The 72089-nt window shown below is 44.4% G+C and overlaps 1 protein-coding gene across 2 annotated transcripts; it reads left to right on the forward strand.

Annotated features, from left to right (window-relative positions):
• Positions 1-11069: 11069 nt before the first annotated feature.
• Positions 11070-52969, forward strand: znf830 (zinc finger protein 830). 2 transcript variants are annotated; one of them, XM_078236995.1, is made up of 10 exons: positions 11070-11212; positions 18121-18220; positions 21377-21500; positions 25019-25052; positions 28381-28613; positions 35510-35597; positions 36995-37058; positions 37245-37325; positions 39307-39383; positions 52497-52969. In XM_078236995.1, the coding sequence occupies exons 1-10, from the start codon at positions 11094-11096 to the stop codon at positions 52669-52671; spliced, it is 1095 nt and encodes a 364-aa protein (XP_078093121.1). In that variant the 5' UTR covers positions 11070-11093; the 3' UTR covers positions 52672-52969. The 2 variants fall into 2 exon arrangements, with proteins under 2 accessions (XP_078093121.1, XP_078093131.1); XM_078237005.1 differs by lacking the exon at positions 18121-18220 and having other exon boundaries at positions 11090-11231.
• The last annotated feature ends 19120 nt before the right edge of the window (positions 52970-72089 follow it).

Consider the following 72089-nt stretch of genomic DNA (forward strand, 5'->3'; position numbering starts at 1 on the left):
ATTTTTAACAACAATCCATCTCTATAGTTCCAGTTTAAGCAAGGTCCCCAGACATAAATTCTACTTCAGAACCAAGTAGCACCAAAAACAAATACGCTCACATGGATGCTAGATTTCCAGAACTTTAACCCCTCTAGTGAGAGACAGAAAGAGACCTGCTTTCTGGATTTCATACAGCAATTTCCTCAAACAGCAGAACATCCAAGAAATAAACATAGTCTCTGGCAGATACCAGTCTCAAGACTTCAGATAGACTTCAGATAGACACAAAGCTATTTCTGCTCTTTACAAATCCCAAATAGCAACTGAGCTGGTCTCCTCTCTGTGAACCGAGTCCCATCCAGTCACATGACCTTAGCTGTCAATCAACCTAATCAAGCTGCACTCTGAAAAACCCCAGGGAAAAACACTAAAATAATAACACTGCATTATCCCAGACTAAAACAAACATTTTAGCAATTAAGATCAATTCTGCTGCTGCAATAACAACGGGGCTGCTGGATGCATACAAAACAGCACCAATAACAAAACAAACTGATAAAACAGTTTGCTTAAAAAAGACAGAAAAATTATGGAACAAGTATTCACCTTTGACAAAACACCATAATAAATATATGGTGGAAGAAAAACATGGTGGCAGCCATTCACATTTAATGGCAACAATGTTAAAGCAGTGGCATTGTTGGGCAGATACATCTGTCTCTAACCTTACTGAATCCCCTATGGCCACTGTATTTCTATATTGTGTAACGTTCCTCCTATGCAGTAATTTGGCTCATGATGGTGTCAATGCTGGATCTATTTCTGGGGAAAGAAGTGGTCATTTCTTTTCACTCATGAGACGTGACTATTGCTAATGCTGTGGATATGCTCTGACTGCACTTCTGTGAGCTGTCATTGCTGTCACTGGTATCACTCCCCTGGAGGGTTCTTTCAATGCCTGTTGATTTGACCCTACCAGATGGCCACTCACTTTTCATCCTCCTGAAATTATGTGACTTTGGGGTAACCAGCTTCTGGTACCTGGCTTCCATGGATTGGCCTCCACTAGACACATCCATTGTGGTCAACAAATATTGATTCCAACTTTTCCTTTTAGGGAGGGGTCCTACACAATCAATTAAGACCCATGTAAAAGGTTTCTCAAATGCTGGAATGGATATTAAGGGTGCTTGTCTTATCACCGCTTGAGGTTTTCTTATTACTTGACATAAGTGACATGTCTGGCAAAATTCAACCACATCTTTATGCAGTTATAAAGCAAAGGTTGATCTCCCCTCTGAGAACTAACACCAAAACACCCAAAGAGGAGTACCTCGCCTTATAATCTGTAAGAAGTGTGTGTGAAGTGATGTGACCTGCTCTTCAGCAACTTCTAGTGGTTAAATACAAAATAAATCCCTGACACTCACTCTAAAATCAACACATAACAATTTATTTATCTAACAGTGAGCAAATTAACTAAACTATTAACAAACAAAATAAATACCTTCAAACTATTACCTATTCTCTAATAAAACAAGATTCTACTGGTATGCTAATCAAAAAAATACAATTCCCACTCTAACAAAATAGAATTTAGTCACTCTCTAAATTACAATCAGGTTTTGTGTCTTCTGGAATATTCTGGACATTTTCTGTTGATTCTTCCGTCTGGAACTTCTTTCTTCTTTGGTACCTTTGCTATCTAGATGGTGCTTTCTCTAAGACATAGGTGAAGTAATGAGAGCCAGCGATTCTTTCTCAAGAGTTGAGAGCTAAGAGCTGTGAGCTGTTAGCTCTGGCAGGTGACAGTTGCTCTACCCTCTTTGTCCACTGCCCCTTCTTTTATACCCATGATTACATATCAATATTTCCCACAATAGGATTGGTTCTCGGCTGTCAAAATCATTAGATTTAAATTTAATAGGTTTTTGGTATCTAAGTGCCTGATTCAAATTGATTGGCTAAATTCAAAATGGTGTCTTGGTAAAATTGCTGCTTGGCCTTTCGATGCAAATGTTTCAGTTTGGGCTCCCTATGTACTTGCATTTTTAAATCTCTAAGCACAGGAAAAGTACCACCTTTTAACTTTATAATTTTACAATTTTACAAACACCAAATTCTAACTCCCTACCTTCCAATCTACAATTACTCCACCCAACTTCGCAACAATGCAGTCCAGGCCCATAAAAATGGCCACGATTCTCCCATCACAACCCGCAACTTTTCTGGGTGGTCGGGCTGGGAGATGCGCATGTCGGCCATTTTGTGGGGTCCCCAACAGTTTTTACGACCCGCACACATCTCCCACCCGGAGAAAAATGGCGCCACTGGGAACCTGCTGAAAACCAGTGGGCCGCTGTTTAGCATGAGTTTACATACCTTTACATGCCATTTGTGCTGTCTACTGGCAATCCCCGCTTCCTCTCCCCCCTCCACGGCACTTTGCAGTGGCATTGTCTTTCTGCGGGGTGTGGTCAGGGACTCAACTGAGTGCTGATGTTCCGGGGCGAGGGAGGAGTGCACCATGTGCTGACTGAGGCCTAACCAGGTGAAACAGCTGCTGCTCCAGGCCGGGGTGCCGAGGTTCAGACATGGACTGCATGGAATCTGCTGTCACTGGCCACACATCTGGTACTGATTTGCAGTCTGTCCCTGCCCTGAGACACGGACCAGCAACACATGCCTGTAACGGATGCTGCAGTTGCACACATAGCAATGGCTCAAGGGGATGCATGCCCACGTCTGCACACTGACCTGCATAATCTGTGCCAGCATTTGTCATGCTGTGAAACTCACACAACCCTAATCGGGCCATGCATGGCACCATGGATTGTGTGGGGTACTGGCCCAAGTGAGGGATTGGGGTGGTGCTGGGTCTATGCAGCCAATGATAATAATCCTCATTCTATGCTCTTTCCAAACCCCACTGTGCAGATGGATCTCGGTTTGCTCGATCTGGAGCTGGCCATGTTGGTGGCAGCAGAGGTGGAGGCTGGTGACAGCTCAGAAGGTGGCAGGCGTGGAGAGAACACCGCAAGAGCAGCCACCACCAGTCCCTCAGGAAGGAGGGCAGGGGGCTGCTGCTGAGGGTCAGGAGGTGGGTGGGCAGCCTCCTGAGAGGATGCACAGAAGGCAGAGGGTGCCGAGGGCAGGGAGGTGCAGGCCCCGCAATTCCTTCAAGGCCCTCTCGGAGGAGATGTGCCGTCGCTGGCTGCGCTTGTCCAAAGACCACGGTGCGTCACATTTGTGAGGTGCTCTCACACCTGGCACCTCAGCGACCATCCGCTCCCGGTGGATGTGAAGGTGACGGCAGCCCTCAATTTCTATGCCTTCGGATCATTCCAGGCACCCAGTGGTGACCTGGCTGGGATCTCCCAGCCTCTGTGCACAGATATGTGCGGCAGGTCACAGATGCCCTGTATGCCCGGCCAGGGCAGTTCATTAATTTTGATGTGGGCCGTGCACAGCAGGAGGCTCGGGCTCTTGGCTTCCCATCCATTGCCGGGATCCCGAATGTGCAGGGCGCAGTGGATGGGGACACATCACCTTGTGGGCCCCCCATGCAGGACCACAGCAATCTTTGAACTGGAAGGGTTCCACTCCCTGAACGTTCAAATTGTCTGCAACCATCGGCTCAAGATCATGCAGGTCGATGCACGTCACCCAGGGAGTGTCCATGACAACTTTGTGATCTGGCAGTCGGACATCCCTGGGCTCTTTGAAGACCAGCCCAGGTTCCCGGGATGGCTACTGGGTGACAAGGGTTACCTGCTAAGGTCATGGCTGATGGCGCCTGTGTGGAGGCCCCAGACTGAGGCGGAGACCCGCTACAACGAGGCCCATGCAGCCACCCGGTCCATCGTTGAGCGGTGCATCGGCCTGCTGAAGATGCAGTTCTGCTGCTTGGACTGCTCTGTGGGGGGGTGGCCTCCAGTATGACCCTGTGCGTGTTTCATGCATCATCATCATTTGCTGTGTTCTGCACAACATTGCCCAGCAGCGGGGAGACTAGCTGGAGCAGGACAAGGAGGAGTCTTCCCCCCAGGAGAACCCGGACGTCCCAAGATCTTCAGATTTCCCCCCTTCCTCACACCGGGACATCTCGGGGCCAGCGAGATGAACAGGGTGGCACTGAAACAGTGCCATCCACAAGTCAGCTGGGGCCCTCCAAATCCCGGCCACCCAGGGGACGTCCGCCAAGAGCATCACAGGCAATGGGCCGTGCATCACAGCTGGACACCTCCACTGCCGATGTGCATCCTGGGGTAGCACCGAGAAGAAGCAGTAGACAGCACAAAGTTAGAAAGTTGTAGTTCACTAGAGGGCACGGGTGAAGGTCAGCATTAGTCAGGGTTTGGCAATCATTTATGTTAAGAGCACAATGAATTGTTAATTGTACATCCGCTGTGACTAATGTGTCTCTGATTCTCTTTTCCCACCCCCGCACAGCTCAGTGTTCCTGACTCCACACATAGAGGTGCTGTCTGCTGAGCCTTGCAGACTCAGCCCATGTTTCAGAGTGCCTGCCCTATCTTCCCCAATATCCACCAGACCCTTGGTGCACTGGGAGACCACCTGCCAACCATCCCCCCATCTTCGGCGGCAATGTAACCCCCACCCACTCAACGACAGCACGGGCCGTCAGCATCGGGGCATCGGAACCCTCCCGATGAGTCCCCCGTTACAGCCCCCTGCACAGCCCACCCTGCCACCCACCCCCTCCTTTGCCATATTCCCCCCATCCGCTCGCTGATCACCCCCTCCAGCCCTCTGTCTGCCGATCACCCCCTGTGCCAGCCTCCCCCATCTGCCAATCACCCCCTGTGCCAGCCTCCCTCATCTGCCAATCACCCCCTGTGCCAGCCTCCCCCACCTGCCGATCACCCCCTGTGCCAGCCTCCCCCATCTGCCAATCACCCCCTGTGCCAGCCTCCCTCATCTGCCAATCACCCCCTGTGCCAGCCTCCCTCATCTGCCAATCATCCCCTGTGCCAGCCTCCCCCATCTGCCGATCACCCCCTGTGCCAGCCTCCCCCATCTGCTGATTACCCATTTTCCCACCCCCTGCTGATTATCCCTCCTTGCATACCACCCCACCGCCCTCCACCCCACCGATCCATTTGTGGAGGCCAGTAGTGATTCTCATCAGGTTCTTGCTGTGCTGATGGGTCAGATAGTCCCAGGAGCAGGGAGAACCAGGCTTCAAATGGAGTAAGTGTGTCCAATTTTTCCACCTCATCGCACCTGGCAAACAGCGTGACGAGCCGGGGAAGTAGTTGTGAGGCTATAAGCCTGATTCGCACCCGGCACCAAACAGAACGGGCTCAAAGCTTATTAGTGTGAGATCGTCTGGATTTCAATCTCATTAGTGAGCCTGGCATGCATGCTTCCTGCTCTTGGATACTTCCCACCCCTCCAGCGAGACACCATGCCGACACCAATTGGTGTGGCTCAGGCGCAGCAGTAACGAAGGAAAGAGAGGAGGTGAGTACTGCTGAGAACCAACCTCCAGAGTTCAAGGGGGGGGTGGGGGATGTTAGGTGTTGCCATGGTGCTGAGTGGGATGGGGGCTTGCAATGGTGCAGGGGGTTGGTGGGGCTCATGCAGTGTGGAGGTCCTCAGGACAGAGCTGGCAGTTATACCGGTGGCTTCTGTGGTGGGTGAGGGAGACGGCCGTCCACAGGAAAGCCAACCCAGGCTAGAGGCCGCAGCAGGAGGACAGGGGGGGCCGCTGATTGGGGCCAGAACGTGGCCACCCATTGCCTGAAGAGGAGGCCAGGGAACAGAAATGGAGACCCAGGCTCTACAGAGCTTGCATGTCCTTTAGTGAATTGCTGGTTCCCATGTGCCACCGCAGACTGTACCTCAGCGGACCTGGCACCTGGTGGGACAGGAGGACACCCGCTCCATTTGGCAGTGAAGGTCAGGGCGGTCCTCAACTTCTGCACGACCGGGTCCTTCCAGGCCTCCAGCGGTGACCTCTGCAGCATCTCCTAGTCCTCTGCACACAATTGCATCCGTGAAGTAATGGATGCCCTGTGCGTCCAGGCAGGTCACTATATCCTCTTCGACATGGCCCGGGCCCAACAGGATGCCCAGGCTGCAGGCTTCGCTGCCATCGCCAGGATGCCCCATGGGATCAAAGGATGCCCTTTATTAATCAGAAGTTTATAACTCCCTTAACGTCCAGTTTGTGTGTGACCATTGGCTGAACATCAGGTAGGTGTGTGCATGTCACCTGGGGACCGTGCATGATCGCTACAATCTTAGGAGCTTGGACATCCCCAGGGTCTTCGAGGACCACCCCAGGCTGCCGGAAGGCTCATGGGGGATGGCTAACCGTTGAGGTCACGGCTGATGGCAGTGGTGCGAAGGCCTGAGACCGAGGCAGAGACCCGCTGTAATGAGGGTCACATTGTCATCTGATCTGTCATCAAGTGGTGCATTGGGCTCTTGAAGATGTGGTTCCACTGCCTGGACTGCTCTGACGGTGCTTTCTAATACAGCCCCCAAGAGTCTTATGCATTGTGGTGGTCTGCTGTGTGCTCTACAACATGGCACAGCAGTTGGATGACATCCTGGAGGAGGAGGAGGAGGACCAGGCCCTAGTGCAACAGAAGTCTGACCACTACCTGTTCTCTGACTGCACAGTGGACCCATGGCCGAGTGGAGGGTTGGAGGCACCACTGTGCGGCCCAGGGACCCCAGGATAGTGTTGGAGGGGATGGTCCCAAGCTCCGGCGAGTGATGAGGATGCCATGCCATGCTGTCTGTCACTGTGGGTCTACTTGGCCCCTACGCTTGGGACTGCTCGGGGTACCGGCGGAGTCTGGCGCAGAGAAGCTCAGACTGCTGAGTCCCACGTCAGCGGTGGGGGCCGGTGGCCTCGCAGCCCTAATAGCATTTTTTGATGAGTGCTTGGGGTACCATGGCAGTCAGGGATCTGGCATCAGTGCTTGGCACTAGGATCCACATGAATCCGGCGGTAGGTATCATCGGTGCACACTCAGTGGGCGGAAGTCCTCTCTTGTGCTGAGCTTCTCTGGGTACGGACCACCCTGTGGGAGGCGGAACACAGACAGAGGAGTCACAGCGATGGGGTGAAAGAACATTAAAGAATGATAATTTATGGTGCATGTTACCCTATCCTTATCTACAGTGACAGCCTTCGCTCACTTGGTGAACTTATAACATTTTAATTTTACGCGGCCTACCACTACCTCTAGGTGATCCCCCAGGATGCACATCAGAGGTGTAGGTGGTCAGCTGTGTTCCACGCCTCGTGGCCTGTGATGCCCTTGATGGATGTCCCCGGGGGACCAGGACCTGGAGGACCTCAGCCGGCTTCCAGGTGTCAAGAATGTAGCCATGCCGTCCAGTTCAGCCTGCTGTCCGTGAGGTGTATTGGTGTCAGAAAAGAGGATTCGGAAGGGCTGGAGACGGCTAGGGTCTCCTAGGTCCAAAGATGTGCAGGTTAGGTTGATTGGCCATGCTAAAATTGCCCCTTAGTGTCCTGGGATGCGTAGATTAGAGGGATTAGTGGGTAAAATATGTAGGGATATGGGGGTAGGGCCTGGGTGGGATTGTGGTCGGTGCAGACTCGATGGGCCGAATGGCCTCTTTCTGTACTGTAGGGTTTCTATGATGATTCTATGAGGTGGAAGGTCACAGCATGGGCTCCAGCCCTCCCTTCTCCCTAGGGTGCCCGTGGGCCCCTGGGGTACTTCATGTCATGGAGAGGCAGCTGGAGTGAGCTCCAGAAGTCTCTGCATCATCTGGCACTGCCAGTCCTGGAGGCCCTATAGCGTCTGCACAATGGTGTGCAAGCTCTCAGCAATAGACCTTTGAGACTGAACCAAGCTCTGGAGCCCCTCAGCGATAGCCTTCTGTGACTGGGCCATGTTCCTGAGGCCCTCAGCTATGGTCCTCTGAGACCCTGCCATCCATGGCTACCATTTCTTGCCCCTGGCTTTCCATTGCGACCACCACCCTTGCACAGTCACCCTGGGAGCCATGCAATGCCAACACTATTTCTTGCACCTGAAAGTATGGAACTTCTCCAAGTGGCCTTGCAGTTGTTGGAATGTTGCTGACAGCCCCTCCTGCAATTCTTGGCTCTGCTTCTGCATCTCCAGCAGCTTTGTGAGAATTGACCCAAGCAGCTCAGCAACTGGCTAGGGCCAGCTGTTTCCTTGGCTCTGGCAGAGCCCTTGGACATTCTCACCTCCACCTGATGTGCATCAACGATTGTGCGGCGTGCATGAGAAAGTATCCCTGAAACCTCACCGTTAACATGTCCCACCGTGGTGATTGTATCTGCGCTGGTGAATCATGTGGGCGATGCCTGTGTCAACTGGTTGTTGCTTTCCTTGGAGGTTTCCTTGGCATTTTCCTCCAAGGTGTCGACAGGGGTCACAGTGGTAACCATGGGGAGGGGTGGGGGGGGGGGGGGGGGGGGTTGTGCCGACTCCTGATGGGCCGCCCTCATCAGGGTCATCTCCTACATGGATCAGTGCAGGGGAGGGACATGTATCTGGGCAGATTGCAACTTACTTGAGAAAGGTCATATGAGTGACAGTTTTGTGGACCCTCACTTCCATGATGAATGCCAACATTACTGTCGATCATGATTCTTTCCTCTGCCTCCCTGAGAGCTCTTTTGCAAGCTCCTCAAAGGGAATAAGGAGACACACCTCAGGAACTCCACTGTTGGTCTTCCCCCACTCCCACCTGTTCTAGGCCATCTTTTTTCTATGGGACAAAAGGGGGGATTGAAAGCTTGATGGTTGGAGGGGCATGGGGCCTTGAGGGTGGGGGCAATCGGGTGATGTTTGTTGGGACTGTGCCTCAGCAGGCAGGGGCTGTGATGGAAGGGTGCCAGAGCAGTTGGAAGAAGATACCAGAGGGTTGGGTGCTGGAAGGCCGTGGGGTGTCAGGGAGTGGATCAACATGGACATTCCAGGCGAGACAGACAGGACTGATGCCAGGATGGGATGGACACTCACTTTTACTGCCCGAAGTAGGTCATTCATTTTCTTTTGGTACTGGCCGATGGTCCTCCATGTCAGTGCACAGGCACTGACGGTCACTACCACTGTCACTGCCTCCCAGGCTGCATTGCCAGTCGACCTTCTTGAGGGAAGAGGATTGCCCTCCTCTCCTTAACAGTGACCAGCAGCAGTTCCAGCTCTCTCTCGGAAAAGTGTAAAGCTGCTCTGCATGGTGCCATCTTCCAGGCGTGACTGGCTGTGGATGCAACAGGAGTGTTTAAATGCAGCTCCCTCAGCTTAACAGTGCACAGCTGCGGCCACTTCAGGCGAGTCAGGAGCCTGGAGCCTCCAAGATGGCGTGATTCACATGGAAGCTCTTTCATTGCATTGAGCGTCGAAAGATTGTGAAACGGAGCACACCTGAGAGACTGGCACAGTTCACTCTGTTTTTCTCACTGTTATGACACTTAGAAATGTTTTGGGAAAATTACACTGGGAGCAGTGGCTGGGAGGATTGCAACAGGGTTTTTGCGTCAGCGCTGAATGCACTAAACGCTTCACGCACAATTCTCTAGCCCCACTCTGCTTTAACGCGATCTGTGCTGGGCTCAACGCAGCCGGAAAATCGTGGCCATTATCTTGCACTGTCTATTTTGATGGATAACATCTATTGAAATGGTTTGTTTTTCTACTGGGACAATTTGTTGAACACAAAAGTGGAAAAACCTGACTAAGTATTTTGTCCAAAAATTTTCACACCACACCAAGTTTATGGTGGAAATTTCTGTTTTTTGACTAATGTCGTTTTGGGTGGGAAAAGCAATGAGTAGCCCACCCTGGCTCCACTGATGGCTTTTTCTGCCATATTTTCCAAAACTTTGTTCACAAAAATGCTGGAGGCGGGTCTCATGCCATCACACTGGCGGAGCGGTCTTTGAATTAGGACACCTCGACCAATAGAAATAAAAGTAAAAACAAGGATCTCCCCACAGATGTGGTGACTCCCCTCCCCCCGTGCATACTGGGAACACACACCCCCATGCACTTAGGACCACCCCCCGCCTCCCCCCCCCCAGGACAAAGACGCAAGGAATTCCTCTCCGGAAGTAATTGTTCACTAATATGAGTTCAGATGTTAAGGTGGCAGGTCTTCCTAACAGCACTGTGGGTGTACCAACACCACATGGACCCCCACAGTGCCTCACCACCAGTTTCTCAAGAGCAATTATGGATCAGCCACAAATGCTTGCCTTGATAACCACACTCATGATGCATGAATGAGAATTTTAATATTGAACGTTGCACACACTTTGTGGGAAGGACAGTTGCAAAATTGGGCAATGAGTTGTCAAGCACAGAAGCAGTTAAGAAAAATATCCACATACTCCCACAGTCCAAAGATGTGCAGATTAGGTTGATTGGCTATGCTAAAATTGCCCTTAATGTCCTGAGATGCGTAGGTTAGAGGGATTAGTGGGTAAATGTGTAGGGATATGGGGGTAGGGCCTGGGTGGGATTGTGGTCGGTGCAGACTCGATGGGCCGAATGGCCTCTTTCTGTGCTGTAGGGTTTCTAAGATTCTATGAGGCTGTGGACTGATGTGAAACCAGGATAAATATTTTAAACTAGAGAGTCTGCATGTTCTCCCCGTGTCTGTGTGGGTTTCCTCCGGGTGCTCCAATTTCTGCCCAGTCCAAAGATGTGCGCGTTAGGTTGATTGGCTGTGCTAAATTGACCTAGCGTCAGGGGGATTTGCAGGGTAAATATGTGGGGTTATGGAGATAGGGCCTGGGTGGGATTGTGGTCGGTGCAGACTCGATGGGCCGAATGGCCTCCTTCTGCACTGTAGGATTCTATACCCTCAGGGAGTGGGGACTATATCCCAGGACACAATTTTATTTCACCAACTTGTGTACCAATTTTAGAAATTAAAATCTTCATGTTTTCTATACTACGTTAACTTCTATCTGAAAGAATAATCCTAGGCATTAATGTACAGAATGGGACAGTATTCAACACAGAATGAATGGATGGGAAGCACTGACAACTTCACTGAACCAGGAACTCAGGGGGAAGCACTTCCGGCTCCACACCGGAGGTTATTCTCCTTCTGTCAAGATGGCGGCTCCAGCTAAGAAGGAGAAGAAAATTGTCAACCAGCAAGAGTTGCGGCGGTTAATGAGGGAGAAGCAGCGAGCGGCAGCGGGCAGCAAGAGGATCGAGTCTCCGCTCGCCAAATATCCTTTTGCAGAAGGGGTTAGTCCGACTCCTGCTCCCTCCCCAACCTCCGGAGATAATAAACAACCTGCAGCAGAGGGCAGGCCGGGAAAGGGCTGACCCTCTTTAACCCCGAGAACCAGCGTCTCCTGTCAGATATGGGCTGGAGGTCGGGCCTCCTATCACATTTCCTGACCTGGGACCCCAGAGAGCAGGGATTTCCAATTCAACCGAGTGACACTGACCACAGTCTGCATGCAATAGCTTGCATTTATATAGCGCCTCGTCACACCGTCAAGGCGTTCCCAAGTGCTTGCATGTGTGGGATTGCCAGGATAAATTGAAGGGAGAGGCAAGTGATCCAACTGGGATGGTTAGGAGAGAGGGACAGTGTGCCTTTGATATGATTGGCAGGGAAAATGGAACGATCCAAGCTTAGTTAGTATCAAACATTCACAAACGTGAACAGTTACTTTTATGCTGTCTGATCAACGTAAGGCATTCAGTTCCTCCTCAAATTTGTGAGACCTTTTAAACCTTTAAGAATTATCAAATCCTGTAGTGCAGAAGAAGGCCACTCGGCCTTTTGAGCCTGCACCCAGAACAATCCCCCCCAGGACCTATCCCTGTCACCCCATGTATTTACCCTGTTAATCCCCCCTGACACTAAAGACCAATTTAACATGGCCAATGCACCTAACCCACACATCTTTGGAATGTGGAAACACTTAAATTAATTTTAATTTGAGTTACCAATTATCATGTTCTGATAATTGCAGACATATTTATAAGGACAAACCAGCTGCTCCTAAGTTTCAAAGTGTTTACTGCAAAAAACATTTTAGGAATTACAGTACAGTTGTTCATTTATGAAGCATTGTATATGTGCTATATTTTATATGTTAAAACTTGGATACATTTGATTTCCAGATGTTCTTTGAGTCACAAATTTGTGTCATGCTTTTTTAAGTCCTTGAATAAGATTATCCATTATAATCAAACATTCATAATTGGAAAACCTTACCCTATCATCTAACAATATTCAGTTGCCTTACTAAGTGGCAACAATATTTGTTTCTGAAATCTTTGCCCCATCATGGTCTTCCATTTATTCTCCTTGTGGGTAAAGTTTTAACTTATTTTATAAATGAAATTGTCAGTACTACAACGTGGACATGGAGAGGATGTTTCCACTAGTAGGAAAAATTAGAACCAGAGGGCACAACCTCAGGCTAAAGGGACAATCCTTTAAAACAGAGATGAGGAGGAATTTCTTCAGCCAGAGAGTGGTGAATCTGTGGAACTCTTTGCCACAGAAGGCTGTGGAGGCCAGGTCATTGAGTGTCTTTAAGACAGACATAGATAGGTTTTGATCAATAAGGGGATCAGGGGTTTTGGGGAAAAGGCAGGAGAGTGGGGATGATAAAAATATCAGCATGATTGAATGGCGGAGCAGACCCGATGGGCCGAGTGGCCTAATTCTGCTCCTATGCCTTATGGTCTATGGTCTTATTACAAAGGCTGTATTTTTTTTTCTTAGACTGGCTACTTGCCTCCCAGCCTTGCAACTGATTCTGAGTTGAATGTCCTTATGCTAGGCAGGCTTTTCTCAATCCACAGAGACATAACAGCTTCTAAACCTAACACATCCCTACTGTCCGGTTGGGTTATTTCTTTTACTCTGATGTGTAGTTTTCTAGCTCCTGTATCTGCATCATAACCTGTTGAATTGTTGTCTTTTCATTAGCCTACAGTCCCATTATCACTAACATTTGAAAAATAAATTGCCATTTTTTCAGCAAAGACAGGCTGAAGGTGGAATAGGACAGACCAAAAGAGGAACTGCAAATGGGCAGACAGAAGAAGATGGTGCTAGGCTGAGTGGGAATTTTTCTTTTTAACCACTCACCAGGATGGGAGACCACTGGCATTGTGTGTATCTTTCCATCTACTTGAGATGATGGGCATAAATTGGGATGTAGTAGCTATGTATGGTGTACTTTTGCTGATCACTGTAGGGATCGATCCATGAGAAACAGGTGCTAAAGGTGTTGCATATGAAGTGGTTTCAAGTATTGTTCTGTCTCTTTTTCAGCGTTGGCACCTGTTGCCATTGATCATCATGGTGGTGCACACTGGCCTATAGTTATATTGCTTCCTTGAAGCAGAGCTTTGGGCATCCTACTGGTCTTTGCCATACATAGAATTCTTGGATATATGTCTGTTCTACACCCTGCAAATGTGCCCAAGCCAATGAAGTTGCCTCTGCTTGATGAGTGTCAAAATATTTTGAAAATTTACCTTTGAGAGGACTGCGGGACTTGTGATTTGTCCTTTCATGAGATGTCCAGAATGCATTGCAAACAGGAAAGATGTTGAACTCCCTTTATTGGTAGCTGTGTGTCATCCATGTTTCCCAGCCATACAACAAGGTGCTGAGAACACAGGCCTCAAACTAGCTTCTTGGTCTTAGGAATGGAGCTGATGTTATCCCATGCATGTTTTGTGACTTTGCCAAAGGTGGTGGTTGCCTTCCTAATGTGTGCATCGAGCTCTGTATCAAGGAACTGATTGCCACTGTGGACGCAAGATAATAGAATTTACTAACCACTTGCAGTAGGTTATTATTTAGAGTGATCAGCGGTGGACATAACAACACCCTGCTCCATAACCACTATTTTTTTGACACGTCTAGTCAGGGAGAACCAGTTACAAGCTTAGGAGAGACAATCAATGAGTGTTTGTTGCTGAGATCCTATGTGACCGACTTGCTTCAACAAGTCCAATCAAGACGTGCAGTGTCTTTGTCTTAGTTTTCACTCTGGACAGAATATGGAGCTTGTTGTGTGATGTAGTAAAGTAAGCACGTATAGCCCCTAAATCTTCAGGGAATGCAAAGGGTATGAACAAAGAGGAAAAAAAACAAAAACTGTGAGCGAGGACACAGTCTGTTTCATTCTATTGTCACCCTGAAACTGTCAGACGTGGTACCTCAAACTGTACAGTATAGTGACTATTGTTTAATGGAAATGCATAGCAGGCAAGGCCAGTATTTGTTTCCCATCCTTAATTGCCCTTGAGCAGAGGGTGGTGAGTACTTTCTTGAATTACCACAATATCTGTGGTGAAGTTATTCATGCAAGTAGAGAGTCTGGAGACATTGACCCAGAAATGACGAAAGAATGGTGATAAAATTCCAAAGGTTACTTTGTGGAGAAATTGGGAGGTGATGGTGTTCCCATATGCATGCTGCCTTGTCCTTTTAAATGGTAAAGGTTGAGAGTGTGGGAGGTGCTGTTTAAAATGTTTTGTGTTGCTGCAGTGCAGTGATGGTACATGTTACAGGCACTTCACCTGATGAAGGAGCAGTGCTCCGAAAGCTTGTGATTTCAAATAAACCTGTTGGACTATAACCTGGTATATTGTGACCTCTCATCTTGTCCACCAACATCTCCACATCATGGTTACAGACAGGGTGATTTGGTGGTGAAGGAAATGATGTTTAGGATGGTGAATGGAGTCTGATCAAGTGGACTACTTTGTCCTTGGGGGGGGTTGAGCTTCTCGAGTACCATTAAAGCTGTACTCAACCAAGCAAATGGAGAGTATTCCATCACACACCTGACATGTGCCCGAGAGATGGTATACAGGAAAGTCCAGTAAGTCACTCAGTTCAAGAGCAATTAGAGATGGGCAACAAATCCTGGCGAGCAATGCTCATTTCCCAGGAAAGAATGGGAAAAAGTGGTTGTTGAGCTTTATTTTGTGAATGTAACTCTGTTAAGGAAAAAGTAATGACCAAAACTAGTTATAATTTTTAAAAACTGTATCTTATTTAGAAGACACAAAATAAGAAATAGAAGCAAGAGTAGGCCAGCTGGCCCTTCAAGGCTACCCCGCCATTCAATATAAACATGGCTTATCTATGCTGGCTTCAACACCTTTCCTGTGACATTTCCCCATAGTCCTCTATTCCTCGATCTATCAAATGTTTATCCACCTCCACTTTAACACTTCTAATGACCCAGTCTCCACTACCCTTTGGGGCAGAGAATTCCAGAGATTCACCACCCTGGGCGAGAAGAAATCTCTACGCACCTCAGTTTTAAGTGACTGGCCCTTTATCTTGTACTATGTCCCCTGTTCAAGACTCTCCTAGTGAAAACATCTCACCCTGTCAAGCCCCCTCAGGATCTTATGTGTTTGAATAAGGTCACTCCTCATTCTTCTAAGCTCCAAGGAATATAGACCCAGACTTTTTACTCTTGATAGGACAACCCTCTCATCCCAAGACTTTGTTGGTGAATCTTCTTTAGACTGGCTCCAATGTTACTATATTCTTTTCTATGTAAGGGGACCAAAACTGTATGTAGTATTCCAGGTGAGGCCTCACCAACACATGACAATTGCAACAGAACTGCCCGATTTTTAAACTCCAATCCCTTTACAGTAAAGAACATAAGAACTAGGAGCAGGAGTCGGCCATCTGGCCCCTCGAGCCTGCTCTGCCATTCAATAAGATCATGGCTGATCTTTCCGTGGACTCCGCTCCACTTACCCGCCCACTCACCATAACCCTTAATTCCTTTACTGTTCAGAAATTTATCTATCCTTGCCTTAAAAACATTCAATGAGGTAGCCTCAACTGCTTCACTGGGCAGGGAATTCCACAGATTCACAACCCTTTGTGTGAAGAAGTTCCTCCTCAACTCTGTCCTAAATCTGCTTCCCCTTATTTTGAGGTCATGCCCCCTGGTTCTAATTTCACCTGCCAGTGGAAACAACTTCCCTGCTTCTATCTTATCTATTCTCTTCATAATCTTATATGTTTCTTTAAGATCTCCCCTCATTCTTCTGAATTTCAATAAGTATAGCCCCAGTCTACTTAGTCTCTCCTCATAAGTGAACCCTCTCCACTCCGGAATCAACCGAGTGAATCTCCTCTACATCCCTTCCAGTGGCAATATATCCTTTCTCAAGTAAGGAGACCAAAACTGTACACAGTACTCCAGGTGTGGCCTCACCAGCACCTTATCCAGCTGCAACACAACCTCGCTGTTTTTAAACTCCATCCCTCTAGCAATGAAGGACAAAATTCCATTTGCCTTCTTAATTACCTGCTGCACCTGCAAACCAACTTTTTGCGATTTATGCACAAGGACACCCAGGTCCCGCTGCACAGCAGCATGCTGCAATCTTTTACCATTTAAATAATAGTCCATTTTGCATAAAGGCCAAAATGCTGTTTGGCACCTTAACTACTTGTTGGACCTGCTTGCTAACTTTTTGTGATTCACGCAAGAGAACACCTATATTCCTCTGTACTTCACTTACTTGCAATATCTCTCCATTTAGATAATCTGCCTTTTGCTTTCTCCTACCGATGTGCATGGCCTCATACTTCCCCATGTTAAACTCCATTTGCCAGGTTTTCACCCAGTCATCCAATCTATCCATATCCTGTTGCAGAATCACACCATTCTCATCACATGTCCTTCCACCTATCGTCGTATCATTGGCAAATTTGGAAACATTACATTCTGTTCCTTACTCCAGATCATTAATGTAAATAGTGAAAAATTGCGGGCTAAGAATTGATCCCTGAAGTACTCCAGCAGTCACGTCTTTCCACTCTGAAAAGGACCCATTTATTTCAACTCTTATCTTTGTGACAGCCAGTTTTCAATCCATGCTGACACACTTCTTCCAATTCCATGGGCTTTTACTTTAAGCATCAACTCTTGTGCAGCACCTTTTCAAATGGCTTTTGGAAATCTAAATGCACTACATCTACAAGTTCCCCTCTATCTATTCTCCCTGTTACACCCTCAAAGAATTCAAGCAAATTTGTCAAACATGATTTACTTTTCATAAAATGATGTTCACTAGGTTTGATTTTATTCAGCTTTCCTAAATTATCAGCTATTACCTCTTTGATTATTGACTCTAGCATCTTGCCAATAATAGATATTAAATTAACTGGCCTATAGTTCCCTGCCTTCTGTCTTTCTCCCGTTTTGAACAAGGGCATCACATTGGCTGTTTTCCAATCTTCTGGTACCCTCCCAGAACTTAGCGAGTTACGAAAAATTTCAACTAATGGGTCCACTATCTCTGCAGCCACTTCCATTAAAACTCTAGCGTGCGGTCCTGGTGACTTGTTTGCTTTTAACCCCTTGAGTTTCTCTAATACTTTATCCCTTGTGATTGGGATTTTTGTAAGTTCCACCATGTTATTTGAAATCAACCCAACTGATATCTCAGGGATATTTGCAATGTCTTCCACGGTGAAGACTGATGCAGAAAAATTATTTAGCATATCCGCCATTTCTTTGTTTGCTGTTATCAATTCACCTGCCTCATTCAGTGGAGGTCCCACGTTTACCTTAGCCGCCCACTTGATATTTATATATCTATAGAGACGCTTACTGTTTCTTTTTACGCTGCATGCAAGTTTTCTCTCAAAATTCGATTTCTCCCTTCTTATGAGCTTTTTAGTATTTTGGTGTTGAATCGTAAAAACGTCCCAGTTCTCTGGTCTACCACTATCCTTTGCCACTTCGTATATCCTGCTTTTCAATTTAACATTATCCTTGACCTCCTGTGCTAACCATGAATTTTGCCTCTTTCTTGTGGAGTCCCTCTTTTTGATTGGGATACACATTTGGACCAGCTGTTTGAATATCTGTCACTGCTCATGCACTGACCTGTAACTTAGCTTGTTTACCTTTCTCATCTCTTAAATCTGTGGCATATTTTCACTCAACCTGTCAGTTTCATTGCATTCATAGTTGAAATGGATTTATAGAAACTAGAAGCAGGAGTAGGCCATTTGCCTTGTATAATAAATTTTCTCTGAAATTCATGATGTACATTCTATAAACATTTTGTTGGTTTTCTAACTTCTTTTGCCTTAACCCAGTTGAACATACAACAGTTTAGGTCACCTCAGCTGTGTGCTTTGCAGTACTCCAATAAAAAATGAACTGCTATGGCAGACACACATACTAGGGAAACAACATAAAGAGGTAAGAATATAGTTACTTAGTGTGATGATACTGTGTCTATAAGAAATGTATTTTTGTCATGTTTCTTGTGCGAGATTTGTTTTAGCAGTTTGTTTAATTATCGATGCTGCTCTGTCTGTACCCGGCAGCCCATGTTGTTACTGCAGAAGCATAATTGACCTTATTGCTGGAATATTTGTTTTAACCTGAACCAATGCGGGGTTGTTATTTTAGTGTTTTCCCCTGGGATTTTCAGAGTGGGGTTTGATTAGGTTGATTGACAGATAAAAGTCATACTGACTGGGCAGGGCGAGGCTCACAGAGAGAACACCCGCTCAGTTGGTGTTTGGGAGCTATTGAGAGAGAAAATAGCTCCCTGTCTGTCTCTTTCTGGAGATTGGTATCTGCCAGAAAATAGGTTTCTTTCTCTGAAGCACTGCTGCTTGAAGGCAGATCTTTCTTTGGAACCTGCTGCATCGGAGTTGGGTGCCTTTTTATAAAAGTCTGGAGGGGTTAAAAGTTTGGAAATCTAACATCCACATGAGCATATCTGTTTTTGATGCTAACTGATACTGAAGAGGGATGCATGTCTATAGGGATAGTGCTTAAATTGGAACTATAGAGATAGATTATACTTTGTCATGTTTAAGTATTTTAATTAGTAAAAGTTATGCTAATTGTTTGCTATATTCTAACTGTGTTCTTAAATAAAGTTTGTTTTAATAAAAAAACTACCTGGTGAGTCAGTAGAATCACACCTGGAGCGAAATACCTTATGCTCATCCGAATGCCAAAATCAAAAACGTTAGGGTCTGGGCTCATTTCCAATCTGGTCCCTAACATTGTAATTTTATTTAATTGTAGCACAATAACTAGTTCTCATAATGCAGCCTCTTGTCTGGGATTTCTGGCAGTTATGATGTTAAGACTTACTTTGAGAGAAACAAGATTAGGTTATGCCTAGTAGAGGGACAGGGCAGACATAAATGAGAGGATTGAGAAATAACTTTTCACAGGCTTGTACTTAAAATCTTTGATCAATTACAGCCACATGTTGCAGTCCTGAATGACTCTTGATTGAAGTGAAAACCCTGGACAGATTTGACATCTGTATACCAAGAACAATTGAGTCATTCCCATGGCCACCATTATCAACAGATTGCAATGTATGTGATGCTTACTACAAATTTGTAATATTTGTAAATTTTACTTTTAAAAAAAAACTTTTTTAAAAAGAGGATAAGTTCATATGTACTCAACCTGTCCATCCTTTCAAAGCCATTTCTCAACTGGTTGCAGAATATTCAAATTTGTCACTAGTCGATATGCTGTACTGGAAAATAGAAAACAGAGGAGCTCCAGCCTCCTTTTACTGATTCCAAAGTGATATTCTATGAACAATGACACTTACTTGAAGAGAAGATATAACAAAGACCTTAAATTTCATCAGCACATGAAGAAACGTTCATCAAAGTTACTCGAGGAACCAGTTGTAATAAAGCTAAAATGAAAGGAATTGGTGCGGCTTTATTGCTAAGGTGCTGGTGAGGCCACACCTGGAGTACTGTGTACAGTTTTGGTCTCCTTACTTGAGAAAGGATATATTGGCATTGGAGGGGGTGCAGAGGAGATTCACTAGGTTGATTCCGGAGTTGAGAAGGTTGGCTTATGAGGAGAGACTGAGTAGGCTGGGGCTATACTCATTGGAATTCAGAAGAATGAGGGGAGATCTTACAGAAACATATAAGATTATGAAGGGAATAGATAAGATAGAAGCAGGGAAGTTGTTTCCACTGGCAGGCGAAACTAGAACTAGGGTGCATGGCCTCAAAATAAGGGGAAGCAGATTTAGGACAGAGTTGAGGAGCAACGTCTTCACACAAAGGGTTGTGAATCTGTGGAATTCCCTGCCCAGTGAAGCAGTTGAGGCTACCTCATTGAATGTTTTTAAGGCAAGGATAGATAAATTTTTGAACAGTAAAGGAATTACTGTGGGTGGGCGGGTAAGTGGAGCTGAATCCACAAAAAGATCAGCCATGATCTTATTGAATGGCGGAGCAGGCTCGAGGGGCCAATGGCCTATTCCTGCTCCTAGTTCTTATGTTCTTAATATTTCATCATATACTCCTTCTTGGAATATGGATGTTGGAGGCAAGGCCAACATTTATTGCCTATCTCTAGCTATGCTTGAGAAAGTATTGCTGGAGCTGCCTTGTGAAATAATGTAGCTTGTGTAGTGTCTGTTAAGTAGAGTATTCCAAGATCATGTCAATTGGACAGTTTGAATTTGTCATGCTTTTGGTGGACTGAACATCAGGCAATTTTCCAACGTACGTACCAGTTTTATGCTATACTAGAATAGCTTAGCTGAGGGCTCACTAGTTCTTCAGGTTTCAGGTCCACAGGTAAAATATTGGTGGGGTTGTATCTTTGCTGTGTCTAGCACTTAGCTATCGCTTGATGTCAATTGAATATGGTGAGATGGTGGCCTAGTGGTAATGTCACTGTGCTTGTAATCCAGAGACCCAGGCTAATGTTCTGGGTCAAATGAAACTGTTGTCAATTGTTGTTAACCCGTTCTGGTTCACTAATGGTCTTTAGGGAAAGACATTTGCTGTCCTTACCTGGTCTGGCCTACATGTGACCCCAGACCCACAGCAATGTGGTGGACTCTTAACTGCCCTCTGAAATGTTGTGACAAGCCACTCCAACAGATGCTGGCACAGCAGCGATACCCACATCCAATGAAAGAAAAAAAGAACTGAATTGGCTGAAAATTGGCACTTGGGATGAATGTTGGCAGCACTTCAACCTTGCCATTATACTTTTCTGTTGGGCTGCAACATTATTGAGAATGATGATGGCAATGGATGTTTAGTTGTTTTAATTGGCCACCACCATTCATGATGAATGTGGCAGAACTGCGGAGCTTTGACTTGAACAGTTAGTTTGTGGGATTGCTCTGTCAATTTAGCATGCATGTAATCCTGTATTGTATCTTCCCAAGTGTGACACCTTATTTTCCGTATACGAGATACTACTCCTGGCACTTGCCAGCAAATATCTGAATCTGGCAGAATTGCTGTGTGTAATTGACTAATGCTGCTTCATTAAAAGTACATTCTTAAAGGTGGTTTTATTTTGGTTAAGTACGTTAATTTATTTGGTTCCTTACAGAACCTTGAGAAACGAAAAGCTACAAAACAAACAACAGGACCATCATTCGCTCACACATCAACAGTTCCTGTAGGAAAAAGGAAAGTTATAGATGCAGAATCCCAAGCAACAAAGAAAGCCAAAGGTATTGACCGTTTAGATATTCTCAGTATAATATAAGTCATGCCTGGGAGAATAATTACCGATTTATGTGAAATGCTGTCCACATGGTAAAATAAAATTTTATTTTATTCATTCATGGCTCATGGGCATCGCTGGCTAGCCAGCATTTATTGCCCATCCCTAGTCATCCTTGAGAAGGTAGTGGTGAGCTGCCTTCTTGAAACGTTGCAGTCCACGTGAGCTAATATATATATTGAGCTAATAGTGTTTTTTTTCCTCTTTGTGGCTTTGAATTGAACCGGGCAATAGTGCATTTTTTTCTAGGCTAAGGAGCTCCAGTTATCTCTTAATTAAAGCCTCAGCTTTGATGTAATAGTTTACCCTGAGCTATGACTAAAAGCAGATTCTTCAGTTTCAACATGTGCACAGTTTATTTGCTCCAGTCTTGCTCAGTTACAGTGTGTGGTTGGTTTTCTAAATTATTTGAAGAAAGATCTAATTACCAAAGCTTTTGTAAAAATTGGGGTTTTTTTTTTAAAGAGTTTGTTTATGGTAAACTTGAGAAAACATGTGAAGCTGAAAGACGAGGAATAAGTTAGGGTGAGGAAAGAGGCACTTGAAGTTTTTTGAAAAATACAAATGAATATAAATGGAAGAGCTCTAATTATCGCAGGTAGTTTTTGATAGCTATTAACTAACAGCTTTGAAACAGAGAGAGAAATACAAGGATACAAATGAGACCAGAAACCAATCGCAAACCACTCCATTCAGTCGTTGCAGAGATTTTATAGAAAGTTACAAGCTGATTCTGTTGAACTCCAAAATCTTCACCTGATTGCCAAAATCGAGGGCTTTTCGCTAATGCTATTAAAGCTTAAGACTACCCCACAGTGCTACTGGAGATCAATGTCAGCCTTGAAGCTGAGGACTGTCCCCTGTGCAGCTAAATGCTACTACTACCAACACCCAGTATTGCTAATTCCATGGACAGGATCTTGTGGTCACGCCCACCCTGAGACTGGAGGTTTCAGCCTGAGGTCAGCAGACCTTTAAATGATCCGTTAAATTGTCTGTCCCACCTGTGGTGATTCCCATGGCTGGCAGGACTAGAAAGTTTACCCTCAACTGTTACGTCATTATATACCACCCTGCTGTGTATTTGCAGCTTTGATAATGATAAGGGATAAGAATTTTATTTCTAATCCTAATGAGATAAGCAAGGATCATTCAATCATGGCCAAAAGCACCAGTAGGAAATCTCAGAATAGCATGCGTTATTCTATTAATGTAGATTAGCGATGTTCTACAGCAGTAATAATCTCAACAGCTGTAAAACATTGTTCACATTGGGCCTGATTTTACCATTTTCATTCTAAATGCTGAATCTGGGCGCAATTCAGGTCCGAGTTGGAAATCTGCTTTCAGGCGCCCCCATTAGCACTCAGTCTAAAAAAAAAATCGCGGGTCTGAATCGCGCTGTGGGTGGGGCTTAGCGCGGCCGAAACGATCGGAGCTCTGAACTGCGCATGCGCAGTTAGAAAAAAATTTGAAAAGGCGCGCCCATGTCAGATCGCTCCCGGGCCGCAAAAAGCGGAGAAAGCGGCCCGGGAGCGAAAAGCGGGAGCAATGGCCCCCACAGACATCACTGTCCCCCTTCTCCACCCACCCACCCCCCGCGATCCAGACCACTCGCGACCCCCTGCCCCCTTTCCCCCCCACTGATCGCCCACAGAGAGGCAGCGGACCCCCCGCGCCCTCCCCACCAGAGATCCATCTGCCTCCTCCACCAGTGAGCCATCAGGCCTACCCCACTCCCACCCCCCCACCCCCCAAGAGAATGATCTGGCCTCATTCCCCCCCCCCCCCCCCCCCCGCCCCAAAGAGGAACATCTGACCCGCCTCCTCCTCACTCCCCACCCCCTCACCAGAGAATGATCTGGCCTGCCTCCCTCCCCCCACCTGACAACAATCAGCCCCCCCCCCACCACCACCATACAACGATCGTCCCCCCCCTCCCCCGCAACTAGAGAATGATCTGACTTCCCCCTCCCCCCCCACCACTGATCTGAGTCAGAGAGCCATTGGAAGCTCTGAACTCACTCTTCAGCAACTGGAGTGCCCGATTCAGACTTTTATTCAACATGTTCATTTCGGCGCGATTCTGGATCGGCGAACGCGGTGGCAAAGGGGGAAATGCTGATAAAGTTGGGCAGACAGTTTATTAATTCAATTTAAATGCATGCAAATGCATTTAAATCGCCATTGCGCCCATTTTGGGCGCGAATCAGATCACGGTCATTCCCAGGTCTCGGTAAAGTGGCCGGCCATCTGCGCGGATCGCGTTAATGGCCTCACACCCGACTTTACAACGTTTTAGGGCGCGATGCAATGGTAAAATCGGGCCCATTGAGTTGGATAGTACAATGCTATTGGAGATCTGTACATAGTTTAATAAAACAAATATAGTCGGTCACATTTCACACCATATTCAGTGTGTCTTATTTTGAAATGTGTGTTTGCTAAGAAAACAACGGTAGTTTTAAGGGATTTATATTTGCATTGGTAAGCATTAGAAATAAGGTATAGTTTTAAGTGTGTTAATGTTTCTGTGCCTGGAAGGGTAGAACCTACACGTAGGTTTATGCTGGACAAAGATGTTTGTAGGTATGGGGGTTGGTTTCAATTCCAACTGTTTCTGTTGTGCTTAGAGAGGGTTACAGCTTGGAGAGTAAATAGAGGCTGGCAGAAGTAGCAGTGGTTGCTTGGCAACTGGGGGCCTTGTACGGTGGAAAGGCTTTTGAACTTAGTTTTAGCTGAATTTGGCTGCAGTTGAAGATAGCACCAGGAAGTAAACATCTCTCAACCCTACCACGAGAAGCTGAACAGGACAAGGGAGCTGCAAAGAGGCAGACTTCCTAAACAATCAGATACAGTCCAGATAATCAGGGAAATGGGACAGAAATAACATCTTCAGAAGACTGAAGTTAAGAGCACAGAGAACAAAATACTGTCCAGATGAGAATTCAAGGGAAAGCAGACAGTGTTGAGAGAAAAAGAGACAATTGCAATAACCAGATTTAAAGTGGGAAAGTAGACTTCAGAGGTAAATCAGAAGTTTTGATGCTATGTTAACAGAGTATGGGAATTGCGAGTTAAAGCTATAATTTGCACAGCAGTCAAGACAAAGAAATCCTGAAGGGAGGGTTATTAAAACCTGGATATTGGATTCGGTGTTAGAACTGGAGCAAAAGCTTTGTTTAAAAGAGTCATTTGGATTGTTTCTTTTGCATGTAATGCCTCCCTCTCCCTCCCTCCCTCTTCCCCCTAGTTCATTCCTGTCTCATACATGCATAGAAATATGTAACATGATAGATTTCAAACAGAAATCCTGGTAGGAAGTTCAGTAAAAATGCCCTATCAATATATTACTTGCTGTTTAAGACATTGCATAGCTAATTCAGTACTAAAACTGTGATTAATATTTTTTGCAACTGTAGCAAATACTTCTTTGTTAGTAATTGTTTGGTTTACATTTTACAGTATTCTGTGAATCCAGAACACCCACAGACTCTGGGTGAGTAATTTTGTCGACAAAGATTACTTACCTCACAGTTTGCTCATCTTTAATATCACATTTGGACAAAAGCTTAAAAAAAACTTGTTCCTACTTATTTCACACATTAACTCTTGCTGCTTTCCCTTTTCTGTTTTTCTGGTCTGAATGTTCTAAGGAGTGGCAATTGGATTGCCACTCCCAAGCATCAAAGCTCCATATTTCTCACCCAGACTTCAAACCAGGCCTCCTCAGAAATGTGGAATGTACTGGCTCCAGAGTCCTTCCTTCATAGTTCAGGAGTGTCGGGGGATAAGTCATGCTACTTTTTATGCCACTGGCTGCCATATTCCATTAAGTTTGTGTCATGTAAGTGGGTGAGGAGATATAAAAGCAAATTACTGCGGATGTTGGAATCTGAAACCAAAAGGGAAAATGTTGGGAAATCACCGCAAGTCTGACAGCATCTGTAAGGAGAGAAAAGAGCTGACGTTTTGAGCCCAGATGACCCTTTGTCAAAAGCTTTTGACAAAAGGTCATCTGGACTTAATGTCAGCTCTCCGGATGAGGAGATATGTTGGTAGATAAGTGGGTCAAGGGTGTAGGCACGGTGGGGAGGTAGTCAGGAACAGTAAGGGTGGAGTTAGTAGGGTTGTGAATGTTGGAGTTTGGGGCAGTCAAGTTGGGGAATTAGTTGCGGAGGAGTTGGGGCAATGCTGTAGTCGGGGGTTGTGGTATTCATGGGAGATAGTGTAATCGGGTGTTCAGGCAGTCGTAGTAGAGGGGGGTGGTTTGGGAGTTGTCAATTCAGCATCTGCAGTCAGCAGCACCTAGAGGAGTGAGCGGAGGAAGGTCTGGAAGCCAGTCAGCAGCACCTCAAGAGCAGTTTATCTCAAAGGTAAAAATCTCAGGATTACTACCCTGAGCCACAAGAAAATTCATATTGAATAAATCAGGTTAGAGAGTTAAGGGCGTGGTTCAAAAAATGGCGTGGGAGAAATGTGTTTTGATTCGTGGGCAGTAGCACCAATACTAGGGAAGTGTACTGTACTATTGGGCTGGTCTTCACCTGAACCATTCTGGCGAGTTGTATAACTCGTGCAGTAGAGAGGGCTTTAAACAAAATATTGGGGATATGGGATCAAGTTTGAGAAGATATGGTAAACTAAATAAAGAAGGCAGGGCAAGAGAGTACGCTAGGAATAAAGGAAACGATAATCAGAGTGGCAAGAAGGGACAGAGTACAAGCTTAAGAGCACAGCAGCAGGTAAGGCTTAAGACTGTGTGAATGCATGTAACATTCGTAACAAAACAGAAAAACTGAGTGCAAATAGGAATAAATATGTATGGATTTAATAGACATTACAGAGACATGGCTGCAGGATGGCAAAGGATAAACAACATTTCTGAAGGACATAAAGCAAGGAAAAATTGGGAAGGGTGGCTCTAATTAAAGGTGGCATTAATGCAATAGAGAGAGATTACATTAGATGCAGAATTGGTTTGGGTGGAGATCAAAATATATTTAATGTAAGAAATCACTTATAGAAGTGATTTATATGCTTCCTAATAGTAATGACATTATAGGATAGGTTACACTCCCCATATAGACTTTGGACCTTTCTTGGGGCTTTGATCTTCAAATATTTTGCAATATGTTTACGTATAGCTTGAACCTGTCTCCACTTCAGGGTAGGAATGAATAGTGGGATGCTGGCCAGCTTGGCATTAGGAGACAGCAAATGAACAACAATACACAGGAAGTTTGAGGTTGGGAATTTTGATCAGGTTGCCACGGTGAGAAGGAGAGGGGAATGATCTTCTGAAGCTGAGAAGAAATGAGTGGGTGGATTGTTGGCTACCAGTCAAAAGTATCAAACTGACTGATTTGAAATCGGCGAGCTCAATGTGGACCAGAGTCTGAGCCTAGGACGTTTGCAGTCTTTTTGGCTCAGCTACCCATTACATAAGAACTAGGAGCAGGAGTAGGCCATTTGGCCCCTTGAGCCTGCTCTGCCATTCAATAAGATCATGGCTTATGTTTCTGTGGACTCAGCTTCACCTACCCGCCTGCTCACCACAGCCCTTAATTCCTTTACGGTTCACAAATCTCTCTATCTTTGCCTTAAAAACATTCAATGAGGTATCCTCAACTACTTCACTGAGCAGGGAATTCCACAGATTCACAACCCTTTGGGTGAAAAAGTTCCTCCTCAACTCAGTTCTAAATCTGCTCCCCCTTATTTTGAGTCTATGCCGCCTAGTTCTAGTTTCACCCACCAGTGGAAACAATCTCCCTCTCAACTCCGGAATCAACCTAGTGAATCTCATCTGCACGCCCTCCAGTGCCAGTATATCCTTTCTCAAATAAGGAGACCAAAACTGTACACAGTACTCTAGGTGTGGCCTCAGCAGCAACTTATACAGCTGCAACGTAAGCTCCCTGTTTTTAAACTCCATCCCTCTAGCAATGAAGGACAAAATTCCATTTGCCTTCTTAGTTACCTGCTGCACCTGCAAACCAACTTTTTGTGATTCATGCACAAGGACACCCAGGTCCCTCTGCACCGCAGCATGCTGCAATTCTTTTACCATATAATCAATTTTGCTGTTATTCTGACTAAAATGGATGACCTCACATTTACCAACATTGTACTCCATCTGCCAGACCTTTGCGTACTCAAATTATATCCTTCTGCAGACTTTATGTCCTCTGCACACTTTGCTCTACCACTCATCTTAGTGTCATCTGCAAACTTTGACGCACTACACTTGATCCCTAACTCCAGATCGTCTATGTAAATTGTAAACAATTGCGGTCCCAACACTGATCCGTGGGGCACACCACTAGTCACTGATCGCCAACCAGAAAAACACCCAATTATCACTAAAATTATATTTGTCATGTATCAAATTTACATTTTCAATCCAGTTATTACTTTTAACATTGATGATCATTCATGTTATAAATTGTAAGGGAGGAAATGAGGGCTCAATTATTAACTAGATAAGAATGTTTGCAGAAGTCTTTTCACAAATTACCTGTGTTACTTCAAATATTATGATGAAAATATTCACAGAAAATGGCAGGTTGTTCAATGTTTTTGCTCGATCTTTAAAGTGATTGGCAAAAAAACAAAGACAATATGAACATAAACCCCTGCCTGAAAAAAACTGGTGGAGGCAAATTCAGTCATAGATGTTGAAAGGGAATTAGCTGAGTAACTGAAGGGGAAAGCTTGCGGGGCTGCAGGGAAAGGCCAGGGAGTGGAGAGAGCCAGCAGTGGTTTCAATAGTCTGAATGGTTTTCTTCTGCGTTGTAATCATTCTGTACTTCTATTTCTCACAGGTTGCCAGCTGATTTTATAGATCCAGAGAACAATGTATCTCAACAGGCAATATCTGCACAGTGTTCTGGACTCAGCTTAGTAGTTGGTGATTACGAGGAAGATGGCAATGACATTGAGGAAGAGGATAAGAAAAGTGCCGTGGCTGACTCCTCTGTAGCAGTAGCTCCTTTACAGAAAAATGCTGCTCTTCCAGCACCAGTACAGGCAGAGACTGGGCATAGTCTACCTGCAGGTAAGTATTTGGCTGACAAGTAGAGCAACATTCCTTCTTTAAACATTCACTAGTGTTGGCACAATTATTTTTAAAATAATTGCGTGAACAATTCAAAGGCTATTGGGAGTCCGTTTGAAAGTAATGGTATCATTTCTTGACTGAATTTGTTCCAATCTGAAAATTAAAATCACCCAACCTCCAGTTAATGTAAGAATTTGTGCTCAAGCTGCCATTCAATTACAATAGGAAGGTTTAATTGTTCTGTGGATTCTAACATAATTGTTTAAGTAAACACGTAAGGACTGACTGCAATATAGGAACTTCTGGAAGTACGTTACAACCAATGCACCATAAATCTAAATACTAAGTCATTACCACTGCAAGATTTTCAGTGCATTCTCATTATCATGAAAGATTTTTGCTTCAGGTTCTGACTGCCTGAGCAGAAACAAATGAATCCTTGACCAGGAATGATGTGAACTTCTGTGCTCATTAAGTTGATGGTAGTTCAGGAATGGAACATTTTCAAGTGTCTCTTCTCAGAATCAACTACTTTAAGTTACTGCATTGTAGGCAGATAAAGAGTAAAGCCTCCCTACTCTGTCACCAATGCAGCTAAGCTCCAAACTCTTCACGTTATTCAACACTGACCCACTGTAACTTCCACTTGCCACAGTTTCTCACTTGGCGCAATTACCTATTTTGTGCTAAGTTTAGAGCAGTGGGAAAATGCCTTCCAGGAATTAGATTTCTATTTCATCATTGCTAGATTTTATTTTAAGACCTTGAGTTAAACATCAATGTCGAATGAAATGATTAGCTTGGCCCCTCCAGGAGGTGTTTAAAAACCTATTTTGTTCGTGAATGTCCTTCAGGGAAGGAAATCTCATCTTTACTCATGCTGGCCTACACATGACTCCAAACCCAAAGCAATATAGTTGACTCATAATTGCACTTTTGAAATGACTGAGCAAACCGGTCAGTTCACAGGCAATTAGGATGAGTAACACTTTGTTGAGGATCCTCACGTTTCATGAAAGAATAAAAGAAAAGACTGAAGGTTTTTAAAAAACACTCTGCCAATGAATCTTATTACACAATCTCATGGTGAGAACTGCAGGTGCAGGGAATTTGAAATAAAAAGAGAAAATTCTGGAACAACTCAACAGGTCTGGCAGTGTCTGTGGAAAAAAACAGAGTTAACATTTCGAGTCCATATGACTCTTCAGAGCTCTGAAGAATAGTCATATGTACTTGAAGCGTTAACTGTTTCACTGTTCACAGATGTTGCCAGACTTATCGTGGGAATTCTGTTGTGTAATTCAGGTGGGTGGTACTGATTTGCTTCTTGAATCTCTGCGGCACATGTGGTGTAGATGCACAGAATTGATAGGATTTTTTCACGTACCAACCGACTCAAGAACAGCTTCTTCCCTGCTGCCATCAGACTTTTGGACCTACCTTGCATTAAGTTGATCTTTCTCTACACCCTAGCTATGACTGTAACACTACATTCTGCACTCTCTCGTTTCCTTCTCTATGAATGGTATGCTTTGTCTGTATAGCACGCAAGAAACAATACTTTTCGCTGTATGTGACAAATGTGACAAATCAAATCAAGGATTTTGACCTAGCGACAGTGAAGGAACAGCAATTTAGTTCTAAGTCAACCATTCCCGTCCATTGTAAGTGGATTTGGTGCAATTAAGGAAATTTGAGTATATGCTGAGGGCAAGGACAGTTTATGTTTCATCACACAAAAGTTCATTGCAACATCACAAGACTTCATGTGACAAGGTTCGGTCGCGTGCAGCTGAACCTATTAAACCTTTTCCTGTCACCCCCATTAATAAACAAGTCCTAGCTTGTGTCTTAACTTGATACGGTGCAATAATACCAATCTCTTGATGACACAGGTTTGCAAAATACAAAAATATCATGTTTCATAGAAATCATAGAAACCCTACAGTGCAGAAGGAGGCCATTCGGCCCATCGAGTCTGCACCGACCACAATCCCACCCAAGCCCTACCCCCACATATTTACCCGCTAATCCCTCTAACCTACGCATCTCAGGACTCTAAGGGGCAATTTTTAACCTGGCCAATCAACCTAACCCGCACATCTTTGGACTGTGGAAGGAAACCGGAGCACCCGGAGGAAACCCACGCAGACACGAGGAGAATGTGCAAACTCCACACAGACAGTGACCCGAGCCGGGAATCGAACCCGGGACCCTGGAGCTGTGAAGCAGCAGTGCTAACCACTGTGCTACCGTGCCGCCCTGTTTCTTGCCTGGCTAATCTCACATTTTATTGTTTATAAATTAATATAGATACCAGGTTGAGAATGTTTAAGTTGTTGTCGTATTGGGCGATCTGAACAATTTTGAAACATTGGCTGGCCCTCTTTCATCTTGCTGTGTGTGGATGTCATAAAAGACAACCTCTGTGTCTTTATGGTCCTATCTTAAGTTGATGACTCATGTCAGGGGCTCTGATTCTGTTAAGTTCCTTGGTTTTGGACTTACACTGAGGGTTACACTGCCAATTTCCCCTACTGTCTTTACAAGGCAGATTTGGCAGTCTTTAAATTCTGAGTGAATTTAGACTTTTCATTTCAATCATGTTTCTATATGCAATTCCTGTGCAGTGTCCCAAAGAAACATCCCTGATTCCTGAGGGCTTCACTGCTCCTGTCCATTATGTTGGGTAGACACCGACTGCCCTCTCACAGACTGCTCACTAGCTGACTGCCTCATTTGATTTGATTTTATTATTGTCACATGTATTAACATACAGTGAAAAGTATTGTTTCTTGCGCGCTATACAAACAAAACATACCATTCATAGAGAAGGAAACAAGAGAGTGCAGAATGTAGTGTTACAGTCATGGCTAGGGTGTAGAGAAAGATCAACTTAATGCAAGGTAAGTCCATTCAAAAGTCTGACAGCAGCAGGGAAGAAGCTGTTCTTGAGTCGGTTGGTACGTGATCTCAGACTTTTGTATCTTTTTCCTGATGGAAGAAGGTGAAAGAGAGAGAATGTCCGGGGTGTGTGGGGTCCTTAATTATGCTGGTGCTTTGCCGAGGCAGCAGGATGTGTAGACAGAGTCAGTGGATGGGAGGCTGGTTTGCGTGATGGATTGGGCTGCATTCACGACCTTTTGTAGTTCCTTGCGGTCTTGGGCAGAGCAGGAGCCATTCCAAGCTTTGATAAACCAGAAAGAATGCTTTCAATGGTGCATCTGTAAAAGTTGATGAGAGTCGTAGCTGACATGCCTGACAGCAATCAGTGAAAACAGTAAATGTTGAAAACAAAAGAAACGTTCCCTCTTAACCCATCCCCGGGCAATGTTGCAGAATCACAGAATGTTACAGTGCAGCAGGAAGCTATTCAGCCAATCACATATGCACTGGTCCCCTGAGTAACTCATTTGAGATGGGATTTTCTGCTCCCATTAACGTCAGGTGGATTAGAGTCACTGAGTCATAGAGGTTTACAGCATGGAAACAGGCCCTTCGGCCCAACTTGTCCCTGCTGCCCTTTTTTTTAATGTGGGTGGAGGGTTCCCTCCACCCACATTATCTGTACCTTTAAGACCTGGCTGGCTGTAGAGATTTGCATTCTAATTAGTATTCTGTAACTTGATGTTGTGTCTCTGTGCACTGTTGGAGAACAGATTTTCACTCCATCTGACGAAGGGGCAGCGCTCCGAAAGCTTATGGTATTTGCTACCAAATAAACCTGTTGGACTTTAACCTGGTGTTGTGAGACTTCTTACTGTCCCTATATTCTCATCAGATTCAGTGACAGGAGCAGCAAATATTGTGAGAAGGCATTTTACACCAGTGTGAAAACTGGTCATGATCGTGTGTGTCCCCACCTCCTGTCAGTGGCAGGCTGTAATTCCATCGGAGACATTATAATACATTTGCATCTCATTATTGGGCCCAGACGCCGGAATCATAACCCCCCCAAATCAAAAAATCCATCCACGAGAGCATGACGTCAGAATGGCACAAATTATGACTGGCTTCAAAAGGTGTGCAGCTGGCGAGCACCCCTCCAAGGGGAGCTTGGAGGTGAAAGCAGCAATTGCAGAGCAGCTCCTTGTATTCAGGGGCTGACTCGGGAGTACCAGCTCTGACTAGAGTGACTGGCCGCTGGACGATTTGGGGCCGACTGGGATAACTCTGGAAGGGTACTGGAGGGGGTGGTAAGTCTCCAAGCTGCCAGGGAAAAGATTCCAGGGTACTGGGGGGCTAATCAGAGGGCAGATTCCCCGGGGAGGGTTGACTCGAGGGAGCCTGGGGTAGAAGATTGCCACCTGAAAACACCATTCCTGAGGATGCTTTCTGCTGCTTGGCCAAGGGCCTCATAGAGGGCAGTGCGAAGGGTGGGTGGGGATGTCATTACGGACTGATGGTTCCACTCAGATCTGGGAGGGTGGGGATTATAGATGTGGGATGTTGACAAGGACAAGGCTAATTGAAAGACATGTTAGTGATCATTACCCCATTGCTGCTGCTGAGACAGTTGAGCTGTAACTCAGTTGACATGCCTGGAGTCAAACTAATCGTGAGTCTCCTTGAGATCCCTGACATGTTTCAGGGCCTACAGAGGCTGCAGAGTTGCTTCCTCAGGGACAAGAATTACCCACTGAAGAGGTGGGCGGCATGATGGCAGAGTGGTTAGCACTGCTGCCTCACAGTGCCAAGGACCCGGCTCGAGTTCGATTCCCGGCTTGGGTCACTGTCTGTGTGGAGTCTGCATGTTTTCCCCGTGTCTGCGTGGCTTTCCTCCGGGTGCTCCGGTATCCTCCCACATTCTGAAAGACATGCTGGTTAGGTGGATTGTCCATGCTAAATTCCCCCTCAGCGTACCCGAACAGTCGTCGGAGTGTGGTGACTAGGGGATTTTCACAGTAACTTCATTGCAGTGTTAATGTAAGCCGACTTGTGATACTATTAGATAAACATTTTAAATAAAAGGTGGCACTCCAATTTGAACTTGGAGCAAGTTCATATTTCTCTGTTTGGCATTATTGTAGTTAGATAAACCCCTGTTGATTGGCAACCATAGACACAAACATTGATATCGACTTCACACTTTTCAATCACATGCACACTTTTCATTCATTTCGGTTAGCACCGTGACCTGTGATCATAATGGTATTATGTTTGCAAGTGCATTTCATAACCAACTTGGAAAAGAACAATGTTTCCATCCCAATTCACTGCAATTCAATTTCACTTCATAGTCGATAGAGCATTCATTCTGGGTGCATGTTCATTCATTTAAATGAATAATAGCATTAAAAAAGAAAATCATCCTATCACAGAGGTCGAAGCTTAATTAGAATGTATTAAATACTATTCCAATGCATTTGAAATAGTCAGTAAGTCCAATCATGAGTGCATACCTTAATGCATTCATCAGATTCCTGTTAAAATTTCTTCTAGAGAAGGGAAAGTTGAGTTCAGGAACCAATCTGCTCAACATCTGAGGAATTGTAGTCTTTCCCTGAACACATCCACAGTAATACTGAGACAAGGGTGATTCTCATTGATCATGACGCTTTTTGTTTTCATCAAATCCTTTGAGAGCAGATTCAGTCAAGAAAGATCCACTCGAGCCTTGCTGCCTTGTACAATAATCTCTGTACCCTTAAAACATCTACTTTCCTAGTCATCCAAAAATGATGGTTCTCTCAACTGAACCCATATAGAAGAGCTTCCTGATTGTGGGATTTACTTGAAAATATTTTGATTTCTGAGGTAGAATAATCATACATCTTCCTTGGCCATCACATTTGTATACTGTTCCCTCCAATTTAACTTATCATCTACTTTGATATGAAATGCTTGTAGTTGGTGAATATTTCATTGTTCACATCATGAATCTTCACAGGAAAAATATCATTACCTGGCTTTTTCCAAAAGTCTACAACTAGTTTTGAGTCTTAATTTCATTGAGTTTAAGAGAATTGTTATCGCACCGTTTTACAACTTCTCCACTGAGTTCCTATTGTTTGCTTTGTTATTCCTCATGACACCCACAAGTGCCATATCACCTCAATCCTTCAGGATCATTATGTCGTCAAGCTCTGATAAACAATCATTGATATAGAGCAGTCGTTCCCAACCTTTTCAGGAAGGAAAAAGTTTCCTGTGGATCTGTGCTGGATGGGTTTGGACGAATGCATGGGATTTTGCCGCACTACAACTTGCCTCTTTCTCCCACCCGCCCTCCCTTTTCAGGTGCTAAATTCCATGTGAGATTTGTCCAGTTTATATACAAATCATGAATTAATAAGGCCCAATTTACCTCATGTTTTTCACATTCATGTTTGCAAGTTGGATGTGGCCGTGGCATCTAACTTTTGATGGTCAGATGAGGTAGATTTGGAGTTTCAAAAGAAAATAGACCTGTACAGACTCTCCCATGGTCATTATCAGCAAAATTAAAAGTGAAGAGGCAAAAGGAAATTTCTTTTTCTTTTTATAGGCAGCTCAAAGATTTTCTGCTCACCCTAACTTGAACCGGCTCTAAGACAAGCTGCAGTAAGTCCAGCACCATCTCTGCTGTGACTTTTGCATGTACTGTGAACTGAGTGTGCATCCAGAATTGCAGAAGTTGTAAGGGCATTGGCAGAGTGAGTAGAACTCCTGCCCCACTGTTGGTGTGTCCCAGTCAGAAAGCTCATATTTGAGGTATTTCCTATATGCAAAATACATTTCCTATGTGATGCTGATGGAGGAATAATCAGGCGCTCTATCCATCTTTTGGTGTTGATGTGAGAGTGGAGAAAAAAATAAAACACACAGAAAGTAAGCAAAATATTGTCTTCCACAATTTTAAGTTCATTGGTTATGATTTTTGACCCATTTCTTTTTACTCTCTCCCTTTTCAGACTTCTTTGATAGCACTCTAGCATCTTCAGCTCCTCCTCATTCTGGATCCATCCAGAAACCAAAACAATCAGCCACAACAGTGGAAAGGTGAGAATTCTGATTGTGATAATTATGATCCAATTACAGACCAAGTTTAGTAACTGCAGCATGTGTAAATGATTACATCTTAACGCTGTTCCACTTATGAAAAATTGTTAATTGATTTTAATTTAACCCTGGAGCAATAGATTTAGGGTCATAGAGGTTTACAGCATGGAAACCGGCCCTTCGGCCCAACTTGTCCATGCCGCCCTTTTTTTTAAAACCCCGAAGCTAATCCCAATTGCCCGCATTTGGCCCATATCCCTCTATACCCATCGTACCCATGTAACCATCTAAATGCTTTTTAAAAGACAAGATTGTACCCGCCTCTACTACTACCTCTGGCAGCTTGTTCCAGGCACTCACCACCCTTTGTGTGAAAAAATTGCCCCTCTGGACACTTTTGTATCTCTCCCCTCTCACCTTAAACCTATGCCCTCTAGTTTTAGCCTCCCCTACCTTTGGGAAAAGATATTGACTATCTACCTGATCTGTGCCCCTCATTATTTTATAGACCTTTATAAGATCACCCCTCAGCCTTTTATGCTCCAGAGGAAAAATGCCCCAGTCTATCCAGCCTCTCCTTATAACTCAATTCATCAAGTCCCGGTAGCATCCTAGTAAATCTTTTCTGCACTCTTTCTAGTTTAATAATATCCTTTCTATAATAGGGTGACCAGAATTGCACACACTATTCCTAGTGTGGCCTGACCAATGTCTTGTACAACTTCATGATGTGGAGATGCCGGCGTTGGACTGGGGTAAACACAGTAAGAAGTTTAACAACACCAGGTTAAAGTCCAACAGGTTTATTTGGTAGCAAAAGCCACACGTGGCTTTTGCTACCAAATAAACCTGTTGGACTTTAACCTGGTGTTGTTAAACTTCTTACTGTTGTACAACTTCAACAAGACATTCCAACTCCTGTATTCAATGTTCTGACCGATGAAACCAAGCATGCCGAATGCCTTCTTCACCACTCTGTCCACCTGTGACGCCACTTTCAAGGAGCTATGAACATGTACCCCTAGATCCCTTTGTTCTGTAACTCTCCCTAACACCCTACCATTAACTGAGTAAGTTCTGCCCTGGTTCAATCTGCCAAAATGCATCACCTTGCATTTATCTAAATTAAACTCCGTTTACTTGGAACTTTGCTGTCTCTCAGTTTTAAAGATGGAGCAGAAGTGTGGGATAAATATCACTTATTTTTAAAGTGGGGGCAATCATATTCACTTTAGAAATCAATATTAATATTCAGAATACTAAGGTATCTTTTCAAAATGAAAGACTATATTGGGTTAAGGTGACTGAAGATTTCAGTCCACAGTTGAACTGCATGTTCTGGATGTAGTTGGTAATTGGCAGCCTTTGAGGTGATCGGGTTTGTTTTATTGTTTCAGGAAAGGAAATACAGCAGAGGCCTTGCCAGAGGGATTCTTTGACGATCCAGTAAAAGATGCAAAAGCAAGTACCTCCACATTAACGTCATTTTGTTCTCTGAAGCTGGTGCAGATATTTAAGCCAAATTTTCTGTAGCTAGACTATTTTTTTTAAGTATGTGTGGAGGGCGGTGAAGGGCTAGCATTTCTGATATCTGACCATGCCAGAGCCTGCATGCATTTTTCATCTGATCATCACCTGATATTATAGGTGCGGAAAGTAGACCCACCAAAAGACCAAATGGACAAAGAATGGGAAGAGTTTCAGAAGGAAATCAGACAAGTTAATACGGTGAGTCATTTTCAAGAATATGAAGAAGGGTAAAGAATAATTCATCTGTATTCCTGCCCACAGTCTCTTGGAAAGAGCTGAATTGATACCAAATGGCCATTTTTCATTCCATTCATCTTGTATATTGTGTTCATAAATAACAAGTTATATATTTCCAATATTTTACACATTGTATTTTGTTGTTTTTGGTAGCATGGTAGCACAGTGGTTAGCACTGCTGCTTCACAGCTCCAGGGACCTGGGCTCGATTCCTGGCTTGGGTCACTGTCTGTGTGGAGTTTGCACATTCTCCTCGTGTCTGTGTGGGTTTCCTCCGGGTGCTCCGGTTTCCTCCCACAGTCCAAAGATGTGCGGGTTAGGTTGATTGGCCAAGGTTAAAAATTGCCCCTTAGAGTTCTGAGATGCGGAGGTTAGAGGGATGAGCGGGTAAATATGTGGGGGTAGGGCCTGGGTGTGATTGTGGTCGGTGCAGACACGATGGGCCGAATGGCCTCCTTCTGCACTGTAGGGTTTCTATGATTTCTATGATGATTTCTATGATTAATGCTCTCAAGATTCAATACGGATAGGTGTGAGTTCAATACAGATAAGTGTGTGGTGTTGCATTTTGGAAAGTCAAATCAAAGTAGGACTTCCACGATGAATGGTAGGACCTTAGGGAGTATTGTGGAACAGACCTTGGAGTTCAGGTGCACGGTTCTCTAAAGGTGGAGTCACAGATAGGGCAGTGAAGAAGGTTTTGGTATGCTGGCCTTCATCAGTCAGGGCATTGAGTATAGAAGTTGGGAAGTTATGTTGCAGTTGTACAGGACGTTGGTGAGGTTGCATCTGGAGTATTGTGTTCAGTTTTGGTCGCTTTGCTATAGGAAAGATGTTACTAAACTGGAGAGAGTGCAGAAGAGATTTACAAGGATGTTGCCAGGACTTAAGGGACTGATTTATAGGGAGAGATTGGACAGGCTAGGACTTTTTTCCTTGGAGCATAGGAGACTGAGGAGGTGATCTTGTTGAGGCGCATAAGATCATGAGAGGCATGGATAGAGTGAATGCACTCAGTCTTTTTCCCAGGGTTGGGGAATCGAGGACTAAAGAGCATAGGTTTAAGTTAAGAGGGGGAAAGAATGAATGGGAACCTGAGGAGCAACTTTTTTTACACCGAGGGTGGTATGTATGTGGAATGAGCTGTGGGAGGAAGTGGTTGAGGCAGGGACATTGACAACACTTAAAAGGCATTTGGACAGATACATAGATATGAAAGGTTCAGAAAGATATGGGCCAAATGCAGGCAAATGGGGTTAGCTTAGATGGGCATTTTGGTTGGCATGGACCAGTTTGGGCCGAAGGGCCTGTCTCCATGCCATAGATTCCATATAAAATAATATTTTTATCAAGGAATTAAACACAGATTTTTATATTTTAGATTTATTATTATATGAAGCAGCTTGTCATGGTTTAGATTCTCTCGTCCCTTTAGAAACTTACAAGACAGCAATCACACCATCTTCCAGCCACCTTTTCAGTGACAACATGCCAAATGTGCATAGTTCCATAGTCAAGGTTCAATCCCTCCATTCCCTCAATCAATCTGGTTACTTTTTTCTGTATCTTTTCAATAGCTGCAATATCCTTTTTCTACTGCAGTGACCATAATACATAGCATTCTAAATGTGGTCAAACCAATGATGTATGAAGAGCCAGGATTATCTTGTTAATTAGACTCAATATTAATCTGTTAATAAATTCCAACATCTGATTTGCTTTGCTCACTGACATTAAGTATTATTACGATGGTTTCAGTTTATTGTCTCATTTCTTTCTCATTTCAATCCCTTTTTTGTTAGAATTAAAATGCTACAGATTCATTAAGTACTTTTCCCCTGAAATTTTAATTATTTTATATGTTGATTTAAAACTGCTGTTTTGATCAGTAGTGGACATTTCTGCAGCTTTACTATTGATGCTTTACTTTTACTGCCTAAAGGTTTCGGAAGCCATTGTAGCAGAAGATGATGAAGAAGTTCGTTTGGATAGACAGATAGAAGAAATAGATGAACAAATGTAAGTGAATTACAATGACTTTTACATTAGGCAGTTTAATATAGTACTATGATTAAATGTCAAATTTGTGGGAAATCCAGAACATTCATTGTGTCCTGGGCAGCGAGAAGTGCAGGAAATGTCATCAGTTAAAGGAGCTCAAGCTCCAGGTTTTGGACATTGAGAAGTAGCTGAAATATCTGTAAGACTGAGAGCTCAGGGCATGTTTCAGCAGGCAAATAGGAAATGGGTGATCACCAGACAGACAAGGAGCATTCGGCAGGTAGTCCCCTTAGTGTGTTTTGTTCTTAAACATCCAACGCTGAATACCGGTGAGGGTGATGGTTCCTTTGAGGAGTGCAGCACCAGCTGTACAAAGGCAGAGCAGGAAGGTGAGGTGGGCAGTAGTAATGGGGGATCCGAGAGTTGGAGAACAGACCGGTGTTTCTGCAGCTGAAGATGATTCCAGGATGGAATATTGCTTTTCTGATGCCAAGATCAAAGTAAGTGGTTACAGAATATTGTGAGGGAGGGGGGGAGCAGGATCATTTGCCAGAGGTCATGGTCAATATCGCTACCGATAACAGATGGAAGGGGGGATGGTCCTGTGCAAGGATTTTAGGAAGTAGGAAAGGAATTAATAAGCAAGACTTCAAAGGTTTTGTAATCTCCAGATTGCACTCAATGCCACATGCTATTGGTGTAGAAATAGGAGAGTGTAGATGAATCCTTAGCTGGAGAGATGATGCAGAAGGAGAAAGCTTTGCTTCCTGAGGCATTGGGAATGCTCCTGGAACCAGTGCAAGTGGGACAGGTTTGCACATCAGTGGTGCGGGACGAAAACATTGCAAAAATGTTTCCTGGTACTGTTGAAGATGGTTTAAACTACTAAACAGAGGCATGGGAACCTGAATATAGATTCAGAAGAAAGAGGGGCAAAGCCTGAAATGGAAGATAGTAAATTAGTAAGCAAGTATGGAAGACATAGGAAACAAAGGCTAGAAAATGTACATCGAAGAAATTTATTGGCTATAAGTGATATACCGTATATATACAAGTAAGGATGGACTTTGTCTAAAAGTTGAACTCCCCACTTTAGGCCCAAAAATCCTTAGTTTTTTATGTATCTTATGTACAATTCGACTCTAGTTTTTGAAAGATAGGCTTGATTTACTCCTACTGTGCGCAGAAACTATTTGTGGTGGTGAGGATCAAAACCATAAAGTCCAACTGGGCTGAACAGAAATTAGCTGGAATTGAAATTAATTAACACATAGCTTTAATGCAATAATATACTGTGTACAATTCTGGTCACCCCATTACTGTGTACAGTTCTGTGTACAGGTCACCTATATAGAAAGGATATTATTAAACTAGAAAGAGTGCAGAAGAGATTTACTAGGATGCTACCAGGACTTGGTGTTATAAGGAGAGGCGTGATAGACTGGGACTTTTTTCTCTGTAGCGTAGAAGGCAGAGGGGTGATCTAATAGAGGTCTATAAAATAATGAGGGGCATAGATCAGCTAGAAAGTCAATACCTTTTCCCAAAGGTAGGGGAGTCTAAAACTAGAGGGCATAGGTTTAAGGTGAGAGGGGAGAGAAATAAAAGTGTCCGGTGGGGCAATTTTTTCACACAGAGGGTGGTGAGTGTCTGGAACAAGCTGCCAGAGGTAGTAGTAGAGGCGAGTACAATTTTGTCTTTTAAAAAGCGTTTAGACAGTTACATGGGTATGATGGGTATAGAGGGATATGGGCCAAATGTGGGCAATTGGGACTAGCTTAGGGCTTTAAAAAAAAGCGTGGCATGGACAGGTTGGGCCGAAGGGCCTGTTTCCATGCTGTAAACCTCTATGACTCTATGACTAAATTATTAAATATTGATTTGGCAATTTGAATTGAAATATATCTGGCATAGTAAATAATAATACAAAAGAAAGATTTTGGCTGCAGAATGACGACAAGGAACTGGAATATGAAATTTACATCAGTAAAATCTAATGGAAATCTGCAATACTCAATGTCACCACTGATCTTCCCATGGGTTCTGTCCACCCTGTCGTCCGGCTAGATCCTCATTTTTACCATCGAGTCTCTGGGGATCCTTGAATCATAGAAACCCTACAGTGCAGAAAGAGGCCATTTGGCCCATCGAGTCTGCACCGACTACAATCCCACCCAGGCCCCAGCCCCATATCCTTACATATTTACCCGCTAATCCCTCTAACCTATTCATCTCAGGACTCTAAGGGGCAATTTTTAGCATGGCCAATCAACCTAACCCGCACATCTTTGGACTGTGGGAGGAAACCGGAGCACCCGGAGAAAACGCATACAGACACAAGGAGAATGTGCAAACTCCACACAGACAGTGACCCAAGCCGGGAATCGAACCCAAGTCCCTGCAGCTGTGAAGCAGCAGTGCTAACCACTGTGCCACCCTGCCGGAATGATCCCGGAGGGGAAGAGCTGCTGCCAGTACCAGGGAGAGTGGGCAGGATGCTGACCTTGCCTGTTCCAGTTGCCGCTGCCATGTCACAGGCTGCTTCAAATTCCAGCTGCCCCTCTCTCCAGCTCAGCTGCTTCCACTCACTCACCTTGCTTCCCTGTCTCCAAGCAGACAGGCTTTTCTCCCCTGTCTCCCTTTGTCCATTTCTCAAAAGGTGACAAGCGCTTGTTTGTCAACTTATTCTTTCATGTAAAGCAAAAAGCTTTCGGTTAGTTTTTTTTTAAAAACTCTCACAAAAGTGTTGTTTTCCCTCTTTTATCTCTTGCCAGCAACCCAAAGTTTAACACCAACTTAATGAGGAATAACAGTTCATTCCATCCCTCGAAAATATTACTTGTATAAATTGACCTCCTACTTTTTGCCTGAAAAATGTTGTCTTTAATGATAAGAAAAAATATAGCTGGGAAAACATCTGTGGAAAGGAACAGAGTTAACCTTTCAGAGTGATTACTTCTCAGAAATCATGTTTGTGCTTCTTCGAATTGTATCCAATATGGAGACATACTAACTCATTAGCTAAAGCTGGGCGATTGGTGACAATCGCAAATGGCCAGATAGTATTGGCACTGGACAAGCAGTCCGGAAATCCGGGGACTCGGGTGATGAAATTTGAATTCAGTAGAATCAAAAATCTGGAATTAGATGTCTGTTGATAATCATGAAATTATTGTTGATTAACGTAAAAATCCATCTGGTTCACTAATGCCCTTTAGGGAAAGAAATCTGCCATCCTTATCTGATGTGGCCTACATGTGACTCCAGATCCACAGCAATGTGGTTGACTCTCAAATGCCCTCTGAAATGTAGGGCAAGGGATGTGAGATAAATGCTGGCACAGCCAGCAATGCCCACATCCCCGAGCGAATTTAAAAAAAATTAATGATGAAGACTCCCAGGACCTCTCCCTCCAGACTGTATACCACTTTGCTGTCACCTCTGGGGTATGTGCTGCTGGTGGAACAGGATAGATCCAGGGATGTTGATTGAGGTGTTTGGGACTTTGGATGCACAGTATGATTTCGAGCGTATAATTTGTCAGACAGTTGCTTGACTAGCCTGTGAGAAATTGCTTCAGACAAGGAGGACTTTACAAGGTTGACTCTTTCCATCATTTAGGTCAGTGCCGGGTGGTCCATCCAGTTAGATTATTATTTCCTGTGGCAGTTTAATGCCTGGTTTGCTGGGCTTTTTCAGAGGACAGTTAAGAGGTAACTACATTGATATGGGCCTGGAGTCGCACTTGGATCAGACCCAATAATGATGGCAGATTTCTTTCTCTAAAGGACATTAGTGAACCAGATAAATTTTTAACAGCTATCTGGCAGGTGATGATCATCATTACAGAAACTAGCTTTTTAATTTCAGATTTACTGAAATAACTGAACTTAAATTCCCCAGATGTCATAATAAGATGTGTACTCCTGCATCATTATTCCAAGCTTCTTGCTTGCTAGTTCAACATCCTAACCGTTATGCTACTCTACCTGTGTGGTTCTACACCTACAACTTTATATAATTTTCATAGTCTGTATTTTTATGCAAGCTTGCATAAAATAGCATTGATAATTATACTGTGAGTCAACTTATTTCAAGTAAATTGCTGAGTACATAAGTTTCAATTAATCATTATCCTGGTCATGAGATGTGAATCATGCCCTGTACTACTTTGCTTAAGTATTAATGTGGTAGCTTCTACATTAGTGGCTTGAGGCTGAAAATAAGAGTTTTGTGCAATTGTAAATAAAGACAGACTTCTCACCACAGCACCATGCCAAAGGTCTCTGCGATGTTAGCCTGTCTGAGGCAAGGCAGTAGTTCTGTGCTACTATTTGCCTCAGCTCTTGTAAAAAAGAAATGTCTGGTTCCTCCTGCTAATTACTATGAAATTACTTCTGCTGCAAAGTATTTTTGTGGAAATTGGTTGAGAGTAGGATCAGACTCTGGTCATGTCAGTTTTATTATGTTAATCACTTGTAACCATTCCATTCAGCATTGTGCTTTAGGATTGCAAATAAAAGTTTCATTTTTAAATTCAGTTATGCATAAGTGCCTTTCCTTGTCCTGGCATTGAATATTAAAATACAATTACATCGTGCAACTCCTGGGTTTCTTCAGGTTAATTAAAGCTGAGCATCTTCAAGGTTAAAGTTACCACTATTATCATCAGTAGTGGATAATTCAATTAAATATAATGCTGGCAAATGTATTTTCATACTGGCATTATAACATTATTACTTTGTTATCTGATTAGTATCCATTGCAAATAACCTTCATTCAGGAACCTTTAGCGCTTTGCACAACTCCAAATTGATAGGACAACATTCTGGCTGTAGGAGAATTTAATGGGTCTTTATGCAACTATTATTTCAAGACAAACCAATTAGAATAGATGTAGTCACATAGTCGTATGTAATAAATGGGAACATATTTTATTGAATCTTTTTAACTTTAATTTTTTTGTATCATTTACTTAACTCCTAGTTGAAGGAAAATGGCAGAATATGTATATTAGAGAGGAGATGTTGTGACTTTGCTTTATTATTGTCGCTTCATTTGATTTGGCTGCCATCTTGTCGTCTTCAAGTTCTGTTTCTGTGTTACAAAATGTATATGTTCTACTGCATGGAGCAGCATATATAGTAAACTAATATATAAAGACAGAAAAACAGAGAATGCTAGAAAAATTCTGGTTTTGTTTCAGATTCCAGCATTGCAGTATTTTGCTCATTTATATGAAAACATACTTCTGAGTACAGAACAATGTCCCTTGTAATTTTTAAACAAGTTGCTTAAAAGATTTAGTGAGTTTAAGCATATCAACTGAGTGAACTGTTAATGGACTGCAGTATCTGCAACGTCTACAGTCTCAATGTACTTAAGCATGCAATCAATTCAATTATTTATAATCATTATTTATGTAAACTAATGCAGCATATTGCAAATTAATATGAGTGCAGTGTAAGGCTGTGATAAGAAGTTAATAACCCTGACTCTTAAACATTCCTCTAGTTGAATAGGCCATAATTCTGTTGAACAATCAAATAGGCTCTGACATGCAAGCATCTTGTTGCAGATTTTGCTACACCTGTAACACGTATATAACAGTATCACATATTAGCAAGCAAGTTATTTTCAGAAATTAAAAATCAGAATTTGCAGATCATGCAGAAATGTGACAGGAGGTAAATTAAGTTGTTATCAGACACTTTGAACATGGCTGAGCATTTGGCCAAAATTTACATTGATCACACTGTGCAGTTGTCTGAACTGCTGCTCCCTTGCTCTGATACTGATTTTAAATTTGCTAATACTTGCAATCTTGGCACGTTGCCACTAAGTGCCCTCCTTTGAATTATTTCCAAAACAGATGAGATAGCTATGGCAGAGCCCTTAGCAATGACTAAACTTAATTCAGCCTTGCTTTCTTTTTGCAGCCCCCTCCCCTTCATCCTGAGATTCTTATGCATGTTTTATTGTTAAAAGATTTGGATTAGTTAATAAATTATAAAGTGACAAGGGGAAATCTTCAGCCAAACTTAAATGCAGCATTTTCATTCTTGCAGGACACAGTAGAAAGCACAAAAATATTTGAAGGCATCTCAGTTTCTAAAGTGCATTCAGAGTACACTCCCCTTTAGATTTGCTAAATAAACATTTTAAATGAATACATCTTTCAGGAGAAATTATCTAAGGTGGTGCTAAAGCAGTGTTTCAGATGGGGCAGACAATAACGCAGTACTTAGCTGAGATCTTTTAGTAAGTGACCCCCATTGACGTAATGAGAAGTGGGAATCTTTTCATTCCTGGGTTCAAACAGGCGCTGGCAATTGTGGCATATTGTGGATAAGTGCAATTTCTCATGAGCAGTAATTCTCCCTATTAAAGAAAACTATTGAACGTTTTATAGGGGGAAAAAAGGTGTAAAAATGAACAAATTGTTCCAACCTTGTGATCCGTTGGCTGCAGAAGCAGATTGAAGGAATTTAATCTTGAAGCAAAGAAGGTTAATGCTGCAAGTCTGTTCAGACAAGGTTTAAATGTCTGAAATATTAATAGCACTCCTTGATTTGTTTTCCGAGAAGAGGGAGCTTTGTATTAAAGTAGGGGATCAACAGGGATGCTAGTTGCAAAATGTAGGATGGGCTTGAATGGCCACTTAGCACTTCTACGCTTAGCTTTGCATTTTTAAATGTTACAGTATTCAACATTTCTGAAAAGAATGATGGAGAATGCACGAGGACCTATCCAAATCCGGCTGTGCAGCAGTTTTCTGCAGTCTTTCTTCATTTAAATAAAATTCAGCTCCTTTATTCTTCCTACCAAAGTGCACAGCTTCACATTTTCCTACATTATATTGCATCTGCCAAGGTTTTGCCTCCTTGCCTAACCTGTCTGTATCCCTCTGTAGATATTTTGTCATCCTCACCACTTGCCTTGCCACTTATTTTTGTGTCATCTGAAAACTTGGCAATAGTTCATTCACTTCCCTCATCCAAGTCATCAATATATTGTAAATATTTGTGGCCCCAGCACTGATCCCTGTGGCACTCTACTAGTCATGATGTGGAGATGCCGGCGTTGGACTGGGGCACTCACCTGAAGAAGGGGCTTGGAGCCCCGAAAGCTTGTGTGGCTTTTGCTACCAAATAAACCTGTTGGACTTTAACCTGGTGTTGTTAAACTTCTTACTGCACTCTACTAGTTACAGGTTGCCACCTCCTTATCCTAACTCCCTGCCTTATATCAGTTAGCCAATCCTCCATCCATGCTATTATACTACCTCCAGCACCATGGGCTCTTAATTTGCAGTACCCTATTGAATGCATTTTGGAAATCCATGTATATTACAACTGCTGGTTCCCCTTATCAATCCTGCTCATTACCGCTTCAAAGAATTCTAATAAATTTGGCAGTCATGATTTCCCCTTCATGAAGCCGTGCTGGCTCTTCTTGATAATATTGTGCATTTCTAAATGCTCTGCTATTACATCCTTTTATAATGGATCCTAACATCTTCCCAGTGATAGAATTTAAGCTAACTAGCCTATAGTTACCTGTTTTTGACTCTCTTCCTTTTTGAATATGGATGTTAGATTGGCAGTGTTCCAATTCTCTGGGACTTTTCCAGAATCTAAGGATTCTTGTAAGATTAAAAACAAAGAAAATTACAGCACAGGAACAGGCCCTTCGGACCTCCAAGCCTGCACCAACCATGCTGCCCGACTGAACTAAAACCCCCTATGCTTGCGGGGACCATATCCCTCTAATCGCATCTCATTCGTGTACTTGTCAAGACGCCCCTTAAAAGTCACTACCATATCCGCTTCCACTACCTCCCCCGGCAACGAGTTCCAGGCACCCACCACTCTCTGTGTAAAAAATCTGCCTCGTACATCTCTTTAAAAACTTGCCCCTCGCACCTTAAACCTATGCCCCCTAGTAATTTACTCTTCCACCCTGGGAAAAAGCTTCTGACTATCCACTCTATCCATGCCTCTCATAATCTTGTAGACTTCTAGGAGGTCTCCCCTCAATCTCCGTCGCTCCAGTGAGAACAAACCATGTTTCTCCAACCTCTCCTCATACCTAATGCCCTCCATACCAGGCAACATCCTGGTAAATCTTTTCTGTACCCTCTCCAAAGCCTCCACATCCTTCTGGTAGTGTGGCGACCAGAATTGAACGCTATATTCCAAGTGCGGCCTCACTAAGGTTCTATAAAGCGTCAACGTGACTTGCCAATTTTTAAACTCAATACCCCGGCTGATGAAGGCAAGCATGCCGTATGCCTTCTTGACTACCTTCTCCACCTGCATTGCCACTTTCAGTGACCTGTGTACTTGTACACCCAGATCCCTTTGCCTTTCAATACTCGTAAGGGTTCTGTCATTTACTGTATATTTCTTATCTGTATTAGACCTTCCAAAATGCATTACCTCACATTTGTCCGGATTAAACTCCATCTGCCATCTCTTCACCCAAGTCTCCAACTGATCTATATCCTGCTGTATCCTCTGATGGTCCTCATCGCTATCCGCAAATCCACCAACCTTTGTGTCGTCCTCAAACTTACTAATCAATCCAGTTACATTTTCCTCTAAATCATTTATATATATATTACAAACAGCAAAGGTCCCAGCACTGATCCCTGAGGAACACCACTTGTCACAGCCCTCCATTCAGAAACACACCCTTCCACTGCTACCCTCTGTCTTCTTTGACCGAGCCAGTTTTGTATCCACCTTGCCAGCTCACCTCTGATCCCATGCGACTTCACCTTCTGCACCAGTCTGCCATGAGGAACCTTGTCAAAGGCCTTACTGAAGTCCATGTAGACAACATCCACTGCCCTACCCTCATCAATCATTTTCGTCGCTTCCTCGAAAAACTCAATCAAGTTCGTGAGACACGACCTCCCCTTCACAAAACCATGTTGCCTCTCACTAATACGTCCACTTATTTCCAAGTGGGAATAAATCCCGTCTTGACGAATCCTCTCCAATAATTTCCCTACCACTGATGTAAGGCTCACCGGCCTGTAATTACCTGGATTATTCTTGCTACCCTTCTTAAACAAAGGAACAACATTGGCTATTCTCCAATCCTCTGGGACCCCCCCCTGTAGCCAGTGAGGATACAAAGATTTCTCTCAAGGCCCCAGCAATTTCCTCTCTTGCCTCTCTCAGTATTCTGGGGTATATCCCATCAGGCCCTGGAGACTTGTCTACCTTGATGTTTCTCAAGAACCCCAATACCACCTCCTTTTTGATCTCAACATGATTCCAACTATCTACACATCCTTTCCTAGACTCATCATCCACCAAGTCCTTCTCTTTGGTGAATACTGATGCAAAGTACTCATTTAATACCTTGCCCATTTCCTCTGGCTCCACACATAGATTCCCTCCCTTGTCCTTGAGTTGGCCAACCCTCTCCCTGGCTACCCTCTTGCTCTTTATATATGTGTAAAAAGCCTTGGGATTTTCCTTAATCCTGCTTAATCAATGCTTTTTCATGACCCCTTTTAGCTCTTCTTACTTCTTGCTTAAGTTTCTTTCTACTTTCCTTGTAGTCCACACTTGCTTCGTGTGTTCCCAGCCTCCCAGCTTTGACAAATGCTTCCTTTTTCTCTTTGACTAGGCTCACAATATCTCTCGCTATCCAAGGTTCCCAAAACTTGCCATACTTATCCTTCATCCTTACAGGAATGTGCCGGTCCTGAATCCCTATCAACTTACACTTGAAAGCCTCCCACATGCCAGATGTTGATTTGCCCTCAAACATCTGCCCCCAATCTACATTCTTCAGTTCCTGCCTAATATTGTTGTAATTAGCCTTCCCCCAGTTTAGCACCTTAACTTGAGGACTGCACTTATCTTTATCCATCAGTACTTTAAAGCTTACTGAATTGTGGTCACTGTTCCCGAACTGCTCCCCTACTGAAACATCGACCACCTGGCCGGGCTCATTCCCCGATACCAGGTCCAGTATGGCCCCTTCCCTAGTTGGACTATCTAATACTGTTTCAGGAAGCCCTCCTGGATGCTCCTTACAAACTCTACCCCATCCACGCACCTAGCACTAATTGAGTCCCAGTCAATATAGGGGAAATTAAAGTCTCCCACCACAACAACCCTGTTACTTTTACACCTTGTCAAAATCTGCCTACACATCTGCTCCTCAATCTCCCGCTGGCAGTTGGGTGGCCTATAGTAAACCACCATCATTGTAACTACACCTTTCCTATTCCTGAGCTTTACCCGTATTGCCTCGCTGTATGAGCCCTCTGAGGTGTCCTCCCAGAGTACAGCTGTGATATTCTCCTTAACCAGTAGTGCAACTCCCCCACCCCTTTTACATCCCCCTCTATCACGCCTGAAACATCTATATCCTGAAATGTTAAGCTGCCAATCCTGTCCTTCCCTTAACCAAGTCTCTGTAATGGCAACTACATCATGGTTTCTCGTACTAATCCAAGCTCTAAGTTCATCTGCCTTACCTGTTGCACTTCTCGCATTGAAACAAATACACTTCAGTCCACCAGACCCTCTCCGATTTGCAATCCCACCCTGCCTGCTGTTTCTCTGAGTCTTACTGGCCCTACTCTCTCGTTCCCCTTCAGCTAATTCACCTTTGCTTTGGGTCCCACACTCCTGCCAAACTAGTTTAAATCCTTCCGTGTGACACTAGCAAACCTCCTGGCCAGAATATTTGTGCCCTTCCAGTTTAGATGCAACCTGTCCTTCTTGTACAGGTCCTATCTGCCCCGGAAGAGACCCCAATGGTCCAGATATCTGAAACCCTCCCTCCTACACCAGCTGTTTAGCCATATGTTGAGCTGCACTATCTGCCTATTCCTAGCCTAACTAGCACGTGGCACAGGGAGTAATCCTGTGATTACAACCCGAGAAGTCCTGCTTTTTAACTTTCTAACTCCCTAAACTGCTGCTGCAGGACCTCATCACTCTTCCTGCCTATGTCGTTAGTACCAATATGTACCACGACCTCTGGCTGTTCTCCCTTCAGAATGCTTTCTGTCCGTTCTGTGATATCCTGGACCCTGGCACTAGGGAGGCAACATACCATCCTGGATTCTCTTTCACGTCCACAGAAACGCCTATCTGTACCCCTAACTATAGAGTCCCCTCTAACTATTGCTACCAGTGTATCTACTATCTCTGTATCTACTTACTTTAATATCCTGGGATGCAACCCATCAGGTCCAGGTGACTTATCGGCCTTTAGTCTCATTAGTTTCTCTAGTACTCTAGTGGTAGTTATTGTATTTTCTCCTCCCCCCTTCAGCCCATTGATTTTTTTCATATTTTTGGCAAGTCATTAGAGTCTTCTACCATGAAGACTGATAAAAGTATTTGTTTAACTACTCTGTCATTTCCTGGTTCCCCATTATTATTTCTCCAGTCTCATTCTCTAAGAGATCTATGTTCATTTTGGCTCCTGTCTTCCGTTTTATATGTTTAAAGAAGTTCTTGTCTGTTTTCATATTACTTGCTAGTTTACCCTCATAGTTTTTCTTCTCCCTCTTCATTATTTTTTGGCCAACTTTTGTTGGTTTTTAAAACTTTCCCAATCCTCTGGCTTACCACTAGTCTTTGCCACAATTGTATGTTTTTTCTTTCAGTTTAATACTGTTAACTTCCTTGGTTAACCATGGTTGATTTATCCCCTTCCTAGAAACCTCCTTCCTCACTGGGATGTATCTTTGTTGTGAATCATGAACTATTTTCGTAAACGTTTGCCATTGCTGATCAACCGTCTTTCCTGCTAAATGTTCCCAATCCACTCCAGCCAACTCTGTCCTCATTCCTTTATAATTAGCCTTATTTAAGTTTAGTGTAATTCTTTCTGACTCCAGTTTCTCACTCTCAAACTGAATGCTAAATTCTACCATGTTATGGTCATTGTTTCCTCAGGGTTCTTTTACCCTTGAGTTTTATTAAACCTGCCTCACTCTACATGACCAGATTTTTTAAAAAAATTAATTTATGGGAGGTGGGTGTCGCTGGCTGGCCAGCATTTATTGTCCATCCCTGGTTGCCCTTGAGAAGGTGGTGGTGAGCTGCCTTCTTCAACCACTGCGGTCCCTAAAATGTATGTACACCTACAATGCTGTTAGGGAGGGAATTCCAGGATTTTGACCCAGCAATAATGAAGGAACGGCCATATATTTCCAAGTCAGGATAGTGAATGACTTAGAGGGGACCTCCAGGTGGTCGTGTTCCAAGGTCTCTGCTGCTCTTGTCCTTCCAGATGGTAGTGGTCATGGGTTTGGAAGGTGCTGCCTAAGGAACCTTGGTGAGTTCCTACAGTGCATCTTGTAGATGATACACATGGCTGCCACTGTTCATCGGTGGTGCAGGGATTGAAAGTTTGTGGAAGGGGTAACAAGTGGGCTGCTTTGTCCTGGATTGCGTTGAGCTTCTTGAGTGTTGTTGGAGTGGCACTTATCCAGGCAAGTAGAGAGTATTCCATTACATTCCTGACACTTGCCTTATAGATGGTGGAAAGGCTTTGGGGAGTCGGGTGGTGAGTTGCTCACCACAGGATTCCTAGCCTTTGACTTGCTATGTAGCCACAGTATTTATGTGGCTGGCCCTAGTGTTCAGTTTCTGGTTAATAGTAACCCACAGGATGACACCAGTATCCATGAACTCCCACATGCTGCAGCCTTGACACATTTCTTGTCCTGCCAAACTTATGATCTTTTTATTTAAAACATTTTAAAAATAAATTTTTGGCAAATTCAGTGCCAATAAACTAAGCTATTTTTTTTTTAATCAGCTTACTCTTTGTAATGAATGAAACTGTTAGGATGCAGCATACAAAGGGATGTTAAAGTGAACCATTATGTTTTTTATTTCTCCTTCCTCTATTATTTTCCATATTTTCCTGAAGGAATTGTTTTACGTGGGAATGTGGGTATATTACAATGCATTTCCTGAAAATTGTTTCATTTTGGTAATATTGTAATAGCCAATTTAGTGCCTGCTCTATTTCTCTGTGTAACATACAAAAGCATTTTGTAAGTAAGTTGCTGTGTTTTCAGCAGTGGTCCTTTCCCTATTAAAATTTTGTTTTGCATTATAATTTCTTGTTTTTCTGCAGCATGTGCTACCGACGTATAGAGCACTTGCGAGATCGCCAAGAAACTGTAAAACTACTTATGACAGCGTTGAAAGGCAGACAATCCCACGGTGAAGATGACGTTGGCACAGATGAAGAGGAAGAATTTCAGGAATTTCTGTCAGGTGATTGGCGTGCGAAGGGAGCCTTGCTTTAGTAATCCACATTCTTCTAACTGACTCAAAAAAACTTTCAACAAAGCATATTGAATGCTTGTCTAAAGCTGGCTTCTGATGTAACTATCACATGAACTGGAAAACTGGTTTCTGATGTAACTATCACATGAACTGGAAAACTGGTTTCTGATGTAGCTATCACGTGAATGGAGAAGTCTATGAGAATATCAGCAACTGAAAGACTTGGAGAAATTATTCCTTTTTTAAAAATCTGGTAAATACAGCTTTCAGGAAGACTGTCTTGTGGTTATTACATTAAAGTTAACTCATTAAAATGAATCTTTTTCAAATTATTTTAAATATAGGAATTTCTTGGTCATTATGAAATTGTAGTTGTACTTTATGTATGGTTATAACCACCCATTTCAGTGGAAACTATTTTTTAATTGTGCTGGAACTTGTCATGATAGAAGTTAGCACAGTTTCGGAAGTAGCAATTTGCCTACAGCTTTGTAGAGTTGCCCTGGATTATATGGGCTGAATTTCCCATTCGACCATCAATGTGGAATATTGAAATGAAGAAGAAAACAAAAGAATGCGATTATAGCAACCTTTTTTTTCAGAGAGCAGTGAAATTTTAAAAAATTTCAACCAATACCCAATGGAATTTCTTCATTTTCTGCCTCCAAGGATCTTGCACTTGTTCCCCAACCAGTGGCGAGTCACTTTTGATACTATTTTCAGCAGGATACATGACTCAGTGAGACACCATGACCTCTTTCTGTCAGCTCCTCTGTGACTTTGCTTCAGTGAATCGTTCCACCCAGCTGCCAGCTTGAATAATGGTAAAAGTTTGCCCAGCTGAAACCAAGCAACTCTGGTCACAGGGAAGTCTGTTCTGATTAATGAGAAGAAAAAACATTTTAGTTATCAGTTTGACATGCCCAAATTCATTTCAGATAACACATCAAGCCTTCTATCACTGTCAGTGGAATTTACATAATATACAAATTCTAGAATTGCAGAGGGTTAAGTCACACCTCATTTTTGCTCCTTGGGTGTCCAACACACTATATTGTTCCTTTTATCATCACACAAAAAGTAGAATGAATTATTTTTCCACTCTACATGCTTTACTTGTGGGTCGAAACACAAAGTTTAATTGTGGACTAAATGTCTTATTTTGTGCCTAGGTTTGTTGAAGAAATCTATAATTGTCACCCATGTGCTGACTTTCACATCCAAGTATGTAGCAAATTGTGTCTTGGTAAAAACATATATCTCTACTTCTATTAACTCCTATTAGCAAGTAGACTAAATGAACTGTTTATTACTGTATTATAATTTAAAATGCTAGCTGTTCATGGATCTACATTTGCTCCATGTGAAAAATGAAGGGAATTGAGTGTCTTTAAACTACTTTCATTTTTAGTATTGATATTCTGTCAAAACATATCAGCAGAGTCTCGTTGTCAAGTAGAGAAACGCCTTAAAGCACCAACAGCACCCACTCAAATCCTTTATTGAACTTTTCAAGACCCCTTTACATGGTAGAATTCCTGAACCATATTTTCCACTCAGTTGGTTTAAGATGCTATTTCATTTTGTTATTGGTGCAAATGTAGTTTACTCTGTGTAAAACTGAACTTCAGCAGCAGATACTAGAGGATTTATAGAAGATTTTTTTTAAAGCAGCACTGCACTGCAGCTTGTACATAAAGTTACAGGATGTCAGGTACCTCTTCAAACATTTCTCATTGCAGTCTGACGGGGACGCACCTTGTTATATCTTTTGCTCAAATTATTGGTACAAGCTGTCCAGAAGCCTCCTTCGACCATTGGTTTAGATCTTTTGAAGCTTGTGAAATGATTCTTGGAAACAAGTCTCCAGGAACTTGAGTGCAGTGAATTGAACCTGGGTTCAAATTCAGTCCAGATTGAAACGGACTGTATAGCCTGTGTCAAGATGGGAGCCATGTGGCATGGCAAGGTCTGTGTCCAATCTTACTACTTTGCTGCCAGGGAGAGATGAAAAGGAGGGACATTGAGATTTTTGAACTGCATATCTTCCACAAACTACTTGTTTAAAAAACGGTTTGTGGTTGTGAGGTATTTAAAAGGAATTGAGGAAATTAAGAGCGAAGGCGCATGTGAAAAATGTAAGAGATTGAGAGAGTGTATGGCACAGTCACACTAGCACATTGCCTGGTATGGAAAAATATAAATTTGAAGAGAAGTTTGGAATATTTGGGTTTCATGGACCAATTCATATTATGACAGTATGATTAAATTTTTTGATGTTATTAAAATAGGGTAGCTGGATAGAAACAAGTTGCTTCAGTATTTGAATCTCGAGCAAAGGGCTGCAATGCAAATTTAAGTGTAAATTTAACAACAAAGAGCAAGGGAAACCTTATTTGTACAGTTTGAGGAGATTCTTTAAAGCTGAAAGGTACAGAGACAGATCTAAGGAGATCTTAGGACAGATCTACAAAGATCAGCACCAAGGTTGCTGAAAATTCTGGTGTTTCCAAGAATCATTTCACAAGCTTCAAAAGATTACACAATGGTCCAATGAGGCTTCTGGACAGCTTTTACCAATAATTTAAGCTAAACATGTAACAACATGCCTCCCTGTCAGACTGCAGTGAGAAATGTAGAAGACAAGTGCACAGAAAGCTAGAATCAAAGGAAACTAGCATTTGGCAGAAGGTGTGGTGTGGTAGTAGGAAATCGCAAAGACGGAGTACAGCAAAACCATAGTGATATTTTTAAATGAGGAACAGGATTTTGAATTTGATGCACCGGTAGACTAGAATGGATAGGTGAGGACAGGAGCAACGTGTCAGGTGCTCAACTCCTGAAGTGAAGCCGAAACCCACAATCTTCTGATTTGAGGCAACAGCATTAACAGCAAAAAGTAGAATTATAGAATCCCTACAGTGCAGAAGGAGGCTATTCAGCCCATCGCGTCTGCACCAACCACAATCCCACCCAGGCCTTATCCCCATAACCCCACCTATTTACCCTAGCTAGTCCCCCTGACACTAAGGGACAATTTAGCATGGCCAATCAACCTAACACGTACGTCTTTCAGACTATGGGAGGAAATCGGAGCACCCGGAGGAAACCCATACAGATGCAGGGAGAATATGCAAACTCCACACAGACTGTGACCTAAGCTGGGAATTGAACCCGGGTCCCTGGTGCTGTGAGGCAGCAGTGCTAACCACTGTGCCACCATGCTGCATTGTACTGAAATTTGATTAAAGACTTTGTAGGTTTCTGCACATTGCCAAGCATCATGGTATGAAATTCAAAGTTTCCATCATTTCATCAATGTGGAAGTTGTTGGTATGGTGGGCATTTATTACCCTTCTATAGTTTCTAATAATATAGATTTTAACAATTAGTATTCTTGTTAGTTGAGAAGGTGGTGGTGAGATGCTGCCTTAAATCATTACAGTACATGACGAAGATGCTCTGGCAGAGCAATATAATCCACAAGTGGGTATCATTCATGAATTGCTTTGCATTTGTGTAACAAAATCCTGTTGGAACTGAAGTCTAATTTGAAACCAAAACCGCTCCAGTATAGTAAATTGTTCCTTTTTAGGAAGGTGATGTTAATAAAAAACTACCTGTGGCTGGAAAATAGAGATTTGTATATCCATGCCAGTTAAATTTCTTCAGGTACTTAATTGTGCTATAACTATTTAGGTGATTGTCATCACTTAGTGGTAGCACCCTCATTTCTGAATCTGAAGGTTTAGCTTTAATTCCGGTTCCAGAAACTTGAGCTCATAATTCAGATAGACCGTTCAGTGCTAAGGGAATTCTGCACAATTTGAACGTGATGTTAAGCTGAGACCCATCAGCTTCGTCACGTGGAAGTAAAAGATTCTAAGCATTAATTTGAAGACGGGCAGGGGAGGTATTTCTGATGACCTTCTTAGTCCCTCAACTAGTATGGTGAAAACAGATTATCTGGTCATTATCACATTGCTGTCTGTGGGACCTTACTGGGTGCAGATTGCAGGCTGCTATATTTTCTGCATTAAAGCAGTGACTACACCACAAAAGTATTAACTGGCTGTATGAAGTACTTTGGGACGTCCTGATGTTATAAAAATACAAATGCAAGTCTTCCTGTAAAACCATTACTCATGCGCTGTGGGACACAGCTGTCTTTTTCACTTTGCTGATTTGCTTAATAGGTATACCGTAACGTTGTGTAATATTACAAGAATACTAATTGTTAAAATTTATATTATTAGAAACTAACATTTAACCTTGTTGTTTACTAACGCAACTTTATTAGATACTCTGTAGAATAGTAAAGTGGGGAAACTTAGGGCACAGTACAGAAAGGGATTCTGGGGGGGTTAATGTCAAGATCTCAAGACTGCACACGAGCAAAAGGACAACATCTTGAAGACTGAAAAACAGCATGTGTGAAAATGGAATGTAGATATGTCTCTACTAAATAAGGAACTAAGGCATATAAAAGAATAGTGATACAGTATTTGCATAGGTCATTATTTATGTAAATGTTAAGATATTATGTAAGTGTTAGGATATTATTTATGTAAATGTGCAAGTTTAGCAACAGCCACAAGTTCATCAAGGAAACTGTCTTCACACAGCTCATTTAGGTGAAAAAGGAATTAATTTAATAACAGATTGTTTTTGGTGGAGGGAATGACCATAGATGAACAAAACAAGACAAGAATCAAAGGAAAGAGGCTAGATGACCAAAGCTGAGAGAGAAACCATTTTGTGCACTCTGCCATCCAGCCCTTGACACAGCAATATATTCTGTGTTCAACTCTAAATAACCACCCAGGTTTGTTGATATAGTATAACTGAGAACTCAAACTTGTCTTTTCTTTGTCTCAATAAAGTCGATTCGTAACAAAGCTTTGCTATTGAGTCTGTTCCTGCTTTAAAGGGGTGCAAAGACGCCAAAACTTTAATCTTGTGTAAAGTCAAATAAACTTTTTTTAAAGTTTGCTGCATTTGAACACTCAGACTCCTGTGGTTCTTAAGTGAAACAAGCTTGCACACTGAATTGTCAAAACAGGTGGAGCATAAAGAATAAGCAAATCCTAAATGATGAAATTACGGGTAGTGAGCAGTGTTTGCCACTAGATGGTGGTAATTGTGCATATAGCTGAAGACTAATTGACTTTCACTGTTCTTTCAAAAATGGTAAAATGGCTGTATTACTCTTGGAGATTTTGTCTAATGTAGCTCAGAAATTAGACATTTTGTTGTTGAGATATCCCTTATGATTCATTAAAGCTGTTTATAAAGGCCTGTTTTGGTCAGCCACTTGGCATAATTGGACCACGTGAGTGTATCTAGGGGTTTAGGGAGGGAATTTGAAAAGGTTGAATTTTACACTGGGGCTAGGAACACTGCACACATCCTCCAGCATGGAAGTCAGACGAACTTTGACCAGCACACCCCATGACCATTTAACAGCTATCGGACCATTGACTGCCTTGAGGCAGGGCTTCTACCCCAGCAGGGTAGACCTTTCACTGAGAGCTGCAGGCCAATCAAATGAGCAGCAGCTTCTTGTCCCAGCAGCACCATCTTGATCAATGACCACTGCTGAGACTGCATACAGCCACTGGTGAGACACCGATGGAGCCTGGAATTCAAGATTAGTCTGGGATTTTGATGGGGCTAGGCTAACTGCAGCTGGCAAGGAGGGGGGACATTACCTTGGCACGCCCCCTCTCCCGGCCACCAATCTGCCAGATTTCAGCGGGTGGGTTGCACATTTGGTGCCGGCCTCCCCAACCACAGGTAAAACCCTGGCAGTAACAGGAAGAGGTCCTTATGTGGCTATTAATTGCTCACTTAAGGACCGTAGTTGGCCCACAGGCAAGCAAACTGCCCAACATCTGTTCCACTGGTTGTGAAATCACAGTGGAGCAATTAGGAACAGGCATGGAGCCATTTTACCTGCCATCGGGAAGCCATTAATTTCTATCCTGAATATGGGTGGGATCTGGACTACTCAAAACACAGCTATCATTGGCGGAACATAGGAGAAATCGCTCACAGGAGATCAAAGTCAAAGAAAAGGAGTTGGGGCAAGGGTGAGATGTTACAGGGCTAGAAGAGGTTGCACACAAATGGAAAGATTCAAATATAAGGAGGCAATATTAGAGAAAGCATTGGAACTAATTAATATTGAGGAGACAAAGGCATGGATGAGGATTTGGGCTGTATATGGACTGATGCAGAAGAAAGCTTTCTTTGTTAAGGGGAAGATTATGGGTTGGAAATACAATTTTGAGTTGAATAGAATGTCAAGTTTGTTAACATTGTGATTCAGAGCCACTAGTGTAAGAGGAGAGTGGAATCAATGGATGAAGGTGCAGAGTTTGTGCTGGAATGAAGACAATGGGTCCGATTTTACCATCAAGTTGCGCCCATTTTCAGGCATGAAAACTTGGCAAAGTCGGGAGTGAAGTGAGTAGCACGATCCGCGCCCGCCTCCGCACCGGTTCCTCCTTTACCAAGGTCCAAAATTGGCTGCAATCTGGACCGTGCCCGAAACAGTCGCGGCAGCTATTTAAATACATTTGCATGCATTTAAATTGACTTAATGGGCTGCACACCCAACTTTACCAGCACTCCCCCCTTTACTACTGCGTTCGCCAATCCGGAATCGGTGCAAAATAGATATGCTCCATATCAGTCCAATTCGGGCACTCCAGCAGTGAGGATTCATGAGGAGGTAAGTGCCAGGCATCCAAAGGCTCTCTGCTGCTTACGTGGGTCCTTTCATTGTGGCCATTTGCTTTCTCGGGTCAGTGAGGGCTCTGCGAGGGGGTGGGGGGGCTGTTGCTGACAGGGTCTCTGATGTCCTATTTGCAACACAGACCTGAGTCTCAGCACTGACCTCGGGTCTTGTGGATGCTGCTGGGTCCTAATGCACTCAGCACTCTTCCGGCTGAAGGATGTGCACAAAGCCCTTGCAAATTGCACTGCTGCAACCTCAACTTTGCAAAGAGCTGTGATTCTGTGGAGCATGTGGGTAGGGGAATGGGGGTCTGTGATTCTGTGGAGCATGTGGGTGGGGGAATGGGCAGTATGGACAGTGACTGTTGCTGGGCGAGAGGCAAGCAGCATTCATTAATCACTGCATGTTCCTCTCCATCACCAATCCCCACCCCCAACCCCCAACCTTCACAGTGACAAGACGGTTTTTGTGATGCAGCCGATCAATCTTGCTGTTCTTTTGGTTGCTGCTGGAGTTGAGGAGGAGGAGCAGGAGGAATCCTCTTTCATTGATGATCGCCAGAGGGGTACTTCATGTTGATGTCAGTTGGGGCGGCCCCTCAGTGCTGTGTCATTGAGAAAATGAAGCCATTGATTCCCCAGAACACACGAGCGATTCCCTCCCCCACCCCACCCCACCCCCCCAGGCCCTACATGGGGGTTTCAGATCCCCTACCCACTACACAGATGTGGGCCCAGGTGCATGCGGAGCTCAGATATGAATCAGCCTCTCAGCTCGGGGCCGCAGAGCCTCGGGAATCCTATTCAGTCCCTCAGCTGTGGCCCGCTGTAACTCGGCCGTGGTCCTCTGGGACTCCGCTGTGACTTGGCCATTGCTTGGGGCCTGCCACTCATGGTGAGGATCCCCTGCCCCAGGCTTTCCAAAGTGGACGCCACCCCTGCAGTGCTGGCTGGGCACCATGCACGACAGGCAATAGTTGATCCGCCTGAAAGCTTTGGGACTGCTCCCCAACAGCCTCACAGTCGGTCCAGTGTGGCTGTCAGCCCCTCCTGCACTCCCTGGCTCTGTTGCTGCATCTCCAGCAGCTGAGGGAGAAATGATTGAGAGGCCCAGCATGTAGCCTTGGGCCAGCTGAGTCCTCGTCTCCGGCAGGCCCCCGCATGCCAGAGGCCTCGGGCATTCCCTCCTCCACCCGATGTACCTCAGCAGATGTGTCGTGCTCATCCGAGAGTGAGACAGAAGCCTCACCACCAACTTGACCCACCGGCATGTTAGTATCTGGGATGGTGAACTGTGAGGTGGAAGCTGACACCAAAACAGTGTCACTCTCGGAGGTCCCTTCACCCATATCCTCTGTCTGGAGCAGGATGGGTGGGAGCCGCAGTGGGGGCCACGATGCCAGATGACCCCGGGGTGTCAGGATCTGTTCGCACAATCCAGGACACAAGGTTAAGTGCAAGGGAGGGAGTGGAATCCGGAGTGCAGAAAACCTGATTCACATTTCTCCATTGAACATAGAACAAAGCACAAAGAAGATTACATCACAGGAAGAGGCCCTTCGGCCCTCCAAGCCTGCAGCAACCTGGCTGCCCATCTGAATTGTAACCCCCTACCCTTCTGGAAGCCATATGTCTCTATTCCCATCCCATTTACGTAGCTGTAAAGACGCCCCTTAAAGGTCATTCTTGTATCTGTCTCCGCGACCTCTCCCGGCAGTGAGTTCCAGGCACCACCACGCTCTCTGTGCAAATAAACCTTGCCCCTTGCACCTAAAATCCATGCCCCCTAGAGGTTGCCTCAAATTGGGTGGAGGATTGACAGACGCTCACTTCCTGACTCCAGCTCGACCATGCTGTCGCTGACGGCCCGCATCTGCCCTTCCCCGGGCAACTCCAGCGCCCGCTCTTCAAAGGAGGTGAAGACCCAGAGGTCTGGCTCATCAACCCCTGTCTTTGCCCTCTCTCTGGTGTTATGGTCGTGGCTCCTTCTGTTTCCTGTGGAGACAGAAGGAGCCATAAAAGAAATGATGGTGTGACTCCTGCAGAGTATCAGATGGTGGCTCTGAGAGGGCAAGTGCAGTGCTACCCTTGGGGGGGCGGGAGGTAGGAGGTGCTTGGGGGGGTCACAGGGGCTGGAAGCATGCAGGGTGCTGGAGATGGGAGGATCTGGGGGAGATTTGGGGGAAGACACTAGATGGGGTTAAGCATTCACCCTTGCTGAGATCATTGACCTTCTTGCGACACTACTTCCTGGTTCAGGGACCAGTGCCCTGGCACTGACCAAGGCGGCAACTGCCTCCCAAGCTGCATTTCCATCAGCCTCCCTGGGTTTGTGTCCTCCTGGGGGGAAGAGGGTGTCCCGCCTCGCCTCTGCTGCATTCAGCTGCCTCCCGAGGTCACCTTCAGTAAATCTGGGGGATGGTCATGTGCTCATTTTATTTTCTGCACTGCCTTCCTGCCTGTCCAGCATCTCAGATGCCAGTCACCAGCCATTCAATTCACTCCACATGATATCAAGAAACAGTTGGAGGTACTGTATATTGTAAAGGCAATTGGCCCTGATAACATTACGGCAATAGTAATGAAGACTTGTGCTCCAGAACTTGCCGCCCCCCCGAGCCAAGCTCTCCGTGTACAGTTACAGCACTGGCATCTACCCAACAATGTGGAAAACTGCCCAGGTATGTCCTGTACACAAAAAGCAGAACAAATCCAATCCGGCCAATTACCGCCCAATCAGTCTACTCTCGGTCATCAGTAAAGTGATGGAAGGGGTCAGCATCGGTGTTATCAAGCAGCACCTGCTCAGCAATAACCTGCTCAGTGACGCCCAGTTTGGGTTTCGCCAGGGTCACTCGGCTCCTGACCTCATTACAGCCTTGGTTCAAACATGGACAAAAGAGCTGAATTCCAGAGGTGAGGGCGAAAGTGATTGCATTCAACCGAGTGTGGCATCAACGAGCCTTAGCGAAACTGGAATCAATGGGTATCAGGGGCAAACTCTCCGTTAGATGGAGTCATACCTGGTACATAGGAAGATGGTGTGGTTGTAGAATATCAGTCATCTCAGCTCCACAACATCTCCAGGAGTCCCTCAGGGTAGTGTCCTAGGCCCAACAATCTTCAGCTGCTTCATCAATGACCTTCCCTCCATCATAAGGTCAGAAGTGGGGATGTTCGCCAATGATTGCACAATGTTCAGCACCATTCGCGACTCCTCAGATACTGAAGCAGTCCATGTTCAAATGCAACAAGATCTAGACAATATCCAGATTTGGGCTGACAAGTGGCAAGTAACATTTGTACCACACAAATGCCAGGCAATGACCATCACCAATAAGAGACACCCTAACCACCGCCCCTTAACATTCAATGGTGTAACCATCACTGAATCCCCCACTGTCAACGTGCTTGGGGTTACCATTGGCCAGAAACTCAACTGGACTCACCACATAAACACAGTGGCTACAAGAGCAGGTCAGAGGCTAGGAATACTACGGCAAATAACTCACCTCCTGACTCCCCAAAGCCTGTCCACCATCTACAAGACACAATCAGGAGTGTGATGGAATACTCTCCACTTGCCTGGATGGGTGTAGCTCCAACAACACTCAAGAAGCTTGACACCATCCAGGACAAAGCAGCTTGCTTGATTGGCACGACATATACAAACATTGGAAATATATCGCCGTTCCTTCACAGTCGCTGGGTCAAAATCCTGGAATTCCCTCCCTAATGGCATTGTGGGTCAACCCACAGAACAAGGACTGCAACGATTCAAGAAGGCAGCTCACCACCACCTTCTCAAGGGCAACTAGGGATGGGCAATAAATGCTGGCCAGCCAGCGATGCCCATGTCCCACGAATGAATAAAAAAAGTCCATCCTTGGGGTTTTTATGGAGCTGCCCGTGGTTAGGGCAGATCAGCTGCAGGCAGTTTGGCAGAGCATTCCAGCAAGTTACATGCAGTTTGCTTGTTAGCAATGGGGGGAAGGAAAGCGAGCACTTGCAAGTGTGCTGATGGGGAGTGGGGGGGGTGGTGAGCCAACGCCTCTATGATTGGGGACTGGGGAGGGGGAGGGGGAGGGAGGTGTCAAACAGCCATCGGAGTCAGAAGGAGATGGGGGCCTTGTGCAGGAGGGTCGGGGGGGATCACTCTGCCTGAGATCAGTGGGGGGAGGGGGGTCATTCTGCCTGAGATTGGTGGGAGGGACAGGGAGGGGGGGCTCACTCTGCCTGAGATCGATGAGGGGTGAGGGGGGCTCACTCTGCCTGAGATCAGTGGGGGGAAGGGGTGGAAGGGGGGGAGGGGACCACGATCGATCTGGTGGCGGGGGGGATAAGGGGGTTAGTAATGTTGTGGGGGTGGGGTGATGTCTGTGGGGGGAGGCATTATCCGGCCTGGGAGGGATATGACAAGGGAACAGCATTCTATCATTTTGTTTGCGCGTGTGCAGTTGGAGACTCTGATCGGAGCTGCAGGGTTTCGGGCATGTTAAACCCCGCCCACAGGCTTCTGCAGCGCGATTCGGAATCGGTGATATTTTTGCAGGCAGAGTGCGTATGGGGGTGCTTCAGAACAGGCGTAAAAGTCAGATCCCAGTTTCAAGTCCACCCAGCATTTAGAATCAAAATGGTAAAATAGGGCCCAATGTCTTTGGCCTGCCAAATCTTCCGGGTTTGGATTTTGGACTAACAGGAGGCACTTTAATTACCTCAGGATAGAGGTAGAGTTAGTAGGTATTATGTGATCCCATATAATATTAAGGGACATAAATGGATAACAAAGGGTTTAAAGATGGATTTGTGACTATGAGGATAATGGTGGGGAGACATTACTACAAATATCCTGACTACAGTTGGATTGGTAAGAATGGAACCCAGCACATTCCCACCAAACAGAACTACATAGGAGAGGCGTTGTATGATGAGGTCAGCAGTGCCAAAGTCCACAGAAAGGTCATTGAAGGCTAATGTATTAGTTACAGAACGTCCATTGTGATTTTGGTTAGGCTGTTTTGATGTTGGGGGAGGGACAGAAAGCTGTTTGGAGAAATTCAAGCCGGGAGTTATTGGTGAAATGAGCACATGCCTGGGAATTAATCAAGGACCTTGGTGATGGACCTGTAATTAACAGGAAACAGATGTGTTAAATTGAGAGATTATTTTTGATCCCCAAGATGATAGACAATCAGAAAGTTGTTTTTTACGGATATGACCAAGTAAAACTTTGTTTGATTGAGCCAGAGCTAGCGATGGTTGGATATCTAGAGCCTTGTGTAAGAAGGCACACTTTGAATTTACAGCGATGCCTGGGGAATGACCAGCGTGGGAGAGGATGAAGCTTCTTTCCTGGAAGAGAGATTGAAGGTGGATAAAGCTGCAAAGGTATCAAAGCAGGTTCTGAGTTCGGACAGAGATTACCTGGAAAGAGGGCTTTAAAGGCGAAATAGGTAAGCTCTCCTGGTCTAATGACAGAAAGGGAAAGAGACGATCCTGAGGGGGTTTAAATGAATACACTCAGCACAGCGCATCAATCATTCCTCATTAAACTGATAAAAGATAAAACATTATACCCCAAAACATAAAAAAAGCACCAGCAGACAGAATGATGATTAACAGCCCTTTTGTTTTCCAATCCTGTTTTGTTGATTTTTGTACTGATAAATTAATGTTCTGCAGGAAATTTGGTTTGTTCTGGCACTTATGGAGATACTTCATTAGCAGCAATGAGGCTGTCATTAAACCAGGGCTCTTCAGCAATTGCTCCTTCTACGCTGCATGTTAATCAGCGCTCTCACACTCATCGTTCTCTCCAAATCAGGTTCCCAATGGCCTCATTAATGATGTTTTGTTTAAATTGCAGCAACTAATAAAGTCAGAGTAAATTTAAAGCAATACTGCGGTTCAGCACCATTTTTTGATGTTTAAGGAAGGCTTACCAGCTATATTACCAGTTGAAAAGTTCCCTTTTTTCACATTTTCAATGCAGCGTGTGTGTGTGGGGGGGGGGGGGGCTATTTGGTACATAAGCCAAATAGGTGACAAGCTATTAAGCTATGGTCTTTATTTGAATGCACCAATCATTCGTAACATAGAACAGTACAGCACAGTACAGGCCCTTCGGCTCTCGATGTTGTGCCGAGCTTAGTCCAAAACCAAGATTAAGCTATCCCACTCCCTATCATTCTGGTGTGCTCCATGTGCCTATCCAATAACCGCTTGAAAGTTCCTAAAGTGTCCGACTTCACTATCACAGCAGGCAGTCCATTCCACACCCCAACCACGCTCTGAGTAAAGAACCTACCTCGGACATCCCTCCTATATCTCCCACCATGAACCTTATAGTTATGCCCCCAAAGTAACAGCTAGATCCACCCGAGGAAATAGTCTCTGAACGTACACTCTATCTATCCCCCTCATCATCTTATAAACCTCTATTAAGTCGCCTCTCATCCTCCTCCGCTCTAAAGAGAAAAGCCCCAGCTCCCTCAACCTTTCCTCATAAGACCTACCCTCCAAACCAGGCAGCATCCTGGTAAATCTCCTCTGCGCTCTCTCCAATGCTTCCACATCCTTCTTATAGTGAGGTCACCAGACACACAATATTCCAAATGTGGTCTCACCAAGGTCCTGTACAGTTGCAACATAACCCCACGGCTCTTAAACTCAAACCCCCTGTTAATAAACGCTAACACACTATAGGCCTTCTTCACGGTTCTATCCACTTGAGTGGCAACCTTCAGAGATCTGTGGATATGAACCCCAAGATCTCTCTGTTCCTCCACATTCCTCAGAATCCTGCCATTGACCCTGTAATCCGCATTCAAATTTGTCCTCCCAAAATGTATCACCTCGCACTTATCATGGTTAAACTCCATCTGCCATTTTTCAGCCCAGCTCTGCATCCTATCAATGTCTCTTTGCAGCCTACAACAGCCCTCCACCTCATCCACTACTCCACCAATCTTGGTGTCATCAGCAAATTTACTGACCCACCCTTCAGCCCCTTCCTCCAAGTCATTGATAAAAATCACAAATAGCAGAGGACCCAGCACTGATCCCTGTGGTGCACCGCTGGGAACTGGTCTCCCGTCTGAAAATTTTCCAACCACCACCACCCTCTATCTTCTACGAGATAGCCAGTTACTTATCCAATCGGCCAAATTTCCCTCTATCCCACACCTCCTTACTTTCTTCATGAGCCGACCATGGGGAACCTTATCAAATGCCTTACTAAAATCCATGTATATGACATCAACTGCTCTACCTTCATCTACACACTTAGTTATCTCCTTAAAGAATTCAATCAAATTTGTGAGGCAAGACTTACCTTTCATGAATCCGTGTTGACTATCCCGGATTAAGCTGCATCTTTCCAAATGGTCATAAATCCTATCCCTCAGGACCTTTTCCATTAACTTACCGACCACCGAAGTAAGACTAACCGGCCTATAATTACCAGGGTCATTCCTATTTCCTTTCTTGAACGGCGGAACAACATTCGCCACTCTCCAGTCCTCTGGCACTATCCCCGTGGACAGTGAGGACCCAAAGATCAAAGCCAAAGGTTCTGCAATCTCATCCCTTGTCTTCCAAAGAATCCTAGGATATATCCCATCTGGCCCAGGGGACTTATCGACCGTCAGGTTTTTCAAAATTGCTAATACATCTTCCCTCAGAACATCTACCTCCTCCAGCCTATCAGCCTGTATCACACTCTCATCCTCAAAAACATGGCCCCTCTCCTTGGTGAACACTGAAGAAAAGTATTCATTCATCGCCTCTCCTATCTCTTCTGACTCCATGCACAAGTTCCCACTACTGTCCTTGACCGGCCCTAACCTCACCCTGGTCATTCTTTTATTTCTCACATAACAGTAAAAAGCCTTGGGGTTTTCCTTGATCCAACCCGCCAAGGAATTCTCATGCCCCCTCCTAGCTCTCCTAAGCCCTTTTTTTAGCTCATTCCTTGCTACCTTGTAACCCTCAAAGCGACCCAACTGAACCTTGTTTTCTCATCCTTACATACGCTTCCTTTTTCCTCTTGACAAGACATTCAACCTCTTTTGTGGACCATAGTTCCCTCACTCGGCCATTTCCTCCCTGCCTGACAGGGACATACCTATCAAGGACACGCAGTATTTGTTCCTTGAACAAGCTCCACTTTTAATTTGTGCCTTTCCCTGACAGTTTCTGTTCCCATCTTATGCTCTCTATTTCTTGCCTAATCGCATCATAATTACCCCTCCCCGAATTATAAACCTTGCCCTGCCGTATGGCCCTATCCCTCTCCATTACAATAATGAAAGACACCGAATTGTGGTCACTATCTCCAAAGTGCTCTCCCACAAACAAATCTAACACTTGGCCCGGTTCATTTCCCAGTACCAAGTCCAATGTGGCCCCACCTCTTGTCGGCCTATCCACATATTGTGTCAGGAAACCCTCCTGCACACATTGTACAAAAACTGCCCCATCCGAACTATTCGACTTTTAAAGGTTCCAATCAATATTTGGAAAGTTAAAGTCACCCATGATAACTACCCTGTGACCTCCACACCTATCCATAATCTGCTTTGCAATTTCTTCCTCCACATCTCTATTACTATTTGGGGGCCAATAGAAAACTCCTAACAACGTGACCGCTCCTTTCCTATTTCTAACTTCAGCCCATATTACCTCAGTAGGCAGATCCCCCTCGAACTGCCTTTCTGCAGCCGTTAAACTATCCTTGATTAACAATGCTACTCCTCCACCTCTTTTACCACCTTCCCTACTCTTACTGAAACATCTATACCCCGGAACTTCTAACAACCATTCCTGTCCCTGTTCTAACCATGTCTCCGTAATGGCCACAACATCGTAGTCCCAAGTACCAATCCACGCTCCACGTTCACCTACCTTATTCCGGATGCTCCTTGCATTGAAGTAGACACATTTCAACCCAACTTCCTGTCTGCCGGTACACTCCTGCGACCTTGATACCCTCCTCAGTACCTCACTACACTCAACACTGGCTTCTGGACTACAGCTCGTTTTCCCACCCCCCTGACAAATTAGTTTAAACCCCCCCTGAAGTGCCGTAGCAAATTTCCCTCCCAGGATATTGGTGCCCCTCTGGTTCAGGTGCAAACCGTCCTGTTTGTACAGGTCCCACCTTCCCCAGAATGTGCTCCAATTATCCATGTAACTGAAACCCTCCCTCCTACACCATCCCTGCAGCCACGCGTTTATCTGCACTCTCTCCCTGTTCCTCAACTCGCTAGCACGTGGTAACATGTTAGATGGACTTGCAAACTAATGGCCATTATAAAATTTTACCAGCCCTTTGATCTCCAGGTGCCAGTGTTGGAATCGTCCTATTGTGTACTGAGCCCACCAGCTTCATCATGGTGGGTCCCCAGCCACTTCCTTGGTAACCGGGAAGGATTAACCTTCCTTTCCCAAGGATCCATGGCCCACAGAGAGGCCCACTGCGGTGGAACCAAGTAGGAGTAAAACTAACTTAGATCTAATATGGTGAAATGAGAAAGGTTTAACTAATCTCACGGTAATAACTCCTCGGGAAAAATCACTACAATTAAATTCCATCAAATTTGAAAGTGAAATACTGCAATCACAAACACACATCTTAAACACAAACAAAGCCAATTGTGTTGGTATAAGATGAAAACTGGCTATGGTTAATTGGATGAATAAACTAAGAGCTTTGGCAGTAAATATTAAGAGTTCAGCAAAACAAATAATAATCAAAAATAGTAAACAAAGCACAACAGACTGAAAGATCTTTTACTAGCGTCCAAAAATGAGTAGCTAAAAGATATTGGTCCCTTGGAGAAAGCATTATGGGGAATAAGCAAATAGCAGGTAAGTTGAATACATATTTTGGTTGGAGTTGAATGCCCTGCTCTGGGTGAGTTGGTTGCAGGTGGGGCATTTAATCAGGTGGGAGGTGATTGGGTGAGTACCATGCCACCTTCTTACCTCTTCCCCGATTAAGTCCAAGGCAGGACAGCTTGGGTGTGGCCTTCCTGCCCTGATGCCAATTCAGACTCTAATTGCCCACTTAAAGGCCTCATCTGTCACTGCTGATATTCACCCAGCAGTGGGTTTGCTTTGGGCTTCTGGGAGGTGGTAGCGATGGGTGTCCCTCATTGCCAGGCAGAGGGGTCCCAACATCAGGAAGGGAGGGCCTTTGAGAGACCCCCATTGCTTGCTGCTGAGCCCCCTCAGATTAGACAAAACCAGGGTTGTTTTACGAAAGGGAAATCATGTTTGACGGATTTTTTGAGGAAGTAGTTCATAGGGTAAATAAAGGGGAGACAGTAGATATGTATTTGGATTTTGGAAGATGCCACACAAAAGGTTACACAATAAGCAAAATAAGTACTGGTGGAATTGGAGGTAAAATATTAACATTGGATAAAGTGTTGGTTCATAACAAGTGATACTTACTTAGCACCTTAAATGTAATTAAATGTACCAAGGTATTTCACAGGAACATTATACATCAAGATAAGACACCAAGTCAGATTGGAGATGTTGGCCTGATTTATTTTGGGTGGCGGGGACTAAGCACATCCCTGTCGACTCCAAAGAGCATTGATTGGCAGAAGGCTGGACTTCTGTTCTCACTTGGGTGCAAGTTGCACCTTCGAGAGCTGCCAGCCAATCTGATTGACTGGGGCAGCTCTCCAGCCCCTCCAGGCACAGCACTCCAGTGGCTGGAAGAAGCGCTGCAGCACCGTGCAGAGAACTGGAGTGAAGGTAAGTAGCAAGGGTCCTGGGGAGGGTAGGAAATACCGAGGGGAGGTCACAAGGGAGGTGCTTTGGGTACCAGGGATAGGGTGGGCGGGGGCGGGGGTGGGGGCGGGGGGGTGCATGAAGGGGAAATTCAGAGGTCTCGGCTTTCAGCTGATGATGCCCCCAATCAGGAGGGGCTTTTGATGGAGATGCCCCCCCTCCAACTTCCTGCCCAAACTGTAAACTGCTCAGTTTTCTTTTCCTGCTTCCCCTTGCCCCCACCAATCTGTCATTCACCCTCCAGCATAAAAATTGAAGCTGGCTGGAAAAAGGCCCTTAAGTGACAACCAAGGCCTAATTGCACCCCCCGCCCCCCCCCCAAACACCCCCCAAACACACTGTTCCCACCAAGGTTCTGCCCACACTACCATAATGTTTCTTTAATTTTGGGGCAGGTTGGATCCCAGACAGATTCCCTCACACTCACCCTCACCTCAGAACTCACCTCAGGGGAGCGTAAAATTGTTAGCTGACCAAAAGTTTGTTTGAGGAAGTAGTTTTTAAGGAGTGTGTCAAAGGAGGAAAGTGAGAAAGGCAAAGAGGACTGGGGAGGATATTCTATAGTTTGGGTTGAAGCTGTGGTCACCAGTGATGGAGAAACTAAATCAGAGAAGTTCAAGAGGTCAGAAATGGAGGATCACAGATAGATCACAGAGTTATGAGTAGAAAGTGGGGAACTAGTCAGGAGTGCGTTGGAATAGTCAGTTGTACAAGGAGTAGACATGAACGATGGTCTCAACAGTAACAGGGTTGAAGTCAGGCAATGTTACCAAGGTGCAAATGGTGCAAATGTGAGGTTCAAAGCTCATCCAGGGGTGAAATTAACACTATACAAACAGACTGACTCAGACTGCTGCCAGGGAGAGAGATGGAGAAAGGAAGAAAACAGAAAATGTCGGATAAACTCGGTAGATTTGTCAGCGTCTGTGGAGAGAGAAACAGAATTAACGTTATGAGTTTGTATGACTCATCCGAGCTAAAGAGAGGAAGAAAAGTGGTGGATTTTATACTGTTTAAGAGCTAGAGAATGGACTGAGGCGACTGAAAACAATGGTTTCTGTCTTCCCAATATGTAATTGAAAGGAAATTTCTGCTCATCCAGCACTGGATACCTGACAACGTAAAGATAGTGAGTCATTGAAAAAGGTGGTGGTTAGGTAAAGCTGTCAGTGTACATGTGGAAATTGACATTGTTTTTCAGGTAACGTCGCCAAGAGGCAGCCTACAGATGAGAAATTGGAGGAGGCCAAGGATCGAACTTTGTGCCATCAGAAGTGAATTCTGAGATGCGTAGGTTAGAGGGATTAGCGGGTAAATGTGTAGGGATATGGGGGTAGGGCCTGAGTGGGATTGTGGTCGGTGCAGACTCGATGGGCCAGATGGCCTCTTTCTGCACTATCGGGTTTCTATGTTTCTATGTTTCTGAGTAAATGCACAATTAGGGAGAGAAGCCATTGCTAGCGATCGCCTGGCCATTATAGGATACATGAGAATGGAACCAGGTGAGTGCACTCCCACTCAGGTGGACAACAGTGACGAGCGTTGACAGATGATGGTGTTGCCAACTATGTCAACAGCCTCAGACAGGCTATGGAGGGTGAGGAGAAATAGTTTATCTTTGTCACAATCACATAGGATGTTATTTGTGGCTTGGATAAGAGCTGTTTCAGTATTGTGGCAGGGCAGAAACAGATTGAAGGATTCAAACACTGAGTTCCAGGAAGATTGACCATGGGCTTGGGAGGCAACAACATGTTCCAGGATTTGGGTGAGAAAAGGGAAGTTAGAGATGGGTCATAGTTGCAAGGTTGGTGTGGTTAGGGATTATTCTTTATGATGAGAGAGGTAACGATGGCAGGAGGAAGAGGGACAGACTGCAGCAGAGTGTCAA

This window comes from Mustelus asterias, chromosome 2 (genome assembly GCF_964213995.1).
Source record: "Mustelus asterias chromosome 2, sMusAst1.hap1.1, whole genome shotgun sequence".
Taxonomy (NCBI): Eukaryota; Metazoa; Chordata; class Chondrichthyes; order Carcharhiniformes; family Triakidae; genus Mustelus; species Mustelus asterias.

Bases quoted from the DNA above. Each gene is read 5' to 3' on its own strand.
- znf830 (XM_078236995.1), top strand. From the start codon at position 11,094: ATGGCGGCTCCAGCTAAGAAGGAGAAGAAAATTGTCAACCAGCAAGAG. The intron at 11,213-18,120 runs ATATCCTTTTGC...ACCCAGTTGAAC, and splicing joins ATCGAGTCTCCGCTCGCCAA to ATACAACAGTTTAGGTCACC. The intron at 21,501-25,018 runs GTATTGACCGTT...TACATTTTACAG, and splicing joins AGCAACAAAGAAAGCCAAAG to TATTCTGTGAATCCAGAACA.